Source organism: Wyeomyia smithii, chromosome 3 (assembly GCF_029784165.1).
Source record: "Wyeomyia smithii strain HCP4-BCI-WySm-NY-G18 chromosome 3, ASM2978416v1, whole genome shotgun sequence".
Classification (NCBI taxonomy): domain Eukaryota; kingdom Metazoa; phylum Arthropoda; class Insecta; order Diptera; family Culicidae; genus Wyeomyia; species Wyeomyia smithii.
In genome coordinates, this window is record NC_073696.1 from 160,721,989 (window position 1) to 160,794,077 (window position 72,089).

The 72,089-nt window shown below is 40.9% G+C and overlaps 4 protein-coding genes across 4 annotated transcripts; 1 reads left to right on the forward strand and 3 right to left on the reverse strand.

Annotated features, from left to right (window-relative positions):
• Positions 1-6,360: 6,360 nt before the first annotated feature.
• LOC129728772 (uncharacterized) lies at positions 6,361-6,960 on the reverse strand. Its single transcript, XM_055687227.1, has one exon. It carries the CDS (start codon positions 6,958-6,960, stop codon positions 6,361-6,363), a length of 600 nt encoding a protein of 199 aa, XP_055543202.1.
• A 16,420-nt stretch (positions 6,961-23,380) lies between these two features.
• On the reverse strand, positions 23,381-32,584 carry LOC129728773 (uncharacterized). Its single transcript, XM_055687228.1, has 5 exons — positions 32,524-32,584; positions 29,554-30,430; positions 28,623-29,481; positions 25,884-26,529; positions 23,381-23,406 (listed from the first exon to the last, which is right to left on the reverse strand). The coding sequence occupies exons 1-5, from the start codon at positions 32,582-32,584 to the stop codon at positions 23,381-23,383; spliced, it is 2,469 nt and encodes an 822-aa protein (XP_055543203.1).
• Positions 32,585-43,668: 11,084 nt separating this feature from the next.
• LOC129728774 (uncharacterized) lies at positions 43,669-44,132 on the reverse strand. Its single transcript, XM_055687230.1, has 2 exons — positions 44,001-44,132; positions 43,669-43,920 (listed from the first exon to the last, which is right to left on the reverse strand). Exons 1-2 carry the CDS (start codon positions 44,130-44,132, stop codon positions 43,669-43,671), a joined length of 384 nt encoding a protein of 127 aa, XP_055543205.1.
• Positions 44,133-48,981: 4,849 nt separating this feature from the next.
• LOC129728775 (uncharacterized) lies at positions 48,982-50,892 on the forward strand. Its single transcript, XM_055687231.1, has one exon. The coding sequence runs from the start codon at positions 48,982-48,984 to the stop codon at positions 50,890-50,892; it is 1,911 nt and encodes a 636-aa protein (XP_055543206.1).
• The last annotated feature ends 21,197 nt before the right edge of the window (positions 50,893-72,089 follow it).

Here is a 72,089-nt window from a genome sequence, read left to right on the forward strand (position 1 = left end):
AGGAGACCTCAAGAGGCCAGAAAAATGTTCCTCGAAGACACTGAACTGAAAACGTTCACAATGCGGACTTGTTTCAATATCCTCAAAACCAAATCCAAGTTTAAGAACTGCAAGATTTTGAAAGATTGATGAGACGAAAACGGAAGATAAACATCTTCGCGATCAAATAACTTTCGCTATCCTCCGAAGCCCTACTTGTAGCAGAAATTTTTCAATCATACTAATCCATCCAGAGAAATGTCACTGACGCTTGGGTCAAACCGTCAAATATATAAAGTTTTGAGGATATAAAGTGTCTTGCCAAAGTAATTGTTTAATGTGCGTAAAAATTATCCAATTTCCGTTTGTTAAATATTGAGTGCTTTTCATTATAACAAGTCTCATAAACTGGTAACATGGGGTATTGAATTGTTGACAGTGTGACAGATGTCAGCGGTTCTAAAACAACGACATATGCAACACCGGTGCGGAGAACGAAAAGTTGGTCTATATTAGCTGGTTTTATTCAGGTTTCGCTGGTGTAAATCTAGTATAAAATTGTTTCAAAAATAGACCACCGCTGAAGATGCCCTAAAGTTGTTTATTAGAACAACCGATGACCAAAATTCATCGCATCTTATAATATACTATTTCGATGCATTCAAATTATAAATCCGGTAAAGCTACATACCTTGCTACTGATATTCATTCATTTTAGAAGCAGTTCACAACTTGAAACACATGAATTTGCGATTTTCATTTGCTTAGTTAGTAAGAATCTATTAACAAGTAGAAAAATTTATTTGCTGTCGCTTGGTGATGCCTCGTCTTCAACCGTACAAAATAAAAAAACGCTTCCCCGCTCGTGCCTACTTGTTGATCAAACCGTTTCACCATGTCCTATACGCTATGGTTGGGAAGTTAATGTGATAAATAAATGATAGATATTAATATATATATCAACCATTACCGAAATATTTTTCATGAAATAAAGTTGTCAAGCCCCTAGAAATAATGTGTTTTCCTTCTTACAGATGCTTAGCAGGGTTAACCTGTAGTGTTTTCGCCGACAGATTTATACCAGTGTGTTTGATTGATTTCGATAAAAGTAGTATAAATTTTGTTTATTTTCCGTGTAAAAAGCGTTCTTTCCACCTCTAGGGAGCGCTGCAAAATTCACTGAGCACTTAGCAGTTTTCGTATCACAGATGACCTTCCGTTCTGTGCGGAAGGTCAACTTCAGGTATATGATCGAACAGAAAGTGCACACAAAAAGGACTGAAAAATGACAATTAAATTTTCTGTGCTCTCGGGCAATATATATTTGTCGTGTACGTTTATGCCGCTTTGCCAGTGGTATAATGTGGCATAATTTATTCGATGTTTTGAATTGACGGTTATTTAAACAGTTTAACACGTTTAATACAATCTATTACGTTCGATGCAAAAACGTTTTGGGAAAAAATCGCAATTATTCACATTTGTGTAACGAAGGTATTGTAATCGACAAATGTTGATTTGAAACACGAACAACAATCAATGTTATTGAAAAATCGTGCGTTTTAAACCGTTAATGTAGCAGTTCTTCCATTTACAATTGTACCATGTGTTATAGACGGTTATTTTTGAAAATTGTTAAAAAATAAATTGCAGCTCGTGAGTTTTTTTTTCAACTCAAAAAAGTACTTTGAGTTTTTAAAAATCATGGCACAGAAGGAATTTTTAACGCAAATTTTCCGAATATTTATAATAAATGAATCACATTTTTATTCGGAAATGAAAGTTAAAAACTAGCTTCATCCTTTTATTAGATTTTATTAATTGTTTCGCTGATTGACTCTAGTCCATTCTGGAGAATATAGACTTTCTACTCAGTGATGCGACATGCGACATGCCATTTAAATAAAAATAAGCAGAATAAGGTTAAGTAAAATCAGGTTAGCTTCTAGGGCAACGAATAATGCGATTGTAAGAGGTACCGGTTTCATTGTGCATTTTTTTTTTTTTTGAAATCTGATGAAAATCTAATCGTGATTCGAAAAAATGCGCTCGAGCAGGCAGAAGTCTGTAAAAATCTGCACACATTTTGAGAAAGTCATAGGGAAAAAAATGTAGTTAACCATCCCGCATAATCAATAACCATAAAACGTGCCTAACAACTAGTTTGGGATATAGTTTCGACTGTATGGGTACCGTTAAACCATATGGATTATCATCCGTTTATGGTTATTGATTATGCCCGCAGATTGAAGAAGAGTTTTTTCCAGGAAAATTTCCCATAAATATCATGTATTGATTTATTTTTAGGAGCCAACTGCACATCTCTATAGAAAAAGTTTTGAAAAAGTGGTTTTTCCCGTATAAAATCGTATGCAAGGTTTTAAAATCGGGCGTTTCACCGATCGATCTGAAAAGTTAAATAGTTGTTATAGGACCCATAAGGAACACGAAAAGTGCATGGGAGCGAAAAAAATAGCAGCATCGCTTTTTCCCATATAACCGTGTCCCAGTCTAACCCCCACACGCCGTGTCAGAATCGGAATATAATGCAACTTCAATGCACCTTGAATTTTTCTTCACTAAAAGTTAGTCTAGGATCTAAGCTTTCAATGAAAGTCGTTTTAAAATATTCTATCGGGGAAAACTTGAATAAAATGAGTTCGAATTTTTTTCAATTTCTCCAACATTTTTGTCCGTGGAGGCGCTAGATACATTGCAACATATGGTATGGTTACGATATAAACAATGTTTGTATGTGTGTGTGTGTGTGAGAGAGAGAGAGAAGGAGAGCGAGAGAAAGAGAGGGGGACGAAACAGTATATTGTAGTAGTGTGTACAATATGACTTTTATTGGTAGGTTCCACGTTACTAGTACTGTGGTAAGTGATAACGATGAATGCTGATTGCTGTTTCGGCAAAAGACGGTGTCATCAGCGATAGGCGAACATCTTAAGAGCCGTTCATATGAACCGGCCCATGAGAATGAACCACGGTTTTTTGAGTGTCCCAAAACTGGTCGTTTGCTTGAAACCGAAGTTTACCAAAACATAGCGATTTTTGTGTATGATATATCTTTGGTTCCGATCTATGTCAATGTATTCATTGTACAAACCTTGCGCTGCGCAAGTCACACATTGGTTATGCGAAATAGGAGCAAAATTGTGAAGGATTTTGAGCCAACTCGACCAGAAATTGGCAGTATCCTATCAAAATTCAAAGAAACTTTGTGAGTGTGTAGGCCTTACTATCCTAAGCAACTTTGCTCAGAGAGATTAGAGATAAGAGATAGAAAAAAGATTGCTTTTAGAGAGTGTCTAAACTTTTATAGAAAAATATTGACGAAACTGAATCTGAGATCTTACATTAAAACATTTTGAAGACAAAAAGTGATTTTAAAAAAATCGGTCATCTTAGTTTTCTTTTCATAACAAGTTTTTTGATAGACAATTAAGTTGCTTTCAATTTTCCTTTTCCGTGGACGGATAGGCTTTCCCCTTAAATTAATAGAATTTACCATTAGTAAAGCCTACCATCATTTGTTGGCTTATTTTGATAGCCTTCGATCTCAGCCTCATGATATTGAGAATTTCCAGCCAGTATCGAAAGGTTTTTTAACCTTCATTGCATCCTAAAAAAAACTTACGTTGTTTACCCTGGTGTGTGGATTTCCACACATACAACATTCTAATTTGTTTTGGACAAGAAACAACTTAATTTTGCCCCAAACTTATTTTTTTCATTGAGTGCATACATACCTGAAGCTATAGGTACCAAATAATTCTGTTTCGAAAATCGAATGAGGTATGTATATGTGCGGAAGTATGTGTATGTGTGTATATTTTCATTCTTACGACCATAATATCTCGATTTTCTCAGCACCGGCTGAACCGATTCGATTGTTCTTAGTCGCGTTTGAAAGAGCTATAAGTCTAGTTATTTGCGGAAAAAAAATCGTTTTGATCCGAAGGTTCATTCGGAAATGACGTAACGAAATGTGGTCAGCTTATATAGGAACTGATAAACTAATCGATTTTTTCTGTCAGCGGTTTGACTGATTTGAGTCCTGCTGGTGCTAGATGCGTTTGTTAGGATTTGGAGGGTAGATTTATATTCAAAAATATAGTTAAAATTAAATGATAATTTCCAAAGGTACGTTGAAAAAAAAAACAAAACAAAACTTGTAGAAACGCCTAGTACATTGCAGTATCTTGGAGGTAACTAATTGAATGATATTATGCGTAATGTACAAAAACAATCTTGAAAAATACATTTGGATTATCTCAGCAATGGATGTATTGATTTAATTTTTTTGGCTGCAATAGGAAGGGCTTGAAGTTTGAGGCCATTAGGTCATCATCGGACATTTGTTTGATCCGATGGTTCATGCAAAAGTTACAAAACAAAACGTGTTTACATGATATGAGACCAATTAAACATGCTATGATAGCAATTGAACAAAAAAAAATCCAAACATCGGTTTGACCAAATGAAGCAATTTGGTGCTAGGAATGTTCGTAAGAATATTCTGAAATCTATGCTAAGTAAAGTAAGCAAAGCCTTGGTGCTACATTCCGATTCGTTCATTATACACAGACTTCGCAGTCAAATGTTTAGTGTAAAGAACAGCGCTACGATCCTACTAACACTAACAGTTTCTCCCGAGCCGAGACTCGAACCCACGATGACTGGCTTGTTAGCCATCTCGGGAGATTCATTCTAAATTTATTTCAATATACCTAAAAGTGCGAGTATACTTGTCTCGCAGTAGACATAAAACTGTGTAAATGTTGAACACTGTTCAACCAGGCTGTGGAAACACTAAATAGGTTCTTTTAGCATTAGCGTATTCGTAACCCATACGTGTGAAAATTCTCACACTGAGATGAAATAAATAAACACATACTTTTACACATGTCCCACGTAGCCTTTTGATTGATTTGGTTTTGATGCGAATTAAAAAATGCACCTTTATACATTTCTAAAATCAGTCGAACCGTTGAAAATAAATCAATTAGTTTATCAAAAACTCCCATGTAAATTTATCATCTTTTGTTACGTCATTTCTGAATGAACCTTCGGATCAAAACGATATGTTCTATCAACTAACTAGACTTCAAGCTCTTTCAAACGCGACTAAGAACAATAGAATCGGTTCAGCCGTTGCTGAGAAAATCGAGATATATTGGACGTAAGAATGAATATAAACACACATACACATACTTCCGCACACATACACACCTCATTCGATTTTTGAAACAGGATTAATTGGTACCTATAGCTTCAGGGATGAAAGCACTCAATGGAAATAATATGTTTGGGGCAAAATTAAGTTGTTTCTTGTCCAAAATAAATTCGAATGTTGTATGTGTGGAAATCCACACACCAGGGTAAACAACGTAAGTTTTTAAATATCTCATCAACCAAAAATATTTTTCCCTTGGAGAAAATGTATTTTGTGTAAGATTGATGGTTTAGGAATTGTCAAGAAGTTTCATCAAAATCGATCGAGAAGTTTTCGAAAAAAAAATCAAAACAAAATTCATTTGTGTGGTTTTCCACACAAGGGTTCAATGAAGGTTAACTGTGTAGTCTCGTTGCATTTATGCACTTTTTCAGGTCCTACTCGAATCAAACAATCACTGCAAGTTTTGGCAAACGAGTGCCCTTTTTCATCTATTTCTCTCTCTAACGCACACACATACTTACACCACAGAGAACAGACATTCATGTTCATATAAAGAAATTTGAAAATCGTGTGTAAAAATTTGAATCAAAATACGTTAATACACTAACGACATCTGTCTTATGGTGCCCTAGTTGCACTGCATAAATATTACTGAATCGATATTTTATCGATTTTAGTGCTTGGTTTGTAAGTGACAAAAGCGCCACATAGCGGGAGCATTCCCACTGGTGGTAAATGACGGTTGCAAGTTCTTACACATCTTTTGAAAAGAAGATGAACGTCTGTTCTCTGTGCTTACACATTGTTTATATCGTTACCATACTATATATTTCAATGCACCTATCGTCTCCATTCATGGGATCAAATGGTCAAAGCTCTGGAAAAAATTAAAACTCATTTAATTCAAGTATTCCCCGATAGAATATTTTAAAACCACTTTCATTTGAAAGCTTAGACCCTGAACTAACTTTTGGTGAAGAAAAATCCGAGGTGCATTGAAGTTGCATAATATTCCGATTCTGACACGGCGTGCCCCACTCAACCATTGCAACTTTTTAATCCAATGCCCGAAGAATTTTGTCAAAACTCTGCAATAGGAAGACTCTTAGTCATCATATCAGCCTGTTGGACATGTGTTGGAACATATTCGATAACAATCTGCTTCTGTTTAATCAAATACTTCAGAAAGAAAAACTTCACATCGACATGTTTAACCTCCCGAAATCTTTAGAATCTTCTGCTATACGAATTGTCGATTGATTGTCTTCATAGTACGTTACAGGAGCATCTGTCTTACAGTCCAGATCCCGTAACAATCGCTGCATCCACAATCCATGGCAAACAACTACACATAACGCCGTCAGCTCTGCCTCCGTCGAAGAAAGCGCCACAGTATGTTGCTTCCGAGTAATCCAAGCCACAGTCGATCCAAATACTTTGAACACGCTGCCACTAACCGATCGCCTATCAACAACATTGTTGGCCCAGTCGGCATCCGTATATATCTCCAGCACTTTTCCTCCGTTCCGATAATACACAAGTTTCGCATCCATAGAATCTTTCACGTAGCGTAGGATTCTTTTTAAGTGTGTCCAATGCTCGTCCGTTGGACAACTCTGGAATTGACTAAAAAAATTCACGCTGGCAGTCAAATCAGGCCTGGTCGTTAATGACGCATACATCAGACAACCTATCAATTCGCGATATGATTGTTTAGTACGCAGCTTTTCCTCTCCTTTTATGAACAGATTCAACCTGTTTTCCATAGGCGTTGAGCTGAGCTTACATTCTGCCATATTGAACCGACGTAAAACATCCTGGAGAAAATGTCGCTGGTCAATTTGTAGAACTCCTTGCTTCTTTTCATAAAAAATGTTTATTCCGAGAAAACATCTAATTTCACCAATATCCACCATCTCAAACTCTCGAGAGAGGGAACATTGCAAACGTTCTATCGCTTGCGAAGTTGAACCAACAATGACGATATCGTCTACATATAAAACGATAATAACGGTTTCACCTTTCATTCTTCGTACATAGAGGCACTGATCGCTTAAGCATCGTCGAAAACTCAGATGCTTACCAATAAACCGGTCAAATCGATCATTCCACGTTTCCGAAGCTTGCTTCAAACCGTAAATAGGCCTTTTTAAACGACAAACGAGATTATCACCGCTTTCAAACCCTTCTGGCTGTGCCATTAAATTTCTTCAGTAAGTGAACCATTAAAAAAGGCTATGCAAACGTCCATCTGGTGAACGATAATTTGCTTCTCATTCGCTAAAGCTAGAACTGTGCGCAATGTGTCCAATCTGGCCACCGGAGAATATGTCTCATGATAATTGAACCCAAAACGCTGGGTAAACCCTCTAGCTACCAAGCGAGCTTTATAACGATCGGGCAACCCATCTATTCTCCTCTTTACTTTGAACACCCACTTGCATGTAACAGAAGATCGACCTTTTGGTAACTCTGTCAACTCACATGGTTTATTTTTCATCAAAGACTGCATCTCTTCATTTACAGCCACTTGCCATTTATCCCAGTCATGACGCTTTCGTGCTTCGTTCAGTGATTTAGGCAAATCCTCCACAAAACTTTCGGCATTCAACGCGTATGCCGCATTTTCAACTTCGTAATCTTTATGCCAGACAGGATCTTTACGTTGTCGCTTTCCATCTACAACTACATTAGTCGCTTCCGCTTCAGTACACTCGGCAGAGTTATCACTTCCACAGATTCTGGTGAAATCGTCATCAGTCGATTCCTCCAACTCACGGATTACAACGTCATGCTGCGGCTCGGTTTCATTATTGTCTTCGCTTACAGTATCACAAACGGTATCGTCTGTGATATTCTATCAAACACTACTCCCCTTATCTACTGAAAGTTATGCTCCTTTATTTACTAAAAGTTAGTTAATAGTTATGCTAAAAGTTATGCAAAGAAACGTGTTTCAAACACTGTTTAAACCCACTCACTTTTCTCAGAGATGGCAAGACCGATTTTCACAAAATTAGTGTCATATGGAAGGTCTTGTTGCCCCATAAGACCCTATTGAATTTTATTGTTATTGGACTTTAACTTTGTCCGTTATTAGGCTATGAAAAGAAACATGTTTCTAAGACTGCTTGAACTCACCCACTTTTCTCAGAGACGCATGGGCCGATTTTCACAAAATAAGTTGCAATAGAAAGATCTAGTTGCCTGATAAGACCCTATCGAATTCTATTATAATCGGACTGTAACTTTGTTTGTTATGTATCAGAATGTAACAGTTATGACCTCCATTATATCAGAAACTACACAACCGATTTGAGCAAAACAGGCATCAAATGAACGGACTGTCTTCAAAACCCCTAACTGAAGAGTTTTATGATGATTGAACATGAAGTTCGAAGGTTATGAAAAGAAACATGTTCAGGAAACTTTTAAAATTCACTCGTTTTGCCAAAGATGGCTGGACTGATTTCAACAATCTTAGTTTTAAATTGAAGGTTTAGGTGCTTTATTGGTACCCATTCAATTTGATTATAACACTGGTTGACATAATCGAAAAAAAATGCAGCTCTAAAGCACACAATAGTAACCCAAGGAAGAAAAAAAAATTCACAGGAATAGTTAAAAAGCAATAAAATTTTCATTTTTTCAAAGTTGACCTTCGGGGCCACACAAATTTTAAATACAGTCCTGTTTTTGTGCGAGGGATAGGGACCGCACAAAATAAATCGCATAAAAAAACCTAAATTAATCCACCTAGCGGTCAGACCAAGCCTTTCTCATTCAAACTTATTTTTTGTAAAAATAGATTTACATGAACGCTTCAATCCAATGAATGAACTCTTTGTGTTCTAAAATATTGTTGTTGTAATTGAAGTATAAAATGTGAAATTTGACGTAATGTTAGTGTTTAAGAATAGCGAAATAAAAGAAATGACTCTTAATTTCGAACAATTTAACCGTTATGTACTCGGCAATTTTTACAAACGTAAGTACTCGGCAGGGTACCCGGGTACACACCAAAATGAAATGCTTCTTACTCCTTTGATTCTTGACCGATTTTCAGTCTTGAACCGTCTTTTCAATCTTTTATTGGAAAATTTGTCTATTTTTACTATATGGGGCCGAAAGAGCCATTGGTCCTTATATGGTTCCCGTAATTCCGGATCTTCGGGACCATGTTCAAGGTCGGGAATCTGCTCCGAAATGGCCATTTTGGAAAACTTATCAAATGGACTCAACATGAATGAAAATCAACTCCTGGGGTCGTTTCATGAATTTTGTTACCAATGTTGGTCGGTTTTATCGATAATTGTACTAATTTGTCTTACCGAAACATGCTCCCGAAGATCCGGATTTACAGGAACCATATATGGTCACTTGCTCATGTCGGTCTCAGATTCTAAAAGTAGACAGATTTTCTAATCTTTTGATAGACCGAGATTGAAAATCGGCCAAGAACTGAAAAAGCAAGAAGCATTTCATTTTGTGGGTACCCGGGTACCCTCCCGAGTACTTATGGGGTGTAAAAATTTGAAGACTCCTCCATCGACGCCCCCTGCTGCTATAAACAGTCTGATGATGGGAAATGGTTCATTTCCACTAGTTGGGAGCATTCCATAAGTTTCAGCTGGCTGGGTTGAGGTTATCCTTGTTCTTTAGAGCAATAAAGTCTGAAAAGGTACCCGGGTACCCTGCCGAATACATAACGGTTAATCACGAGCGATACCGGGAACGTTGAAATAGTACGACACCATATATAATTATGTTGAGGCCACATAGGGTAACCGCTCCTATATTCATCTCAGTACCTATATTCATCTCATCACGCCTTTATGATCAATTTATCGTCAAATTTTACCATATTTTCAACGTAAAACTTTCAGCAATTTGAGAAAATTGAGAAGCAAAAAGATTTACTTTTAAAAAATTGTAGAAATTTGACGGTAAATTGGACAAATGAGAGAAATAAGATGAATATAGGTGCACCAAGCTGTTGAGATGAATAATGGAGCGATTACCCTATATTGATCAAAGCTGGTATAGTTTTAAATAGTTTTTGAATTTCTTTTCTTTCCATAACTTTTGAGCCACATATCAAATTGTTATGAAGTTTGTTATTTGTAAGTTTGAGAGATAACTCATTCGTACGACACTGGTTATGTTCAAATAAGTCGTATAACAGGGCGGGGGCCTAGCGTGGTTGGTAACGTCTCCGCCAACCACGCTCGACGCCTGAGTTCGAATCCCACCGCCGACATAGGTGTCGATGGTTGTGAGGTGGCGTGATCCACTCACAACCAACCTAACTGGTCTAGATTCAATCCTAGCCGACATCGGGAGATTTTCTGAGGCGAAAAATCTCTGGGATCACGCCTTCCATCGCATGAGGAAGTAAAGCCGTTGGCGCCGGTCCGTTAATCAATGGGTCGTGAGTTAGGGTCCTGGGTGGAGTCGCCTCCCCGGGCGTCGGTGATTGGCACAAATAACAGTGGCGGAACTAGACCGACGGTAAATAAGCGAGAATAAAAAAAAAAAGTCGTATAATCTTTGAGATAATAGACTTTCGTGGTTTTAACAATTTAATACATAACGGTTGCTTAAGTTCGAAGATCGAATGGAATGGGACCGTATGAAGCAGTCTAATTTTGAAACCACGTTTTCGATTGAAATTCATCAGTTAACCCTTAAATAGCCATCTGATATCAATATTGTTCAAATCGGTTGTGTAATTTCTGAGATTATGAAGTTTCGTGATTTTCACATTTCGGTACATTAAAGACGAAGTTACAGTCCGATTACGATTATGAGGTTACTAGAACTGTCATTTGACACTTATTTTGTGAAAATCGAGTCAGCCATCTCTGAGAAAAGTAAGTGAATTCAAGTAGTCTTCGGAATATGTTCCTTTTCATAGCTGGATTTCACATTTTTAAACATAACAGGCAAAGGAATAGTCCGATTGCGAAATAAATCAATTGAGTCTTATGGGGCAACTAGACCTTCCATTTGACACTGATTTTATGAAAATCGGTCCAGCCACCTCTGAGAAACATGAGTTAGATTGAACTGTTTTCAGAACACATTTCTTATCATAACTTGTGAACCACAAGTTCAATCATTATAAAATTCAAAAGTTAAGGGTATTTCAGGTAGCCCGTTCATTTGAAACCAATTTTGTTCAAACCGGTTGTGTACACGCAAAACTTTTCCTTATTACTTTAGAAGCAATAGCGCAAAACTGCCTTTTGGGTAACAAACCTATTACTTAAAAGGCAATAAGATTCTTCCCCAGTCAAGTAACAACACTGCCATATATTTAGCACGTGTTACGGGAGTATGACTATCTAATAATGGTCGTTTCAACCACATGCAAAATTTTTTCTGTCGAAAACTGCTCCCTTTCCATCTCAAGCAAAACAAAATCACACACCGTCGCATATGTTGCACATGTTACAAGTTGCTTCAATCTCCAATTCATCCGGTGTGCGTGTATTAGTTCGCATACGGAGTAGAGAAAAAATATGACAAGAGCTGCCAAGCAGCATTTACCCCGTCATAGAGTATGCAAACGTTGATGATTTCAAAGACTTGAAATTCGTCTTGAAATGACATCACGATCTGTAAACTGCGTTAGAGAAAAACATTCGCTTTCTTGCAAGCTATCTAAAAACACATACTCATTGGTTCATGGAAACTCATTTGCACCTGTTTGAAAATACAATACTTGTGCCTATCCAGACAATATTCGCAACTTCGGCAACTCTGGTCAGACAGTATTACATATTTCCATTTCAAGTGAACACTGGGGGACGAAACGAAAGTGTTTCTAATTAGACATTTGAGGTTGACGGTTGAGATTCTGATTATGTGTGGAATGAACCTGATCGTTGCATCAATACAAATGCAGCGAGTGAAGTCTTGCTAACACATGCATTGCGGTGCTTGGCTGTATGTTCTCCTCCAGAAACACATACAAGCGTGTAGCCGTCATAATTTTTATTACTTTTTGTTTGTTACTCTTTGTGTATAATGCGCAGTCATAAGACACAATAAGTAATAAAAAATTGCCCTAAAGTAATAAAATGTTCCCCGTTTGCGTTAGGTGTAGTTTTTTAAATAATGATGTTTCATAATTTTTACTTTTTGATACATAACCTCTTAACTATAAATCCGATTACAATGAAATTGAATAGGGTCTTATGGGATAACAAGACCTTTCATTTGCAATTAGTTTCATGAAAATCGGTCCAGCTATCTATGAGAAAAGTGAGTGAGAATAAAAAGTTCCACATATACACACACACACATACACACACACACACACACACACACACACATACACATACAGAACATGCTCAGCTCGTCGAGCTAAGTAGAGTGATATATGCCATTCGGCCCTTTGGAGCACTTTTATACTTTCGGCTTTGCCAGTGATTGCTATACCTTTCTAGGAGAAAGGCAAAACGGTTACCAATAAAGCAACTAAACCTTCAATTTAAAACTAAGATAGTTGAAATCAGTCCAAAAGGAGTAAATTGAAAAAAAAGTTTCTGAACACGTTTCTTTTCATAACCTTTGAACTACATATTCAGTCATCATAACATTCGTTAGTTAGAGGTTTTGAAGACATTCCGTTCATTTGACACCTATTTTGTTCAAATCGTTCGTGTAGTTTCTGAGATAATGGAGTTTACATAACTTTTACATTTTGATACAAAACAGACAAAGTTACAGTCCAATTATAATAAAATTTCATAGGGTCTTATCAGGCAACTAGACCTTTCTATTGCAACTTATTTCGTGAAAATCGGTCTATCCATCTCTGAGAAAAGTGGGTGAGTTCAAGCAGTCTAAGAAACATATTTCTTTTCATAGCCTGATTTCACATTATTATACATAACGGACGAAGTTGAAGTCCAATAACAATAAATTTCAATAGGGTCTTATGGGGCAACAAGGCCTTCCATATGACACTAATTTTGTGAAAATCGGTCCAGCCATCTCTTAGAAAAGTGAGTGAGTTTAAACAGTCTTCGAAACACGTTTCTTTGCGTAACTTTTGAACTACTTGTCCAATCATTATAAAATTATTTTATAAATGGTTCCAAAAACAAGCCCGTTCTTTTGACACCAATTTTGTTCAAATCGGTTGTTTAGTTTCTGAGATAATGAAGTTTTTTGATTTTCACATTTTGATACATAACCTCGAAACTAAAAATCCGATTACAATAAAATTCAATAGGGTCTTATGAGACAACTAGACCTTTCATTTGCAATTAGTTTCATGAAAATCGGTCCAGCCATCTCTGAGAAAATCGAGTGAGATTGCGAAACCGTTACATACACACGCACACACACACACACACACACACACACACATACAGAAAATGCTCAGCTCGTCGAACTAAGTCGACTGATATACGAGATTCGACCCTTTGGAGCACTTTTATACCTTTGGTTTTTTCAGTGATTGCTTTACCTTTCTTGGAGAAAGGCAAAAATCATTAGAAACTTCACGTGCAGCTACAAAACAATATTTTCACAACATTATTGAAAAAAAAAACTTTTTTTATGCGGTGGATAGGGACCGCTTAAAAAGAATTCTCAGTTAAAAATAACTCGAAAGTTGTTGATTTTGATTTAGATTACCTATGAGAACAATTTTAAAACATCGGATTGATAAACGTAACTTTTTCAAACATACTAATCCTTTCAACCGCTTTCCTTCGTAGGCTAGCAATTCGTGACTTTTCCTACGTAAAACTGGCTCAAATAGTAATTTTTTGACGCAACACTTATATAATGCGTTGGAATTCATTCCAAGAATCGGAAAAAATAAATGGCTGAAAATGTTGTCGGAAGTGGTCCTTTTTCATATACAGTCGCACAAAAAAAAATAATCGCATAAAAAAAGTTGCACAAAATAAATTTCGCACAAAACTAAGTCGCGCAAAAACAGGTTTTACTGTATTATGCTTCAATTATTCCTTCAAATACAACATCAATATTTTAAAAACCAAAGAGTTGATATACCTTTATTGGATTGTATTTGGGAATTGAAGGTTTTTTTCCAGAAACCGGAAATCACAAATTCCGATTTCAAAATAAAGTGTGAAGTTGACTTTTGGCCTCTGAGCATCATCCCGGGTACTGAAAAACTCACATTGGGTAATGTTTGTCCCTTTTGGATTGGTGAAACCGGAAGCTACTGTCTAGAAATTTGAAATTACGTCTGAAGATGATTTCTGGCCTCCGGGTATCATACCGCTTCAGGCTGTTGATCGGAAACTGTCGCCATCTTCGCCATCGAAATACCCAGATTAGGCAATATTCGTCAATTTTATGATGGATTTTATGATATTTATTTAATGTATAAGGAACAACATTTAATTATACAATATATGTAATGTACTGACTAAAGTTGACATAAACAATCCAAATATTTATACGCAGTATATGAGTACAACTCGATTATATCACGATCAGAAACAAAATCGCATCATATATTTGAACGAATTTAATGTTATTTGCATGTATATGTGTTAATGTATGTTCATATGTGTGTGAATGTTATAATTTAAATGTTCGTTATAGTTGTGCTGTTGGCTACCAAAAATTTGTTGTTCAGAATGAATAATAAATCCAGCAGAAATTATCAAGGTGTAGTTTCGAGGTGTTGGTGTTAATCAATTTAAAAAAATAATAAGTTTGAATGAGAAAGGCTGGGTCTCACCGCTAAGTGGATTAATTTAGGTTTTCCATTGGAACGGCAATCAGAAATCTAGAGTAATTGTCTGTGAGGACCAACGCTTTCCAATTTACTATATCGGAAGATGAGGAAAAATCCATGGAAACAAAGTCCCACGGGCGGCTCGGGAGCTCCGTCATCGTAATAGGAAGGGGATAACTACTTGCCGTCACTAACTGGCATTCTGGGCAGCTTTTCACGAATGTTCCTACTTCCCGGTTCATAAAGGGCCACCATAAACCCTGCCGCAAAAAGTTCTCCATAGTGGACATGCCCGGGTGACTACGATGCGCTAACTCCAATGCTCGGATATGTAGCGTCGATGGAAGCACTAATTTCTCTTGTTTCATCAATGTTTTGACTTGGATATACATATCCCGTTGAAACGCAATTACATATACATATCCCGTTGGTATTTCGCAATTTGCGCCGGCCATCTGTCAGTTCTGTCAAGCCATTGGATGACTCCTTGCAGGTCATCGTCTTTCAGCTGTGCTTCCTGGACCTAATATATATATTTGAAGAACAAAAAATTAAAGTAAAACTAATATACAATTTATTAAAACAAAAATCTTAACTATTAAAGTTTAACAATAAAAAAAATCTAGCATAATTAGATTTAACTATTTTTTTATATACCTGTTGTCCGCAGTGTAGATGAAGTTTCGGTTTAATAAAACGACTCCCACTCGTTCAGTAGCAAGAGTTTAATAATAAATTCCTAATTGGGAAATTAGGACAAAATATTAGAAACGGCGATTTGCTTGACAAAATTAATTACCTTCAGTATTCCACACTGTGGCAACGAAATAGATTGCGGCGCTTTTTAGGCCTCGTTGTAGCGAAATATTACTATATGTGATAATTGTATAACTAATTTTAAATATAAGATGTTCACAATATAGCTACCTTGATGAGTTTTTTTTTGTAAGATTTTGACCACTGCGACCATTATTTTGATCTTTTGTGGTATTGATGAGTATAAGTGAATATTATTTGTTCCTTGCTGAGTATAAGTGAATATAATTTGTTCCTTGCTTAATAAGTTTAATTAATTTAGTAACAATAGTTGTGGGAAAAATATTTAGAAAATCAATTAGAAAGTGATGCCAAGTGATGCCATGTCCGCTGGCGTACAATGACACACAACGTTCCCTCGAGTGGATACGGGTGTGGTGTTTGCGATCAGTCGTCAAGACCGTCAGTCAAAGGTCTGCTGCGTATTTTTTTTCAACGCCTACATCAGCTAGAGAGACTGCTGGACGCTCATAGATGCCACCGTTAGCCATCTAAACAGTGGCCCATCTTACTTGACCGTCGCCCATCTTACTTGACTTTCGGCCAACAGTTACGGGGACTTTGGATCTACAATGATGACTATGTCACCAACAGCAATCGGCTTCACTGACGTCTAGTGATGGGAAATATCGGCCTAAACGGACATCGATAACAATCGATAATTTCGGGGCATTTATCGATAACAATCTATAATTTCGAGGCATTTCTCGATAAAGTATCGATAATTTGACAGCTAACGTTTGCGGTAAAAAATGGACTTTTTCAGATGGTGATGAATGATGGTGATGTCTAAGAGATAATTGAGTTGGATAAATTTCCCATGGAAGGTAATTATGTTAGCTTCCTCGCAGAAAAATATTACGTCCTTGCGTGCGGCCTTCCGGCAGTTAACCTGATCATTTGCCACGGCGGACGAAAACATGCGTGTAGTCATGTTTTTAAGCTCTTTCTTCGTTTTTTTTTTTATTATTTCCTTCTCCGTTTTCGCGACAAAATTGTTGGAATAGATCTTGCGCTTCAAGTTTGCCCCGAAATTCTCGATGGGAAGCAGCTGGGGGACATTGGGTGGATTTGCCGACCTCGGTACCACATCAATATTCAGCCGCTCCATCTCCTCCAACGATCGCTTCGAGTAGTTGGCCGACGTGAAATCTGGCCAGAACACCGTGTCTTCGCGCTTATGGCATTTCTTGATGAACGACGCAACTTCTGGCAGGCATTTCGTACTATAAATTTCCCCGTTCACGGCCAGCCCGGAGCGAAAGAAGAGCAACTTTGACATCCCTTTCTCGTTGATTGTCAGCCACAGCCGCACCTTCTTGGGGAACTTGGTCTGTGAAATAAACTTTACCTCGGTGCTCACTTCCTTCGTGGGGGAGGTAAAATACGAAGAGCCTTGCTAGTCGTTGCCATCCAGGGTGAGATAGGTCTTGTCGTCCATCACCACTGCCACGTCGCGATTCGCCGAGAAAATCGACTTGACCATCTTATTCAACCGCTGTCGCTGCGTCATTGCCTGCAGCTCCGAGACCAGTGGATGAGACTGCCGCTTCCTGACATGTATGTCCATGTTCTCCAGATACTTTTTCACTGTTTTAGCGCAGGCACCAACCTCCCGGCCAAGTGCACGCAGTGATTTAGCCACTTTTCCCTCGGTCTTCCTCTTAAGCATTCTTTGAAGCTTCTTGTCGCTCAGGGTCGTTGGCCGTCCGGAACCGGGCTTTCTATCGGTGCTCTGATCGTTGTCCAATAGTGTCAAGATGTTGTAGATGTCAGAACAGGCATACCCGGCGTCCACAAAGTGCCGCACGATGTCCGTTTTTGGCGCGGCGGGGTACCGTCCTTTGAACGCGCACACTTCTGAACGGAGTAGCTTCACTTTTTCCGCTATCACAGTTAGAGTTTGACTGATGGATCTGTCAATTTTTTTTTGCTAAGACATGGGTTACTATGATTGATGATGCATAATAGTTTCGTCAGTGTCAGTCAAATCTGTTAAAAACAGACAGTGATGGCCCAAACAGAATGGATACGTTTGCGTTGCGTTGACGTTAATTTGACAGTAAATGTATGGGCGAACTGTCAAATTGCCGCAAACGCAGCCGCAACGTATCCATTGTGTTAGGGCCTTGAATGACAAATCTTACGATACTGAGAATGAAAATTCAAACAACCGGATGAGTTAAACAGTTTGTTTTGGAAAGTCTTCGGGTTTCACGCCGAGAGTGCTTTCTACGGAGTAGTTTCAAGCCGAAGTTCGTTTTGAAGGTTGTATAATAAGGTAAATAATTGAAGCAGGCAAAATTCTGTCAATTTTTAAATGGTCAAAACTTTACGAAAAATGAGTCAATTTTGACAAAACCAGGGCTATGCTATAAACGTCAAATCCGATATAAAAGTCGCGTTACCAAATTTAATAGCGGTACCACTGACATTGTGGTACCACTGACGTTGTGGTACCACAGACAGCAAGACACGACAAGATTTGCCAGAAATGACAATCATTATTGTGATAATTTTGGTAACACCATTTACACGTTAATATATCTTCATTTAAGAACTGCACTGTGGCCGAGAATAATCATAGTTTTCAAGTTTCTCACTGAACAAATGACGCCATATTGCATTTAGATTTTGAATACGGGATACTCATCAAACGTCAGACCCCTGGACAAAACAGGTTTCATTTTACTGGAAAACTGTCCTAGTTTCCTAGTATTACTTGAAAACTGGACGTGACCAAGGGTTACTGGAAATGTTTCAGATTTCCGAAGTGTGCCAAAGTGTACATTTTTGCAACGCGTAGAACTTTTTGTGACATTCTGTTTCACTCAGGTTTATATGTTGTCAATAAATCAGATTTTTTTTCGAGTTCATTGGTAGCCAAAGATTGAAAATTAGCCAAGGAATCATCGAGGTATGAATTTACTAAGTATGGGCATAGACAGACGTCCAAGCAAGAACAACATTGATCGAAAATTCTGTGTAAATTTTCAAAGAGAATTGCGTTATAAAACACTTGTACACTAGTGCTGCCTGGTGACCTTATCGCTGCTATACATTTTTTTTCGCTGGTGTACGAGGCTGGCGTCACTGGTAGCGCTATCTGGTAACGAATTGCTACTACAAAAAACTTTACACTAGTTTGGAACTCAGCTTGGACGTCTGTCTGCGGTATGGGTGTTGATTTTGGCGGTTTTTTCCCTGTTGAATACTAATTTTCTTTGAGCTTGCAGCACTCAGCTTCAATCGAACATTGTGGGTGTGTAGGTCTTATTAAACCAAGTAACTTTACAAACTTGCGTTTGAAAATTTATCTAGATTAACATTTCAAAAGGTCAGATCATTTTCACGCGGTTTTCTCTAAAAGGTTATTTTTGCAGATTTTCAAATTAACGTGGTTTTTTACGCGTATTTTTGAATTAAAGCGGTTTATTAAGCAGATTTCTGAACTAACATGGTTTTTTCACGATGCAGGTATCCCCCGTTAGAAAACCTAACCGTATTTGAACCTTTTTCTTATGAATCAATATATCTTAGTAAAAATTATCCGAACTTTCCTTCAAAAATATAAAAAAATGAGTTCAAGATCCTACTTTGAAAAAAAAATTTAAAAACAAAAAATTATTTTAGATAATATCGGTGATCTCAGATTTTTTTATATGAAGTATTTTAGATAGACAATTTAGTTGCCTAAAGCGTTCTATGCGTTGCAAAAATGTACACTTTGACACACACTTTTAAAATTTGAAACATTTTTGGTGTAGGTTGGTCACGCCAAGTTCCCTAGACTAACTAGAAGTAAACTAGAAAACTAGAATAGTTTTCCAGTGAAATAACACCGGTCATCAAAATTGATTCATTTTTCGTTCTGGCCATTTAAAGTTTGAGCGAGTTTTATTCATCTCAATTATTTTGTCTACCCGCGATTCATCGGCCAGGTTTCTTCCTTGGCCTGGAGGAAATTTGGTCCACGAAACCAGCGGATATCGTTTGTTAAATTAGGAATTCGCTTACATTTCGTTCCTTCGTCAGCCACGTCTTCCGCTCTCAGTTTAGCAGCGTGTTTACTAGTGAGATCCTTAGCACCGAAGAAATCATGACCGCCGTTAGCAATGTACCTAGAACTTCTGCCCCCAACATACAAATGTCAATCACTAGTGATATGGTGACTAAAGCAGGAAAACAGCTCAAATCCTCTGCTGGGTGCGGCCCAGACGGAATTCTTTCGTTAGTCTTGAAACGTTGCCTTGAACCGCTCGCAATACCGCTAACAACTGTGTTCAATCTGTCTCTATAATCTGGTGTTTTTCCTACTTCTTGGAAAGATTCTTTTGTTTACCCCGTTTACAAAAAAGGATGCAAGCGAACGGTTTCGAACTATCGCGGTATAGCTGCTTTAAGTGCTACCTCTAAGCTTTTTGAAATTATTGTTCTTGAAACGTTATTCCGAAGGTACTCGAATTGCGTTTTGCCGGAACAGCATGGCTTTATGCCTAAGAGGTCAACTACGACAAATTTAGCCACCTTCACGTCGTTTATCATAGGAGAGATAGAAAATGGACATCAGGTAGACGCTATCCATACTGATCTCTCCGCAGCATTTGATAAGATGAACCACGAAATTGCACTGGCGAAGTTTGACCGTATGGGCATCGACAATAACTTGCTGGCTTGGCTACGATCTTACCTCATCGGCCGAAATATGTCGGTGAAGATCGGTGATTTTGTCTCATCGCCAATTGCTGCCTCGTCTGGAGTCCCTCAAGGCAGCCATCTCGGTCCTTTCCTTTTCCTGCTATATATGCTATATATACACCATCAAATGCTTCAAACTATCGTACGCTGACGACCTTAAGCTATACTTCGTCATACAGGACCACGCTGACGCTTCCTTCCTCCATCAGAAACTGAAGCTGTTTGGAACTTGGTGCTGCATCAACCAGATGTCCCTGAACGTGTCTAAATGTTCGTTCGGCCGTAAGCGTGCTCTATACCATCACAACTACTCGCTTTTTGGTACTGAGTTGAAGCGTGAAACGACAGTAAAAGATCTAGGATTACTACTCGATTCGAAGCTAAACTTTAAAGAACACGTTCATTCATTGTTTCGAAGGTTTCTTCCCAGTTAGGGTTTATCTTAGGATTTTCTAAGAAATTCCGCGACATTTATTGCCTAAAGGCTCTGTTCTGTGCTCTGGTACGCCCAATACTGGGGAATGCTGCAATAATTTGGTGTCCTTTTATCAAAATAACACACAGAGGATTAAAGCCGTTCAGCGGAAGTTTGTTCGCTTTGCCCTGCGTAGGCTTCCATGGCGAGACCCCTCAACTTACCTGGGTATGCCGATCGGTGCAAACTTATCAATTTAGAGTTGCTAGAAGCGAGGCGATATGAGGCTAAAGCTTGCTTTGTATGCAATCTGCTGCAAGGAAACATTTGTTGAATTTTCAATTTCTTTTAGGATAATTATTACTTTTTGAATCACCCTAATATTTGAGAACCACCCTAATGAAGCTGGCAGAGCTCGACAATAGAATGACAAATTGTATAGCCGAGTTGCGCGCTGTATATGCATGTACAGAGATGCGTGGTAGGAATCGGAACAATGATATTGTGTTAATAAGAAACCAGATTATATGGAATAAATTAACTTTTGGAATCTGACTAAGCTAAAAGGTATTATTACTATTTGGTGTGTCGATTCAACAGGTTATGGGCCCAGGAACATAGTTCTGCTAGAGTTCTAGGCACATAGTCCTTTTTTGATACTCAGGTGGTAATATGTACCACTGAGTGCAAGTCTAGGTGGTACTTGTACTACTAGATCTTGCTGTTTGTTTTTGGTCTTGGCGAAGACCTAAAACGAGGTCTTCGCCGGAAGGCACCAGTAGCCCGCAGGGTTATCTGGTTAAGTCATTAATCTATTTTCAGATACTAAGATTGTAATGAAGATAGTGGAACACCCGAAGAAGGAAATGGCCAGCGCGACCTCTACTACCTCTATCAAGGAAGACGGACGATTGGGGATGATTCCCACCTTCAAGGGAGCGGTAGGCAAGGACTATCCCTTCTGGAAGGTGCGGGTAACGCATTACCTGGAGCAGTGGGGCCTTCTACACTGCTTGGACAGGATCCCGCCGATGGAGGACTGCGGCGACACCCGTATAGACGCCTCACCGGAGGAAGCTGCCCCTAACGCAGCCAAGTACCAGCAACGGCTAAAAGAGGACGACGAGGTCGTCAACGTGTTTTGGTTATCGTTGGACAACGACGCCATGGCGCACGTGATGGAGTGTGTCTACGCTAAATACATTTTGGACCGCCTTGACTCCGTCTATTTAAGGCATGGACGACTTGCGCTGTTCAATATTCGGCGCAAATTGTACAACCTGCAGACAGCAGGCCACCGAACCCTCATGGAGCTGTTCATGGCTCACGAGAGATACGTCCAGGAAATAGAGAGGGCAGGTGACGTCATCTCGGCTAGCGAGAAGTTAAATACTCTGCTAGTCGCCATCCCGGTGAAGCATACCACTATCCTGGATGCCAATGCCGTGATGCGTCAGGCTGATCTGGCCCAAATATCGCTGGCTGACATTCGAAGCCTCTTCCTGGACGCCGAGGAAGGCAGGGATGGGTATCAAGAGCTGCCGGAGTCGTCCAACGTGGCAATGGCTGCCCATCGAACTGCCAACCACCAACCCAGGAAGAAGAAGAGGAAGGAGACCCGGATGTGCTTCGAATGTGGCAAGGTAGGCCACACCAAGGCGAAATGCTATCGCCTGCTGAAAAGGGGTTCAGCAAATATTGCTTTGGTGAGCGTAACTGAGAGGGAAGACGTCCCATCAGAGCGCAACCGGGCAACAACCAGCTCGTTGAGTCCAGTGAAGGGAATTGTCCCAGCTGGATATCGACGAGAAAAGTTTACGGCTGAGCGCGGATTGGTCGTTGGACCCAAACGGGTCGCGGAGCCGGTAGCGTCGACCAGCAAAGTGATCCCCCTGATAGTAGATTCGGGGGCGAGCGATCACATGGTTGGTGACGATGCGGTGATGAAGGACTGCTAGCTGTGGACCCTGTAGTGGTATCAACAGCCAAAGATGGTGAAGTGCTAGTTGGTAGGAAGAGAGGAGTTGTTAGATTAAAAAGTATTGCTGTAAAGCCGGAGAAAATAAACAGATATAAATTGTATAATGTACTTTTTATTCCGAATTTGCAATACAATCTCCTATCCGTTTCTAGACTTGTCTCCGCTGGTAAGCGTGTGTCTTTCGATGATCGCGGCGTGACGATAGCCGAGAGATCTGGGGAAGTCATTGTTTCTGGGAAGGAAGTCGGTGGTCTTTTCGTTCTCAATTTGATGGTCGATGTGGACGATGATTATGTTGCTTGTGTTAGTAAGGTCGATAGTCCGCTTCAGCTTTGGCACAAGAGACTAGGGCATTTAAGCTATAAAAATATAGCAAAACTGTGTTCTCAGCGAATGGTCGATGGTTTGCACATAGGAAACAATCACATATTCAGGGGCAAACAGAAAAACAGATACAACAAGAGTTAAGGTCTGACAATGCAAATAGTGCATTCTCAGCTGTAAGTTTCATTGAAGATATACCCCAAACTATCCCTGAATTAATGAAAAGGGATGACTGGCCTAAATGGAAAGCTACAATTCAGGAAGAATTGGCAGCACTAGAAGAGAATAATACATGGAGTTTGGTAAATAGTATTCCAACCGGTTTTAGACCAATTAATTCCATGTGGGTATTTGGAATCAAAGATGGAGAATCCACAAGACGATACAAGGCAAGGTTAGTTGCTAAAGGTTGCTCTCAAAGGTATGGTTTTGATTACCAAGAAACCTTTGCACCTGTAGCGAAGATAACCATTAGAACTATTCTCTCTATAGCCGTTGTTAGAAAAATGCTGGTACATCAGATGGATGTTAAGACAGCTTTTCTCAATGGGAATTTAGATGAAGAAGTTCACATGAAATTGCCATGTGACGAAGATGGGAATAGTGCGATTTGTCGTTTGAATAGGAGTCTGTATGGATTAAAACAGGCTGGAAGAAGCTGGAACCTATGCTTTGACGAAGTCATGATAAAGCTGGGATTTTTTAAGCTGTCTAGCGATTTCTGTGTATACATACTTAAAAACTTCAAATTGTATGTTGTACTTTATGTGGATGACATCCTTATTGTTTCTAATGATATTGCTAGAGTCAATTGGATGAAGCAAGAGTTATCGAAGAAATTTCAAATGAATGATTTAGGAGAAGTCAAGATTTATTTGGGATTAGAAATCGACAGAAGCTAAGAGAAACAAGAAATGAAGATTTCTCAAAACAATTATGTTGATAAAGTTCTATATCGATTTGGTATGCATGATTGCAAGCCAGTTGCAACACCTATGGATGCAAATGTAAAATGGGAAGCATCAGAAAGCAATAGAACGGAGGAGCCGTATAAAGCTTTGTTGGGGTGTTTGCAGTATTTAGCATCAATGTCTCGTCCTGATATCAGCGCAGCTGTGAGTATCCTGAGCAAGTTCCAAAGTTGTGCATCAGAGGAGCACTGGAATGTATTGAAGAGAATTCTTTGATATTTGCAAGGTACAAAGGATCTATATCTTTTCTATAGTTATCATGATAAGGCAAGAGCATTGGAAGGATATGCAGATGCCGACTATTGAAATAGTTATAAAGATAGGAGGTCGACGAAGAGACAACCTACAGTAAGTCTCTCTTCAACAAAGGCTGAACTGATTTCCCTATGTAATGGGGCAAAAGAAGGAATTTGGTTATCAAGTTTAATACGTGAGATAGGAATTGAGTCATGTCCTTTCACGATTTTTGAGGATAACATTCCTTGTATTCGGATTGCTGAAAAGCCAAGGAAGCATCAGCGAACGAAGCATATCGACATAAAATATATGTATGTTCGAGAGATAATCCAGTCTAAGAAGATGAAGATCCAGTACATTAGAAGTGAAGATCAACTTGCGGACATTCTCACCAAGCCATTACCAAGGACTACGTTCGAGTGGATGACTGCGAGCCTGCTATTACGAAATTGATCAAAAGAAGGAATTTGGTTATCAAGTTTAATACGTGAGATAGGAATTGAGTCATGTCCTTTCACGATTTTTGAGGATAACATTCCTTGTATTCGGATTGCTGAAGATCCAAGGGAGCATCAGCGAACGAAGCATATCGACATAAAATATATGTATGTTCGAGAGATAATCCAGTCTAAGAAGATGAAGATCCAGTACATTAGAAGTCAAGATCAACTTGCGGACATTCTCACCAAGCCATTACCAAGGACTACGTTCGAGAGGATGACTGCGAGCCTGCTATTACGAAATTGAGGGGAAGTGTTGAATTATCAATTTCTTTTAGGATAAGTATTACTTTTTGAACCACCCTAATATTTGAGAGCCACCCTAATGAAACTGGCAGGACTCGACAATAGAATGACAAATTGTATAGCCGAGTTGCGCGCTGTATATGCATGTACAGAGATGCGTGGTAGGAATCGGAACAATGATATTGTGTTTCACATTAGCAATCGCTAACGGACCATGTATGATATTTAGATATAAGATACCAGATTATATGTAATAAATTAACTTTTGGAATCTGACTATACTAAAAGGTATTATTACTATTTGGTGTGTCGATTCAACAACATTGACTGCTATGCACTACTGGGTCTTCTTGACATAAACACACGACGTCGCAATACTCGCTCTCATACATTCCTTCACATTCAGCCTTCGAGAACCAATTACGGGTTAAATGACCCGATGCGTAGTATGTCTCGTGTGTTCAATCGTCGCTATTTTGTGTTTGATTTTAATGTCTCTCGTGTTAGGATAAGGATTTCACTGACCCGAAATGCCACGTACTGGTTATATCTCCTGTGGTCTGAACGGAACCAGCAAATGACGTCTTTCGAGTCCGTCTAAAATATTCGTCGGCTCACAATGATTGAGAGCGATTTCGAAATTCCATCTGCAAACCGTGGTTGCTGCGTGTAATTCTGAGCGAGGTATGGAAAGAAACTTTAGCGGAGCAACTCGTGTTTTAGCACCGACTAAAGAGCATTCAACGACGTCGTTGTATTGATAACGTAAGTAAACCACCGCGGCGAATCCGCTCTTACTTGCATCGACGAATGTATGCATCTGCACGTTCGTATTAGTTCCTACTGGTGTTGTGCTACGGTAGCAACGAGGAATTCCAATTGTTGCTATCTGCGGGAAAGTAGCTAACCACATCTGCCATTTGTGAAACTGCGCGTCCTCGATCGGATCGTCCCATTCAACCTTCGTTCGCCAGATCTCTTGTAGTATCACCTTTAGATACATTAAGATATGGGCGATAAACCCCAACGGATCGAAGATCATCATTAGCGTGCGTAGTACCTCCCTCTTAGTTGGTCGACGATATCCGGAGAAAAGTTTTTTATCATAGCGTGTGAAAATCTTGGAGGTGAAACAGTCTTCGGAAGTGTCCCACCACACGCCAAGAACCTTCTCGGTGACATTGTTGACACCATCATCTAGATTCTTTTCTTGCATTTTCTCTTCGCTCACCGACGCTAAAACTGTTTGCGAATTAGATATCCAGTTCCGCATTTCAAAACCAGCTTTCGTGTGGATTTTTTTCACGTCCTGAACCAGCTTTATTGCTTCCATCGCAGTTTTGACGCTAACGAGCATATCGTCAACGTAGTGTCGTTTATCAATAGCTTGGACTGCCTCTGGATAGTCAAGCTCGGACTTCATACCGTTCTTGTTCTTTACGAACTGTACGATACTCGGTGAACAACAGGCGCCGAACGTCATAACCTGTACTACACAAACTCTCGACTCTATCGCATGCTCATCTTTCCAAAAGAAGCGCTGGCAGTGTTGGTCACCTTTCCGTATTTGCTTGGTGAAACATCGCACGGATGTCACCACACACCGCCACACGAATTTCTAGGAACTGCACCAGTACCGAGAGAAGAGATGTTAGCTGGTCAGGACCCTCAAGCAAGACGGAATTCAAAGACACTCCATGGGCAGTGTCCGCTGCGTCCCACACCAGTCGCATTTTTCCTGGTTTGTTTGGATTGACAACTGGGAAAATCGGCAAGTACCAAACACGGGATTGTGGTGCTTGTAGTTCTGCTTCTGTCAGCTTTCTTATGTAATCTTTAGTGATATGGTCGTAAATTTTCCCCTTTAACGCTTGAGCCAGCACATTATCTTTGTTCATTCGGGTTTCCAAACATCTCCATCTTTTCAACGCCATTACTTTACTATCCGGAAGCCGGACATTATCGTATTTCCAAGGAAGCCCGGCTTTATTTTTATTTAAGGAAACGTTATTTTTTGTAGAGTAAGCAGTTTAAAGCCGTTATGTGTACCTTTAGTGGTGTCCCGGAAGAATTTTCGTTTTTCCGAAAATCCGGTTTTCCGGGTTCATATTCCAAAAAAAAAAACAAACTGCGAATATGCGTATAGTTAAAAGAAAGCAGGGATATAAACTTTAGAATTTTTTTCTTGCAGTGGCCAGCTAGCTTGTTGCTAAAAACCATGGAGGAAAAAAATCTGCATATTTTAATGAGTTTGCTGAATTAAAAGAACAGATTTACATAGTGTAATTGAGTTTCAGGGGACCAACTTTTACGCAGGCTCAGCCATTTTTACTATAACTGAGTAAAAGCTTCGTACATTTACTTCGTACGCCAATGAGATGTATGAAAAAAAAATAACATTCGAATATCGTTTAACGGTAAAGTTTCAAAGTTTTGTTATCTCGAAGAAAGCCCCATGTTAAATTTCAGCTAAATCGGACTTTGGGAACACGTGTTATCGATGTTTCAACTTTTTGACTAATGAAAAAAATGCACATCGATTTTTTTTATACCAAATGCCTTGAAAATTCATGAAACGTCGAATCTACGGTAACTAATCGGATTTCTTTTTGGAAAAAATCAACTTTCTGGCGCTTAAAAATTTTTGAGCTGGGGCCAATGGAACAAATCGTTTAGCGGTAGAGCTGATAATTTTTTTTTTTAAAGACGAAACTTTTGAGCCCTATCACTAAACAAACTTCGAAAAATCTGTTTTGTATTGTATTTGTTGTTTATTGTTGTTTATTTGTATAAAATCATCTGACTACACATGGTCTTAATGATCTAATGTAAAACATATAAAATATCACATTCTGCCTCGAATACGCCGATGGAAGGTTTTTGTTGACACGTTGAAATCAAACAAATGGTAAACATCTTGGAATCGTCGGCTTATAGTAATCATAGGGTCGTTGTCGCCATATACAGTGTTCCTAGATGGTTGTCGTAGTCATTGCCTGGACCTTAGAATGCGTTGAGGTGCGTAGATTTGAAGTTGACTAAGCAACACGGGACTGTCGATCTCAGATTGTAAAATTTTAGCTCCAAAACCTGCTTGGTTGGCATTTCGACGATTGACTAATGTTTCGATGCCGATTAATGCACATCGATCTTCATAGGAAGGGAAGTCGTGAGGGCGCCTCCAGGGAAGATTTCGTAACGCGTATCGGACAAACTTATGCTGCACTGACTCAATTCTGGCAATCCACACCTCCTCATAGGGCGACCATACAATAGAAGCGAATTCAAGAATGGACCGAACCAAAGAGCAGTACAATGCGCGTAGGCATAGTGGAACGGTGAAGTCAGCAGCAACTTTGGAAATGAAGCCAAGTTGGCGGTTGGCTTTCTCTACTATTGAGGAATAGTGCATTTTGAAGGTAAGTTGATAATCCAACAGAACACCTAAGTCCTTGATTTGCTCGACTCGATTCAAAATAATTCCGTCGATGGAGTAATTGAACAGAACAGGTTTTTTACTCGCCGATATAATATTACACAGCATTTCGTTATGCTAATCACAAGATGGTTTAGTTGACACCATTTGGTAAAGCTCTTGAGCATGTCTTGTAGATAGTAACAGTCGTCCAACTTGCGAACGGCGAGGTAAATTTTCAAATCATCCGCATAGATCAGCACACATCCGCTCGGTAGAACCAGAGAGACATCGTTGAAAAAAAGAGCGAATAAAACTGGTCCCAGACACTGCGGACTGAACGTTGCCGATTCAGCCGATCCTATCTTTACGTATAGCTTTCGGTTTGTCAAGTAGGATTTCAACCAGTCACATAGTCTACCCGAGAAGCCGAGACGTCGAAATTTGGCATCCAATATTTCACGGTCTACCGTGTCAAAAGCAGCTTTAATGTCCGTATATATCGTGTCAATTTGCGCACCACTGTCCATATTGTTTATGCAGAAGGAGGTAAACTCACATAGGTTTGATTCAACAGAACACTTGGGGAAGAATCCATGTTGAGATGGCGTGATATAGCATTTACATGCTTCAAGAATCGCTTTGTTAAGAATGACCTCAAAGCATTTCGATCCAGCAGACAGTGAAGTTATCCCACGATAATTGGTAATATCCGTTTTGTCTCCTTTTTTGTATACTGGCGTCATGCATGAGCTTTTCCAGATTGTAGGGAACGTTCGACTTTGCAAGGAAAGATTGAAAATTGCTAGCAGAGGTTCAACCAGAACACCAGCGCACTTTTTCAGCACGCATGATGGAATGCCGTCTGGCCCAGCAATGGATGCAGACTTTAACTTCGCTAAAGCCGTTACAACCATATCAGCATTGATAGTGAAAACATCGAAGTCAACAGCATCTACAGGAACATTAGAAGTGGCGTTACTAGTATCAGGATCAAGGCGTGTTGTAGCAGAGTTGAAAACATCTCTGAAATGTGATGCGAAAAGTTCTCACTTTTCATCAGCTGTAGAAGCGGTCAAATCTCCCAGCTTCATACATGTAGGTAGACCATAATCCTTCCGCTTCGTGTTTACAAATGACCAGAACTGTTTCGGATTCCTGCGTAAATTGTTTTCTGTTCGATTTACATGTCGCCTGTAGAGCAGTCGGTTGTAGCATCGGTATACACGGCTCGCTTCCTCAAATTGATGTTTTGAAAATTGGTTTTTCTGTCGACAGTATAGTTTGAGCATTTTCGAACGGTGTCGCTTCAGATTTCTCAATCGCGCATTGGACCAAGGTGGTTTTTTTGGAGGTCTGAACGGAGGCACCACCTCAGAAAAGCAGCCATGCAATTTGGCTGTGAAGGCACTAACAGCTTCATCAACATTCACACTTGAGTATATGTCCGACCAATCAATCTGGGAGAGCAATCTATTTAGGGCATCGAAATCAGTTTTCCGAAAATCCAATTCCAAACCGACATCGTCGTCGTAATGAGCAACTGCAGGAGGAAACTTAACGATTAGCGAAAGATCCGGATGATCAGGATCTGGGCGAACAACGGATTCGAGAGCCTCTTCAGCAGTGCTGATAGTAGTAACAGAATCAGAAGTGTAAATAAGGTCAAGAATTCGGTTCCTGAAGTTGCGAACTCCGTTACGTTGTCGCAAACTGCAAAACGACAAACCATCGAGTAATGTGCGACAAGCTCGTGTCAAGTACGACAAAAGTGGATCAGCGAATAGGAAACCGCCTGAAGCTGCACTCCATTCAACGTGAGGTTGGTTGAAGTCACCAAAGAGGATTATATCGGCACGGTAAGAGCAGCTCATTATTTCATCAACAGTAGCCAAATGCAGTCGCACATAGTCGCAATCTTTACTTTTGTCTGGCGGGATATAGATAACACCGAGGAAAATTTGTATTCGAGCTCGACGTAGAGACCGCTATTGATTAGCGAAACTGTGTATCTTCCACTTAATTTCTTCAAATGTTCAAATGTCTTGAGGGTGCGACCATGTGCGATCGAAAAACTAAGGACAGAAGAGAGTTTTTAAAAGTTCTACTCTGAAGCAACATTGAAGAAATTACAGCGTTAGAAATCCAGCTTCGAGAGCCACCTCATTTAAAACCAATGTCAACCAACGATACTGAGATATTCTATTCACGAAAAAATACTGATAAAATTCAACCGTCAGCCTAAATTCTAAATTTTACGTAGGCATTGTGCGACCGTGAGTGGCGCTGTGAGTGACGTTGTGCCTCCGGCTTCTGTTTTGATTATAGTTAAATTGAAAAAGGTATACATGGTGTAGCATGATCGTTAAGATATTTACATTTCGTAAGCCACAGGTCGTTCGACTACTTATAATTAGGACGCTTGGTTATTGTTCTGAACGATAATAAGGATGTTTAGTTTTGTTTGGTTTGGCTCATAATAAGAATGCTCTAGAATGCTAGGTTATTACAACTCAGCGGTAAGCTAATGCTCCAGTTTATGCTAAAATTGTTTTGATTCTCTACAGTATTGAGTAAGCTCGGCGGCAAACTATGGTTTTTAGCCTGAATTCTGATGCATCGTGACGGAACATTGGGTAATCTTCGCGGGGTGTGACGTCACATCTCCCCACTCTCCCGAGGTGGTTGTTATCGCGATGAGATAACGGCCTAATGCCTAGTTATGTTGGTTTTTTTTTTTTTGGTGCGTCTTATTTACATAATATTTCTTCTTCTTTTTTTTCTTACTGTTCTGCACAACATATTACATACAATTTGTATGGTGTTTTCCTATTCATTACTAATTTTGGCCTCGAACTTACGTAGCTTATGGTCGGCTCTTGTTAACGCGATTCTGTACTGTTGTTTGTTTGGCTCATCAACAGCCGGAAGTTTTCTTTGTATTCACCTTTCCGTTTTTCGTTAAGGGGTTTTGTGTTTGAATATATCTTGTGATATATTAGACTCAGCATGCGTTACTTCGTGTTTTCCTCTGAATTACTTTAAAAAAAATACAGCCCGTCACCCTGAGGTGCTCAGGTGCCTGCGCTGTCGTAACTAATAACATCCAATATCGTGTTCCAATAAACATACTCTGCCGTCAACTGAAATTCATATAATCAGTCATAATAACGTTTAAGTTGGTTATTATGAGCTTTCTCTAAACGGTTTCCGTTCTTGATTACTGTGGTCATTTCACTTGGGAATTCCACTACTTCATAAGGTCCTCTCCACATATTCTGGAGCTTTTGACCTGGTCCTGTCGGGACTGATTTCACTAAAACTAAATCGCCATACATGGGCTGCCATTCATTTGCCTTTCTATCATAAACTTGCTTGCGCTTTTCCTTCGAATCCTTTAGGTTGGCCTTCGCGTTTGCGTGGAGGTCAAAAAATATTTTTTTTCATCTCTTGTGTATATGTTTCATATGTCAAATTGTCCACTCCATTCCGCTTGTAAATGGAGGTGGGAATGCGTGCTGTACGTCCATACAACAATTCGAAAGGGGTGTACCCCGTTGATGAGTTTACTGAAGTATTATACTTAAACGTAAAAAATGGGAGTAATTTATCCCACGTGTGCGGTTTTCCACCAATGAATTGCTTAAGGTAAGTTTTTAACTCACGATTTGATCTCTCCACCAAGTTAGCCTGTGGGTGATATGGGCTAGTGGCAATTTTCTTGATCTTCAAAATCTTGCACACATCTTTCATGAGTGCGCTCACGAAATTTGCACCATTATCCGTAACTAATTCTAACGGTGCCCCAAATTTGCATATATAGTTTTCCACAAAAGTTTCAGCTACTGTGTAGCTCTCTTGATTCGGCATTGGTGCCGCGATCAAGTATCTAGTCAAATCGTCTTGCATGACTAATCCATATTTGTTCCCGCTATAAGACTCGGGTAACACAACTATATATAAGTTTATCAAATGGTTCCGAAGCAGTTGTCGTAATCTGCATTGGAATCCTGTTGGACTTACAAATTTTGTTCTTCTGGCAGGACTCACACTGCCGCACATAATTCTCAATATCTCGCTTCATAGTGGCCCACGTAAATAGTGTGTCAATCCTTTGGCGCATTCGTCGCGCTCCAACATGCCCTCCTAAGGGTGCATCGTGAAATTCTTTCAAAATTGTTTCTATCTGATCCGGCGCAACCAGCGTACGCTCGCTATCAGCATTATATAGTATAATTTGCTTCTTTAGCTTACCCGCTATAAATTGAATCATTTGTAAAATCTCCCGTTGTTTGATTTTTCTAAATGATATTAAACGAATTACCCCAGCAGCTTTCACAGCCGTGGGACTCCTATTGAAACTTTCTAAAAACAGTGAAAAGAATTTCCGGCAGTCGATTAATGAGTTTCCGCTGCCGTCTAATATAAAACCGCCTACCTTTTTGTCTTTTAATTTGAGTACACCATCCTCTACGTATTCTTTCAGTCCTTGTGACAGCTGATACAGTGTCTGAAGTTCTCTGTATGCCGTCCGACTGTTTAAAATGACAAGACGAGCTTCGATATTTCTCTCATCCAATATTCTCTTCGAGACTTCCACCGTCTCGTTTGGTATCAGGCCATCTGATAATGCCAGGGAAAAATCATCATACGAAATGTTGACGAGTTGTTGCTCATCCTCGTCCTCAGCGATGTCCGCAATGTCTATGGTACTCAAATCTTGTGTTGTGCCCTGTAATTCATCTGAAGTGTTTTTCTGCTGCTCTAGCAGGCGTTTCTGCTGGCGCGTTATCATTGCTATCTGCCTGTGGGGAGCACTTTCTTGCCCCTGACATGTCCCATCTGACAAACGTGACAAAAAATCTGCGACTACATTCTCGCTTCCTTGTTTGTACCTGATGCTGCATTCTAAACCCTGCAACTTCAGTCTCAATCTTGTCAGCGTTGGAGATGTCTCTTTGAGCCTCCAAATCGCTATAAGTGGTTTGTGGTCCGTGTAAACGATAAACTTTCGACCAAAAATGTAATGTTTGAAATATTCTATGGCCCATACAATTGCCAATAGTTCTTTTTCTATAATATGATACCTTGTTTCTGAACCTACAAGTGCCCGACTCGCGAATGCGATCGGCCGGTGCATAGATTTTTCATTTGACAAGACGGCACCAATAGCATTATTGCTAGCGTCCGTCGTAATAACAAAAGTGTCTTGATAATCTGGCCGAACTAAACCTGGCTCTGTTATCAGTGCGTTTCTAAGGAATTCGAACGCTTCCTGGCTTTCTTTTCCCCACACAAATTTAGCGTCTTTCTTCAACAAATCATTCAGCGGCTTGCGCTTCTCCGCGATGTTTGGGATAAATTTCCCGTAAAAATTCACTGTACCCAAAGACGATCTTATACCTTTCACGTTAGTGGGTGGCTTAAGGCTTTGTATGGCCTGTATATTTGCATTTGTGGGCTTAATGCCCTTTTCACTAACGACATGTCCCAAATATTCTATCTCTCTCTTTAGAAGCTGACATTTCGCTGGTTCAATTTTTAGATTATGTCTACGCAAAGCTTGTAATACCTTGCGCAAGTTGTCATTGTGGTCGGCGATAGTGTCACCGAAAACTATAATATCATCGAGGTAAACAAAAGCCTTCACATCCCCGATCTCAAACAAAACGGTATTCATTAGTTTTTGAAAGGTTGAAGGACTGTTCTTCAACCCCATTGGCATTCGCGTAAATTCAAAATGGCCTTTTGGTGTGGAAAACGCCGTTTTAGCCGCATCTCGGCGGTCGATCGGGACTTGGTAGAAACCCGATTTTAAATCAATTGAGGAGAAATATTTTGCTCCTCCAACATTATCCAATATGAAGTCTACCACAATTCTGTATCTTTTATTACCGTCAGCATCCGGTTTTTTTGGTACACATAGTACCGGTGCATTCCAGGGACTAGTGCTGGGTCTTATGATACCCTGCGCCCTCATATCATCGATTTCCTTGTTTATATGCCTTTTTGTGGCCTCGGGAAATCTATGTTGTCTCTTGTTAATCGGGACTTCCGATGGCGTCTCGATAGTGTGTACGGCGGCGTCAGTCGTAGTCCATCTGTCGCCTTCGAAAAAGAAAATGTCTGCAAAGCTTTCAACTATATTCTTCACTGTCTTAAATTCCATTTCAGGCAAGTGGGTCAAATTCAACACTTGCCGTAGTTTTTCAATTCTTGCCATACCTTTTGACTCTGGTGTCAGCTTGTGCTCCAACAGGTCATAGTCAAGCCTCGAGCCTAGGTCTAACTCGGGCATTATAATATTTTTCGAGTCAAGAAAATTGTTCTCCGGCTCTTTATTCGGATATATTTGGTGCTCCCTATTTATTTCGTTTTTGTCCACGTCAGCCTCATTGCGGGCTGTGTTACTAGTATCTCGCAGCTCGTTCTGCACAATGACTCTATTTCTGGCTGCCATATAAACATGTCGACTAAGGACTTCTTCCTTGGGCATGCTCCACGGACTCAAGTCGTCCGGACCTCTATTGCCGTGTTTCTTGAACACGATGTAATCAAAATTATTCCCAATTTGAAGCGTATACTTTTTTAAAAACTCTGCTCCAGTTATTCCGTCGCTTGGCAAATTTTCTAATATATGAAATTGTGTCGGGATTAGGAAGTCTCCGACTATTAAATCCAACGTAATTGTACCTGAGGTTCGTACAATGTTGCGGCTGATACCTCCAAGAGTAGTTACATTCTGTGTATTTACCGGTACATTCAAACGGTTTACAATGCCTGCATTAATTATATTCGTACATGCGCCTGTATCTCAGATCAGGTTTAACGTAAATTGGACATTCTGCTTAGCCAGCAGCGTTAACATTAAGCACCCTTTGACATCGTAATAGACGCGCTTAGCCACACAAGCGCTGTTATCTCTCATGTGATTGCACGCGGTCTCTCAATCTGATATTTCTTTGTTGCTGGGTTCATCTGTGCACATACGCCAGTCGACGTCCTGACACAATTCTGCGAAGTCATCGCTGAAATACTCTTGTGCAAACGGATCTTTTATACCTTGGTAATTTGTATCCCCCCTTCCAGTATGTCTTATACTCAAAATATTTCGATGTCTGCGGTCGTAGTGATCGGACCGTCCGTTCATTGATCCGGTCTGACCATAATAATTGTGCTGCCTGTTTCTGGCATAGTTCTCCTGATTACGCCAATTCCTAGGAGCGTCGTGGTTGTTATAACTGGGCCGATTCCCGCTATATCTTTCATAATTTCTAGTCCTGCGACTGATATGCTTATCTCCTTTGAACCACCTTTTTCTATAACTCGTACCCGTGTGGTTAATTGAGAGAATATTTCTGCTTCTGATACAATGCTTGAGCGCGGCGTGCTTTTTTTCGACCAATTCTAAGCCACGCAACCGGTTCTCAATATCGGTGAGATGTTTGATCTCCTGTTCATAATTTTCTAAGTAATCAAGCAGCTTTTCTAAATTCAGCGCTTCTCCACCTCCGGCGGCTTCTTTCAATAAGCTGTCGTGCAGCCCTGCTATACAATATAACCGGAGACTCACTATCATACAAGACTTCTCACATTTGTTTTCATAGAAGTCGATTTGTCTCTTAATTTTAAGTACTCTTCTTTTGTATTCAGGGAAGGCCTCATACACTCCCTGCCTCAACGTTTTTACCTGAATAATTACCGCTCCTATAGATATATTTCTCCAAATTCCTTTAATGAATTCTGCTTAACCTGTGGCCAAGCGTATGCGTTGATTCGATGTATTGTGGCAGCAGCTCTGCCTATTAATTTCAATAGAACAATATAAACCAGTGAAGCATGTGATACTCCTTCTGGTATTTCTAGGGCAAAATGTTCAATATGGTAAATGAACGCATCTAGTTCGTCCACCGATCCGTCATATTCTGGGATGCACTTCATGGCATCTTTTTCTGGGAACGTGTACTCCATTTTACAATAAATATTACTCTTCCTGATAAAAGAAATTCTAATGTTTCTTTTGAATAATAATTACAATTTTTGTAAATTATTTCCAAGCATTAATAATAATTGCTTTAAAATATTATCAAAAAAAAAGTACTGTAAAAATATCCGTCTGTAAAGGCTCATGTGGCCTTCTTTCTCTTTTTCTTAGGTATCACTAACGCTTCTGTTAGCCAGATGTGATAACGTAGCGTGACTGACTCTAATTTCTTCGTCGCGCCATCAAAAAATCTGAACACCAAGGTTCGAACCATTTGGTGTTAAAGCTTCAATGTTTATTTCTGTTAATCAATCAAACAATTATCTTAATAATATTTTTACCCCAACATATCTGAGATAAAATAGTAATTTTTTTATATTGTAATTGAACCAATTTTACAACTAATCAAAAATTGTAAATGTTCAAATTAGATGGCGTTAAGAGCTGTTTCATAAGAATATTGCAACATCTGTCTCCTTACGACAACATTCATCATAACATATCTTTGCAGTCTGTTAACATTTTCCCCCGGCGGATATTTAATTGTATCGCCGCGCGCGTTGCGCTTATTGATCTACTTTTTTCTTTGACTTACTAAACATTTCATCGCTACTGAATCGTGTTGCTTATGCTAGCAGAACGTTCTACCATCGGCCATTAAAATTGCTGCATAAAACCGCGACCTTGACCGTGCCTGGCACAGCTGATCGCAATAACACTGTAAAATACGTCACCTATTCAACCTGGTGGCATAAGAACGGGACGACAAGCATTCTAGCGTATGCTACTATACTGTATTAGTGAAGACGCGATCGCAAAGGCTCTCACGCTCTTTTTATATCGCTAACGATAGCGTAGCTCCCAATTTACATACTTGCTGTATGGCTACCAGTGAGCTAAAACTCTTTTTTCAGAACAATTAAGCTGAGTTCCATGTGCGTAACTCTGTCTGTTTGCGTTTTACAATTCTTCTTGCCATCGGTGTTGCCGCTGGCACTGCTATTTAATTAGTCAGGTCGTGCAAATGTCAACTAGTTTATTTCGCTGGTATGAAAAATGAATGAACCTTTTTTGTTATAGGGAAGAAAACCAAGAACTTACCGGTTAAAATTCATTTTCCTGTTGCGACAGATTCGTCTGAAAAAAAAAATCACAGGAGGGTTGTGTGCAAAGCCACGACCGCAAGGTTGAAGTAGAATACTTTTACATAGCTCTACTTACCGGCTGTACATTAACCTACGGCCGGCAAATCGGTTCGCGCCGCTTTTCGCGTTGAGGCCGTTTACATACTGGCGCGTTCTGCGTTGCGGAGACGGTTCGCCTTGCCGTGGATTAATGTACGGCTGTACATTAACCCGCGGCAAGGCGAACCGTCTCCGCAACGCAGAACACGCCAGATGTAAACGGCCTTAGCCTGGCAGAGGCCTAATGCGCACGGCCAACACAATTGAAAGGTGTTTTCACATAGAAAATTAGACACGGCTTTACTGGAGTAAGTGTTGGCAAATGCATCAACCGCTAAGGTGGCAATCCACATACCACGTGGACAGATTTTTAACGATTTTGACCCCCCCCGCTCCCCCTCCATGGACAACAGCCCATATAATGTATAGACCGTGGGCCAACCACCCTCACCCAAAGCTGTCCACGTGGTATGTGGATGGCCCCTAACACCGCCGCTGTCGTACGAAAGCGCGTCGTTTCATGTGGGGAATAATATCCACAACGAAAAATGACGCGCGTCTAAGCACACTCGAACTGTTTCGCCGTGCCGCTTCCATTTACTTCCTTATAACATCGGCCTCATGGAAGTACCAGCTGCACCTACCGCTGAGGCTGTTACCATACTGCTACTGGTACCCAAAGCTATTAACTCTTCAAATTAAGTGTTTTATTTGTCCTCAGAAGAACAATTGTTCAATTCCATATCGGATATAATGCAATCGCATCTCTGTAATATTACCGACAGCAATATTCTTCTAAAAAAAATGATCCAACTTTTCCATTAGAGGAAGTGCCAGCTGATGTACGGCAAAAATCTCGCCCGATCGCTCGCGTTGGCGTTCAGCCTGGCAGAGGCCTGAGAGGTGGTGACCAACCACAGGGCAAGTGATTTGTTTAATTTGAAGGCAGCCACAGGCGCAACCCGCTGACATTGTCTGTTACTGCAGAGTGCTGATATCTGCTGCTCCTGCTGGCAACGTTGTGGAGGTCCATCCAGCTCACCTTCCGACTAATGAATGTAGCCAGTTTTCCCAGAAACATTATTTTATAGCCGAAGGGTACTACGTAATAGACCACGCCTTTCAGTTTAGTTTTACCATTTCCTAATGTTCTTTAGACGAATTATTCCACAATTCGCATTTTATTTTTGTATCCAGCGAATAAACACCGATGGTGCTCTCACACACGCAACGGTTTTAACCCGTATCTTATTGCGGTTTGTAACATCAAGCGATTTCGTTTGCTCGCTGTTGCGTGTTGCATCATGTTGCAACTTGGCAGCTGGGAGACGACGAAATTCTGTTAATGCTGATTGATTGAATCGACTTCATATTAGCTCTGCATAGTAGAACTAACTGTCTTTGTGAATGCAGTCTAACAGGGCAGTTTGTTATTCAAAGTCGGTCATGCTGATCGCAGCCTATGCGCTGCCCCTACAGTGGGAGGTTTACTAAATAAAGTAAAAGTAAAAATTAGACAACTACAACAGATATTGATTGCATCCCGCACAGAATGTCTGCTTGTGTTAATGCCAGAAAATTATTACCCTTCAATTATTTATTTTTTTGCCTTGAAAATGGCATTTTGCGGTTCAAAATCAGTTGCTGATCACAACCTTTCAGCTGCCCTAACAGTGGGAAAATAGAGATACACGGACAACATGCCCTTTGGAAGCTATTTCACATTCAGTAAATTAGACGGGTGCGACAAATTTAAATTGCTAGGATCCAACACAGAATCTTGCTTGCGTTGTCAAAAATTATTAACTTTTAATGACTTGTGTGTTTGCCTTGAAAAAGGCATTTTGATTTCCAAAATTGGATTTCCTGATGGCAATCTTCATGCTACCCCAACACTGGGGGAATAATGTCAGTCTGGCGACACACGCTGAGAAAAACCGCGCTGCTCCTGAGACGTGGTGACCAACCACAGGGATAATGCTGCTGCTAAGGAAGGACGACTGCTGTTGTCGCTGTCCAGAACCATTATGAGCGGCTTCGGTTGAAACAGGCTCTTTCATAGTCCAAATAGCATGTTTTCAATTGCAAGGTATATGATTCTGTCGACCGTGCTTGGGAAGCAATCATATAACGACCAATCAGAGGTCGAATTTTTCGTTTTGACAAGGCTTGACTATTTTCAATAGTACAATAGTGTGAATAATAAAATTACAATTATCTTCTTTTGGGAAGAATCTTAGAAGATTTCCCAATCTATTGCTGCAAGAACGAAGGAAATCCATCAGATACTAACCGATTTATTAGCATTTGAAATTGGACATATTTTTCACTTTTTTCGGTTTCAGATTTTCATTCCACATCCCTATATGTTAGGTAATGTTAGGTTTCTTCCAACACTTTTTTACACTATTTACACACTGGTAAAGAAAATCCTTATCATACACAACAACAGCTTCGCACTTGTGTTCTTGTCCATTTTTAATAATTTTTCACTTCGTCTTTACTCGTATTATTATTGTACAATTGTTTACTTGATCATATTATTTTTTTTTCCTCTTGTTCCTAGTGTGTACTGTGCAGGTACCCACTGTGTTGCTTCATTATCACTATAATCCAGTTTTACATTTTTCTTCCTTCGAGTGAGAACCAAGTTTATTTTTTACACTATAGAAGTTTGTAGCCAATTTTCTTCCTTACTATTTTCTGCTGTTTTTTTTCCTGTTTCGCGTGCACAATTTTTTCTCTAACACTTTTAGTTCTCGTTGCACAATATCCACTTTCGTTCAACGTCACACAATTTATACTTCGAACTATTTTATCGCGCTTTTTACTGTTATCGAACACTACTTATACTTGAGCTTCTTTTGACTTTATATTACCTCGCGTGGTCCGTTTCCTTTTCTAGAAACCAAAAAAAAACCGCTGTCACCACCGTGTAGAGCTAGAGCTCTACCAGGACCTGTGATCACTTAGAAATGAAACACACGAAGTCCTGTACGCGAACATTCCATTCGCGGAATCACCTCTTTTGGATGATAGATTAAGATGATTGATTTTATTAACCTACAATTTTGCTTAAATATTAACCTGTGTAACTCAGAGCGGAGAGACTCTTCTCCTCCGACCTGAGTTATCGCCTATCTAGCGGTTCTATTCTAACCTATAGTATTTATTACCCTGTTTCGTTTTCGAGTTGAATTTTAGTACATATATTCGACTATTTGCTGAGAACATTAGGGCGCGTGCGAGAGCGCGCATTTACTCTGAACCGCGCGCAACCGTGAGCGACCGTTAGTGGCGCTGTGAGTGACGTTGTGCCTCCGGCTTCTGTTTTGATTATAGTTAAATTGAAAAAGGTATACATGGTGTGGCATGATCGTTAAGATATTTACATTTCGTAAGCCACCGGTCGTTCGACTACTTATAATTAGGACGCTTGGTTATTGTTCTGAACGATAATAAGGATGTTTAGTTTTGTTTGGTTTGGCTCATAATAAGAATGCTCTAGAATGCTAGGTTATTACAACTCAGCGGTAAGCTAATGCTCCGGTTTATGCTAAAATTGTTTTGATTCTCTACAGTATTGAGTAAGCTCGGCGGCAAACTATGGTTTTTAGCCTGAATTCTGATGCATCGTGACGGAACATTGGGTAATCTTCGCGGGGTGTGACGTCACATGCGGATCGTCAGTTTCAACTTTGACGCGAATCAGGCTGGCTCACCAAAAGATTGAATAATTTATCCTCTTTGGCATATGAGTTCGACCAAAAAATTGACTGATATCGTTAACATTGAAAAAATACTGGCGACTATTCAACAATGCTTATTGCTTATATTTCAGATTTTTCTTTTGGATTTTTTCACCTAATATCAATCACATACATGAGAAAATTGCGTGGTGGGGCAATGCAAACGCGTGGGGGGGGCTAAGCCCCCCCGGTAGCTACGGGCCTGCGTGACCTAGTCTAGCATATTCTAGTCCGATTAGAAGACGAGGACTAACATTGCGGTACGCTTCGAGGGGCAATCCAGCCAGGTGTGGGTACTTGTTCTGCATCTCAGCCAGCATCAGCGTTTGAGGACGAATTTGAAGAGAGGACGTCGTATAAATACCGGACAGTTCATATTTTCTTGAACTTAGCATGCTAGAGATCAGTAGGCTGACCTGTTGCGACTGGTTTTCCGTCTTCTGTGTTCCACCGGTCCACTTCAAACATAATGACTTTTTCGGTCGCTTTACCTGTAGCTCGTCGGCCAGGCTCTGTTCGATTAGAGTTAGCTCCGACGCATCATCAACAATCGCGTAAGTGCGTATTGTCCTTGTTGGTTCGAACAACATAACAGGGACAACTCTGAATAGTATTTCTGACTGTCCTTGGTGAAGATTACAACTATGATCAGTTCTATCTGCTTGTGTTTGCACATTACTCGAAGTGGCTTTTTCCTGCGTAGTAGCTTTTGGTGCATCATGTTTCAGTCTATTATGCAGCAGAAGGTGATGAAGATACTCACAGCCATTCGTACCACATGGTTTCGAATGCTTGCACGACCCGTTATGTTTCCGCAGACATTTTCTGCAAATTTTATATTCATTCACGGCAGCCCATTTGGAATCGTAGCTAAACCCTTCGAATCTTTTACACTTTGCTGCGGATGAGGATGAGTTCCTTCGAATATTGGACACAACTCTTTCAGTACAGTACCGTTTGATTTTAGTTTAGTGGATGCTTCAGCGGTCTTCTTGGTAGTGGATTCAGATGCGGAATGAAAATTTAGGTTGCCGTCTTTCTTGGCTCCCCAAGTTCGCAGTTCACTATTGTTGCTGCCAATCATAACAGTGCTCGCGTCTTCCGCCGTAGTGTACAACCACGCACTAAAGTCAATTAGAGTCGGATTTGGCTTTTGGCGAGAAAATCCAGCCCAGTCCATTTAAAGAGATGACGGAAGTCTCTCCACTAATTTGTACCTCAACGATGAGTTATAAACGAAGTCGTTAACCTCGTATGCTTGAATCGTAGCAACGAGATTTTCCACTGTGAGTGCAAAACTCACAACGGTATCCAGTTTGTCCATGTTCGGTGACGGTAGCCGGCGAACCCTTTGAATAATGGCTTGGACAATCGCTTCAGGCCTTCCGTACAGCATTTTAAATGTTGACATTACTCCGATAACGTTAGACGGGTGAAGCAGTCTGCACCTTACAGCTTCCAGTGCTTTTCCCTTTAAGCATTTTTGTAGTCGCAGCATATTCTCTTCATTCGAGAACCCGCACATCTGTGTTGAGGAATTAAACATTGAAAAGAATGATAACCAGTCTTCTGAACTTCCACTAAATTCTGGTAAATGCTTGAAGACTGCTTGGCGTGCAGCTAGTTGATTTCGATTTAAAATACACACAGTCTCATCATTGGTTGTTACTGGAATCGGCTTAAGAGGTGTCGAACATTGTCCCGGAACAAAGTCGTTGCCAACTACCAGTGTACCAGGATTCATCGAAGCGATATTTGAAAGCCGGTCTCGCCGAGAATTGAACAGCGCAGGTTCCACAATTGCATATTCGATTGATCTGTTACTAACCCGAAATCGTTTTCTTCGCCATGGCATTCGGTTTCCTCCACCCATTCCTGAATTTTTGACATTCTTTCTATGTCACTGGCAGCCGATGACGTTTCGCTACCGTATTCTTTTAGGATTTCGTACCTTCTTTCGAGAAACATTTTTTTTTTCAAAGCCAGCTCCTCATTCAACTTTTGCAGTTCTAGCTCTCTCATCCTACTTGTTACACTGCGAATTGAATTGCCTCCATTCTGCGATCCAACTTCGCTACATATTGAACCCACCTTGCTCTGTGGGTTCATTTACTGCTATGCCTAGCTACACTGGTAACCCCATTTGTCGATAAGTTTTTTTCCAAACTGGTGATCTGCGGACACGTTCAGATTCATCTGGCCGTTTTTCGTGATGGGGGGTGGGGGGTGGGGGGATAATCGCAGTCGGTGCTTAATCCTTTGCGGTAGTGCAAATAGGACAGATCCAGCTGACGATCGCAACGTCATCCGTTACATCTACACACTCGTAGTGGAACCACTGCTTGCAGCCATCACCATCACACTGCACCATTTGATCACTATCACGCTTACTACACATCTGACAATGGAATTCTCGTTTCTTACGGACCTCGCGTATTGGATTCCTCCTATTCTCGACCCCTGACGCGATTGGCTTCGCTTTCTCTCCAACGGAATGAAAATCCTGAGCATTTGGATTGAGCAATCTCAAAATTTCCAATTGTTTGGGGTATTTGTATATTTATTCATCAGGCTCGAATTTACCTGCGGATTATTACTAGGGGAGCGGATTACGATCACAGGGGTATTCCCAGCCGCACCGTCGGCGTTGGACTTGTCTGCTACTATATCATCCACTCTCGCTTCGTTGGTCGCAGTCATTGATTTTTTCAACATCCTGGGGTTGTTCCTTTAAAGGAATTTATGAGATGTTGTCCGCAGTATAGATGAAGTTTCGGTTTAATAAGAAGACTCCCACTCGTTTAGTAGCAAGAGTTTAATTATAAATTCCTAGTTGGAAAATTAGGACAAAATGTTAGAAATGGCGATTTGCTTGGCAAAATTAATTACCTTTAGTATTTCACACTGTGGCAACGAAATAGATTGCGGCGCTTTTTAGGCCTCGTTGTAGCGAAATATTCCTACATGGAATAATTGTATAACTAATTTTAAATATAAGATGTTCGCAATACAGCTACCTTGATGAGTATAAGTTAATATAATTTGTTCCTTGCTTAAGGCATCCTTAACAGTGCGCTACTATTTAAGTTGTTATGGCAACTGTGTACAGCGCGGCTATTTTACGCACTCACCCGTTTTCACACCGGTCGTTGCTATCGTCTCTGTTTGACGTTTCATCCAGCATAAACCTTTAACAGCGCTGTTACCGGGCTGCCAAATTTGAGAGCACGATGCTTCCCGGAGGCCCGGCTACTTTTCTCTAGCGCGTTTAGCAGCGACCGGTACGGTATGAAGTGATGATAGACCGCTACCAAACGGGGTGTAGAAACGCACTGTTATACCCCGTTCACACTACACCACATATCACTACACCACCTGATATCAGGCGATTTGTGCTATCGAGGCCATATCACCATCGATATTACCTGACTAGCTGAATGTACCCGGCTTTGCTCGTGTAAAAAGTTCTGCTTTATCTATAATTTTCTATATTTCCATATATTTTTTCCAACTCATCATTTCAAATAATATTTCTATTTTAGTTATAAACTTGCTTATATACCACCTTTTTCGTTGATTAACAATTGATGCGGAGGTATTCCAGCTGGGTCGAATGAGTTCAAAAATTCCGTTGGAAAATGCATTGCCTTATCAGCATTTTCGACGGTATCGATTAACTTACAATAAACTCAAATTACACTAATATTACATAATCAATAGCCTAACCTGACCTCTGATAGTTAAAATTATTGCTTGCTATGTCTTCTCGTTTTACTTTTTTTGCGTGAACAATATCAATATCATCCTTATAGTTGAACATCAATATTTATGAATTAATTAACAATTTGAAGATACGGGGACTATCTCCAAATTTTCCTCAAGTTTTGAATAATTTCCAATGCAGAAAAACAACCCTCACTATACTAAACGTTCGGACACCAATTTTCGGTTCTGGGGAGTCAGCTCTGACCTATGAACCTAATATCAGGGAGTATTTGAATATTTTTCTTCTTGAATTTGAAAATAGCGTTGTACACCCGTGGTCATTTTCTGAAAATAATCCTCTTTCTACAAATATTGACATTACTTAACCATTTTACTCAGTTTTACACAGCTTGACAGAAAGCAAAAATCGCGTTATTGATTTCAAAACGTTTCTATATTACGTCCAAGCCTTCTTCTGTATTCTAGTAACCTTTCCAGAAAATGTAATCCGCCATGTACGATTGGAAAATTTGCACCGGACATAAATATTTGGATTCTGGACGTCATCTTGCTATCGAAAATATACATATTGCAGAGCATATATTCATGTTTCATAAAATTCTAAAACCGGAAGTCGCCATATTGAATTTTAAAAATGTCGTTGGACTTTTATTTTTTTGTTTCTATAGGTCATCCTGGTTCCGGAAATACCAATGTTTGGAGGTTTGTAAACGTTTTTTACAGTTGTATACAGCTTCCCAGAAACCAAAAGTCGCCATCTTTGTTTTAGAAAAACATCGGACATCATATTCCGGTCCCTAGACATCAACTTCTGTCCATGACCGACCGAGGGCATGAAAGTTATCGTACCTTTTCAAAAAGTTCCCATAGGGCACTAAAAGACCTGACTTTCTTATCAATTAATACCCCCTCCCTCTTTGATAACTGCCCCTTTCTCTTTTCGACATCATGTTCCGGACTCTGGAAATCAATTTCCGGTCTCCAGACATGACCAAAGGCCTGAAAACTATCGCATTCATTCAGAAAGTTCCCATAATGCATGGAAAAAATTCATTTTCTGACCAATTAAGACCCCCTCCTCCTTTGAGGGTTGCTCCTTCCTCTTCCCAATATTTCTATGGCCACTTCCTCTGTATAAAGAACACGTATGCCAAGTTTGGTTAAAATCGGTACAGTCGTTCAAGAGTTATGCTGTAACATACATACATACATACATACATACAAACAAACCTTTTTTTTAAATAAATAGCTGGATTTCAGGAGCTCTTTTCTTATTTGATCGATGCTATTACCCAATTTTTATTCGGTAATAGTTGAGCTTCAGCAACTTTTCCAAACATATTTTTTGTCCAAAACGCTAGATTGGACTCTCCGTTATCAAATTATGCAAGAAATATGTCAAGAAATCGTTCCAAAAACGGATCAAAGCAGGTTGGATGTTTTGAAGCACCTGTCTAGAAACATTTGCACGAAAACCGATTTTCGGCTGCAAACAGACGTCACCACGTTTAAAAAAAGGCCAATATTTGGAAATATATGATCGATTTTCGTATGACGACGTCATTCCGATTCCGAAAATACCCATATTGTCAAGTATATAATTCAATTATTGATTCTCGCAGGTTTCCAGAAACCAGAAGTCGGAAACCCAAGTTTCAAAGTATCGTCAGACACCGAGAACCGGTTCTTAGGAGTCATTTTTGCTCCGAAATTACCAACATTGGGGGGTTTGTGAGCGTTTTCCACAGTTTTGAACGGCTTCCCAGAAACCGGAAGTTGCCTTCTTGGATTGAATATGGCATCAAACATCATGTTCCGGTCTCTGGACATCAACTTCCGGTTTCCGAATATGACCAAGAGCCCGAAAATCATCAAATTTCAATGAAAGGTTTCCTTTATGTATGAAAATTCATTAATTTGACCCCCTCTTCTTTAGGGGTGACCCCTCCCCCTATCCAATATTTCTATGACCACTTCCTTTGTACAAAGAACACGTATGCCAAGTTTGGTTGAAATCGGTTCAGGCCTTCGAGAGTTATGCTGGAACATACATACATACATACATACAAAACTTTTTTTTTATATAAATAGAAGAAGATATGGGATCGAGCTGTCAACGGATATTACCTCGGCTACATGCTATCACGGATATCATGTTCGAAAACCAATAATAACCACATTTCCAGCAGTTGGCAACACGGCTAACAGACATTTGACGCAACCCTACAAATTTCGCAATTCGCATTGCTTGCGAGGAAAAAGGAAGGAAATATTTTTGCTATTTTCATCCCGCACATGTTGACAATTGCATATGAGAGTTCGCGTTGGTGCGAGCCAACTAACTGACATCTATATCCTAATCCCATTGCTCTTGTTGTCTTGTTTTAGCTTTAACCTGTGTTTGTTTTCTTCTCTTTTCAATTACCAAAGCAAATGTAAAATCATATCAGCTCACTGAAGTGTAAACGCTCGAGGGGATATCCGATATCATCTGGCGATATCAGGTGATATCCGGCGTAGTCTATCTAGTTTACAAGGCATTAATGATGCCCTTAGAGCAAGCCCACCAGTGGCTAAATTGAAGTTTCTAAAGCTAGTTTGGCAACTCCCACCATAATGCGGCAACCGCACCGAGCGTTGCTATGTTGGTTTGGGAAATAGCAATCCCACCTCGGGTAGTAGCGAGTTATTAAATTTGGCAACGCTATAGCAGCGTGCCGCATCGTTGCTATTTGATGAATAATGTCAAACTGTTGTTTGTTTTGTTGTGCTCGATAGTAAATGTTCGTAACAATATTATGAAAATAATGAGTGATTCGAACATAATTGGTCGGCCCCGGAAGACGAAACGCTTCGCCTTGGTTAAACACGTCGTAGGATGCAAGTATCAGCGTGAACCGGCTGAGATTTTACACAGGGTGTTTTTTCGGGCGGGTAAACATTCATAGCTCAAGTCCTCACAAGATTGGTCAACCTTGTCATCATTTCAATAAACCTGGAAGGTTTAAGCGAATCGCTAGGGAGTATTAATACCATAATTACCGACTATTGCTGCTGACTCTTTTGAAGGCAAGTTATTCGCAGTTTCCCGTTGCGTCCGGTTGTAGAATAAAAAACCATATTTCGCATCTACAGCTGTTTTAATCTTCGAAAACAACGTAAGACGAATTCGAAAGCGGCGGATAATGTGGCCATTCACCTCTGTTGGCGCCGCAACGTCGAACCACCCTACAACCTTCGATCGAGACTGGTATAATTGGTTTCCCGCGTGATGAAAGTGCATCGCTACATAATTGGCGTAGAGCTACCAGCTCTCTCCCTCTCTTTACTATATTGCTATTGTAATAAATCCTATAAAAACCCAATTCCCGCCAATATTAGAATATAGACAAAGTTCAATTGTTAAAGATAACACCCGCTTATTATATCTTCCGAAATCCTTTTTAAACCGTTGGCTGTTCGTTCGTTCGATTGCGAAAGTTACCCGCGTTGCAACCAAAGTTCTCACAAATTCATATGGTCCTTCGAGCCGGATTGCGAAAAGTTTCGCCCGGAACCGCGTATAAAGTGATCGCTAGTGCCCGTGAATTGGCCCCGTCGCCGCTAAATAGTGCTTCTGCCGATCGGCATAATAGTGATCCGAGGAGAGTTGGAGCTAAAGAAGAGACATTTGGACAAAAAGTGCGCGAAATCCACCAAGATAGATCGACTTATCCGCGAAAGTAAATCGCTAGAACCCCGCCTGAAGCGCATTTCGGAAACAGTTTAAAAAATCCGACCAGAAGCGGTCGACGAAATTGACTTACAAACTGAGTTAGATGCTCTGAGTGAAGTGTGGATGGCCTTTTGCGGCGTACATAAGAAAATTTTGGACCTGTGCGAAGTGCGAAGTGCATACGACGAAGCCATGAGCCGTCAAGGCAAGTTCGAGAGTTGCTATATCGGTCTGAAAACTCGATTCCTAAAACTGTTGAAAATTGTTAAAAAACGCGACGCTGCTCCCCCTGTGCCCTCCCAGCAAGATGTCATCCAGCAATTAGCAGATCAGCAAGCCGAATTTCTTCGCATCATGTCTGCTAACATGGTTTTACCAGCAACGCATGCTGCCGTCGTACCTCAAGATGCATCTCGACTCCCGGACTTGAAGTTGCCCCAGGTGAATATTCCTACATTTAGTGGAGACTACCTCGAGTGGCAGTCGTTCAAGGATCTGTTTGATAGCTTGATCGAGCAAAATCCAACGCTGAAAGATAGCCAAAAATTATACTTTTTAAAAATCAACCTTGCTGGTGAGGCGGCTTCTTTAATTTCACACCTTAAAATCGAAGACGCGAATTATAAACCTGCTTTAGAAAAATTGGCATCCCGGTATGATAAACCCCGTGAAATAGCTAGCAAGCATATTCAAAGATTTCTAGCGCAACCATCGCTTTCGTTTGCCTCTGCCAGCGGCTTGCGAACACTGCATGACGTGTCAGATGAAGTTCTCCGAGCGCTCAGAGCCATGGCTAGAGAGGACCGTGATACATGGTTGCTTTTTATACTGAGCGAAAAGGTGGATCCAGATACCAAGCAGTTGTGGTGTCAGAAAATTGCCGAAATGAAGAAAGAAGAGATTACCCTATCGCGTTTTCTGAAATTTGTTGAAGCTAGGAGCTTCGCTTTGCAATCGTCGCATTCTAATAAAACTAAAGCATTAGTATCCGTGAAGCAACCCGCAAAATTTCCCACTAGAGGAGCAAATACATTCACAAACAACCCCATATTTTGTGATGTCTGCTCAGCACAGTATCATCAACTATTCCAGTGCGCCAAATTTATTCACATGAGTTATCACGAACAATTATCTCACGTAAATCGACTGAAATTATGCCGAAACTGTCTTAAAGCACATCCCGGTATCAGCTGCAGAGTTGGTACATGTAGAAAATGTAACTTCCCACATCACACTTTGCTGCATCCACCAGTCACTGGTCAACAAACACCAAACACGACTGGATCTCAATCCAATCAGCTACAATCCGCGCAATCTTTTATATCGGCACTAGATTCTTCCGGCGGCCACAGTTCCGCAAAGGTCCTCCTTGCTACAGTGGCTATTAACGTCCTAGATAAAAAAGGGCATCCTTATGCCTGTCGCGCTATTTTGGATAGCGCATCGCAAGTCAACTTTATCAGTGATAGCCTCCGTAAGCAGCTTGGTATCGACACCTCGCATGCTAATGTGGATCTGGAAGGCATCTCGGCAGCTACCGCTCACGCAGATCGATTTGCAGACATCGTTATCACATCTCGCTGCACGAACTATCGAACCTACGTGCCCTGCCTTGTATTGGAGAGAATAACAAAATTTCTCCCATGCAAACCAGTAAACACTCAAGATTGGCCTATCCCCCTCTCAATACCCCTGGCGGATCCACTATTCCATTGCCCGGGTAAAATAGATGTTCTTCTTGGCACTGACTTATTCTTTCAGTTGCTTGAGCCCGGCAAAATTGTCCTCAGTCCAGACAACAGGCTACCCATACTACAGATTACAAAGCTCGGATGGGTGATTGCCGGCCGCTATCATGAGTCTAAGCCGTCATATGACTCTCACTCTCCGACTTGTTTGCTAATCTCCGCCAAGGATAATCTTTCTCCGCATAAGCAAACATTCTGCGAGATAGAGGACAAACGATCAAACGATCATCATCTCACTGATGAAGAACAACGTTGCGAGAAACAATTTGTGGAAAATACTATTTGAGATGAGTGCGGTAAATTTGTAGTACGGCTCCCGTTTCTATCAGACCCGAGTGTACTAAGAGAATCGAGGCAAATTGCGGAGAAAAGACTTAACCACATCGAAAGAAAGTTGGACCGAAATCCATCTCCTAAAGCTGAGCATGATGAATTCATGCGTGATTACATTGATCTCGGTCACAAGTCGTTAGAAGAAAAGAACAAGTCACTCAAAAAATGCGTGTATCTCTCACGCCACTGTGTGATTAAAACCACCAGCTCAGCCACAAAATGCCGAGTGGTTTTTGATGCTTATGCTAAAGTTTTGAATGGACTCTCTTTAAAAGACACTCTCATGTGTGGCCCAGAAGTACAGGACTCATTGATAAATACTTTGCTTCGTTTTCGTTTGCCACCTGTCGTACCTGCTGATGAGACGAAGCAGATTCATACTAAGGTTTGGCTGCATCGTGATTTTTTCAAAATTCTGTGGAGTTGGTCGAAAGAAGAACTCGGTAAAGAGTATTAAACACTTAAACACAGCAACTTTTGGCACGAAAGGCGCTTATTATCCGGGCATCAAATGCGTTCAACAGCTTGGCCAACTACAATCGAGCCACGGAGTGAAACGCGGCTGGTCTTTGCACCAGCTCAACCCTTTCCTGGATGAAAACGGCCTCGTCAGGGTGGGCGGACTGCTGCAGCAATCGGAATTAGGCGTCGATAAAAGGCATCCTGTTTTACTACATCAAAATTCAATACTAACCGCTTCAATACTGTTACATTCTCACCAAGAAAATTTGCACTGTGGTCTGCAGTTACTATTAGCGTCCGTTCGAAGACGTTTTTGGATACTTCGTGGTATCAGCGCTACTCGCAAGGTGTGTCAAAAGTTTGTGGTCTGCGATCCCACTTGGTCAGCAGAACTGTACCATCCAACAAGTACATCGCTCTGTTTATCTGCTTCGAAACGTGAGCGGCGCATTTAGAAAAGTGTCAGAAATCATCCCTTAATCTGGCCGAAATGGCCGAAATTATGTTGGCGCCGCAACGTCGAACCACCCTACAACCTTCGATCGAGACTGGTATAATTGGTTTCCCGCGTGATGAAAGTGCATCGCTACATAATTGGCGTAGAGCTACCAGCTCTCTCCCTCTCTTTACTATATTGCTATTGTAATAAATCCTATAAAAACCCAACTCCCGCCAATATTAGAATATAGACAAAGTTCAATTGTTAAAGATAACACCCGCTTATTATATCTTCCGAAATCCTTTTTAAACCGTTGGCTGTTCGTTCGTTCGATTGCGAAAGTTACCAGCGTTGCAACCAAAGCTCTCACAAATTCAACCTCTGTCCAGCAACTCCTATCCCAACCTCCACGTGGTGCCGACCGGAATACGAGTAACCTTAATGGAGATCGGGTAACCAACCCCGGTGGAAACTATGGTCGTATGCTGACTGGGAAGGGGGTCGTAGGCGGCTGTATCCCCACAGGGGCGGCGTACAACAGCGTCTGACCCGAAGCAGGCGGCTGAATTATGGAATGCTATATCTCGCCAGCTACACCTAAGATGGCAGCCCCATCAGCAGGATGTAGGTATCGCGACCATAAACAGCATACCACGAACAACGAATTTAGAAATACGGAACGGATCTATCGGCAAAGACCTAGGCTACGAACACGGAAAAAGATTAAGGTAAACGATTGGAAATTGGGTACTTGGAACGTCCGATCTCTCAATGAACCGGCGCGGGCTGGCTTGCTTGCTCGAGAACTACAGCGGCAAGGAGTCGAAATCGCAGCGATTCAGGAGGTTCGGTGGCCAAATTCCGGAGAAAGGGAATTCCGTGCAGTAGGCCCTATTGCACGCACCTCTTTCAAGTACCACATCTACTACAGTGGCGGCAAAGCAGCGGAATGGGGCGTCGGTTTCGTAGTGCTGGGAAATCAAAAAACAAGAGTCATCCGGTGGAGGCCCGTAGATGACCGTATATGCGTGTTGAGGATCAAGGGCAAATTCTTCAACTACAGTTTAATCAACACCTACGCACCGACAAATGACAAATCCGTTGAAGTCAAAGATGAGTTCTATGACAAGCTTGAGCGAATCTATGACGAGTGCTCAAAACACGACGTAAAAGTCGTCATCGGAGACGCAAACGCACAGGTTGGGAGGGAGGATTTTTTCCGTCCGGTCATTGGAAGGCATAGCCTCCACTCGTCAACCAATGAAAACGGCCTGAGGCTGATAAACTTTGCCGCGGACAGAGGAATGGCCATGTGTAGCTCCTATTTTCCACGTTTGAATATTCGGAAACACACCTGGAGGCATCCAAATGGAGAAGCCTGCTCCCAGATCGATCACGTACTGATTGACGGTCGGCACTTTTCGGATGTTACTGATGTTAGGTCTTTTCGGGGACCAAACATTGACTCTGACCATTATTTCGTCGTTTGTAAGATCCGCGCACGATTGTCGAACGTGCTGAAATCTCGCACAGAGAGGACGACGCGTTTCAACATTCAGCGGTTGAAAGCTGATGGCGTGGCAGCAGAATATGCCAGAGAGCTGGATCACCGGATCGCAGAACAGCAGGAGGAACGAGTGGAAGACATAAATGGGCTATGGAGCAGTATCCATCGTCGCTATGCTCAAAACGACGTGCGGAGATTCTATAGAACTGTCAACAGAGTCAGAAGCAGAAATTTCCCTGGCCGGTCATGTGTAATGACAAGGACGGCAACCTGCTTACTGATAAACCGACGGTTGCAGCCAGGTGGAAGGAGCATTTTCAGGCGCTATTGAACGGAGCCGGATGAGCAGAGCAGGAACAGGATGACGATTATGAGTGACGAACAAGCTGTGGAGCCACCGACACAGGAGGAGGTGAAAAAGGCGATTGGTGAGCTGAAAAACGGCAAGGCCGCTGGGAAGGACGGTATCTCGGCCGAACTTCTAAAAGCTGGAAGCGAAGCGGCGGCTATGAGATCCACCAGATAATACTAAGGATCTGGGCGGACGAACAAATGCCGAACGACAGGTTGGAAGGCCTCATATGCCCTATCTATAAGAAGGGCCATCGATTGGATTGTGGCAACTATCGAGGCATAACGTTGCGCAACTCCGCATATAAAGTGCTCTCCCGTATCCTGTTCTTCAGATTGAGACCGTTGACGGAATCCTTTGTTGGCGAATACCAGGCTGGTTTTCGACAATGGAGTTCCACGACGGATCAAATCTTCACCCTGCGACGCATCCTCGATAAGTTCCGGGAGTACAACTTACCGACTCACCATCTGTTTGTGGACTTCAGGGCGGCATACGACTCAGTGAAAAGAAACGAGCTGTGGAAGATCATGCTGGAACACGGTTTTCCTATGAAACTAATTAAGCTGAGTCGTATGACACTGGAGGGATCAAAATCGTGCGTGCGGATTGCTGGCGAGACATCAGCCGCGTTCGTAACGTTGGATGGACTGAAGCAGGGGGATGCGCTCTCCAACCTACTGTTTAACATCGCTCTTGAGGGTGCAGTACGAAGAGCAAACGTCGAAAGAAACGGTACGATCATCACGAAATCTCACATGCTTCTTGGCTTTGCGGACGACATCGATATCATCGGTATCAACCGTAAGGCCGTGAAGGAGGCCTCCGTACCTTTTAAGAGGGAAGCAGCGAGATTGGGACTTGTCATTAACTCTGCCAAAACGAAGTACATGGTAGCTGGCAGAGAGCGTGGGAGTCCCCGTGGTGTTGATGCTGAGGTGGAGATAGATGGGGAACGATTTGAAGTGGTTGACGAATTCTTGGTACGCTTGTGACATGTGACAACGATATGAGCCGTGAAGTGAAACGACGAGTTGCAGCTGCGAACAGGGCCTTCTACGGACTACGTAACCAGCTAAGGTCCCGTAGTTTGCAAACTCGCACAAAACTAGCGCTGTATAGGACGCTGATACTGCCGGTGGCCCTTTACGGACATGGAGCATGGACGCTGAAGGAAGCTGATCGACGAGTGCTCGAAGTTTTCGAGCGTAAAGTTCTGCGATCGATACTTGGCGCTAAACTGGAAGATGGAGTGTGGCGCAGACGCATGAATCACGAGTTGTACCAGGTATACAAACATGCTGATATAGTGAAGGTAATACAGCGGGGCAGGCTTCAGTGGGCTGGACATGTAGCCAGGATGCCTGAAGAGAGAGCCGCCAAAACTATCTTCAGTAGAGAACCAGGAAGAGGCCGTCGACTCCGTGGTAGGCCTCGCACGCGGTGGGTGTGCGCGGTGGAAGAAGATGCACGATCTGCTGGTGTACGGGGAGACTGGAGAACGGCTACCCAAGACAGAAGAAGCCGGACATCTCTAATTCGTTCGGCCCTAGATCGGTGAACGGTCCGTTAGCCAACAAAGTAAAGTAAGTAAGTAAAACGCTGGATTGCAAACTTTTTCAGCACAGCGGTCAATATTTTACCGTTTTCCAGGCTGAGAGCCACCCTGAATCTTTCCAAAAATCCTTTTCATACTCGCGTATAAAAAGATTTGTTTCGCGAAATCATTTTCTTCGTCACAATCAACCAAATACTTGAGAACAATTCCCGCGTTCTACATTTAAATTTTGTTTGCAAATATTAATAGCAAATTGTAGGAATCGAGACAGCACAAAGTACAAAATACAATTAATGACAGTTAGCCAATTTTGAATATAATAGTTATTAAAGGTAACATTGCGAGGCAGGAAATGCAAGTTTAGCTAAAGAACATGAACATCCCATTACAAGCGCAAAAGAATTGTATGATTGATCTAATCAGCAAAATAATAAAACTTCATCAAAAATGTTATTTGGTTGGGTATCATATGAAGAATATGAACAAGAAGTAACAGAATGGAGCAATATTTTCAAAAAAAAACTATAATAACAGCTGCCACACAAAAGTATTACTCTTTTGTTCCGATTTTAGAAAATAAGACACAAACGAAGCTGTTTTCAAAAGATGACGAATCATTTACTTATGATGTATATAAAATATAAGGTGAAACTAGTTCTGTAAAGTATCTATGTCATAAAAAATATTTTTCTAAGATAATAATACTCGAGAGTAAATATTTGATTCTTATATATATTTATATCACTTAGAACATTTAACTCTTTTCTTGAAAACCGTTCGCCCGATCGTTTTGTTGTCAAAAAATGATTTGTCAGTGGTGGGCACCATTCCGCTAATTCGCTAATTAGCGACGCTAAAATTCAGTTAGTGGTTTAGCGATTTCGCTAATTTTTGAGCTGGTTAGCGAAACTGTTAGCGTCGCTAAAATTTTGGCCTTCGAAACGCTAATCGCTAATTCGCTAAATTTTGTAGAAAAGCGACAATAGAAATATTTAGAAAAACTGTGAATTGCTGATGGCGTACGTAAATTGCTTAGAAAGATGAACATACTTTACAGCGAAAGCTACTTTTGTCAGTCTTTTTACCCTAGAATAGAGTTCAAGTTATCGTACAAGCCACAGGAGCATTTTGAAGAACAAGTTCAAGGTCTAGATTGAATTTTCAGCACACCAAGAACTTTTGTAATTTGCAATGCGCTTGAAATTATGACAACTTTAGTTCTACTTTTTCGATTCAGAAAATAATTGAATTTTTATGAAGACATTCCTAAGAGTATCTATTTTTCATGCAAGCTAAATCCCTTTTATTATTCTTGTTTTTACAAAATCAAGTATGAATACCGTTTCGTGAACCTCTTATTGTAAATAGCTTTAAAAAGTTATTGTTTTTGTTTGTTTTACCAAAAAAGATCAAAGTGGTCCAAATCTTACAAAACACGAGCAGAAAGTATAGCGATATGACCATTTACATATTAAAAAGTTAGCGATTAGCGAAAGTTCCGTTAATGTGGGTTTAGCGTTTAGCGATTATCGAGCTAAATTTTCCGGTTAGCGGCTTAGCGATTAGCGTCGCTAAATTTTCGGTTAGCGGTGCTCACCACTGTGAATTGTATATTTTTGATCAAGCATTCCAATGAACGTATGGTTTTTGCTGGAGAACCATGGACAAATTAAGAAAAACGTGTATTTTCCTAAATAATTATAATTTTTCTAGCTTAAATTAGAAATAACTCGAAAACCAATGCCTTTAGAATGTTTTCTACCAAGAGCTTTTTGATTCAAAATGACTCTATGCATCTTTTAAAATCATCAGAATACAAATATTTTGAAAAATGTTTGAATTAGAATTTTCATAGAAAAGTTAATCTACCATAAAAAAAAATATTTTTCATTTCTCCATCCTGGACTTTTTTTTTAAAGTTGCGTATTAACGTCAAGTTTCTTTTTAAAAAAATAAAAAGATATTCAACTCTTTTTTTTTTAATTTAAATTAAATGTTTATTTTTGATTTTTTTGGTCACAATTTTTTTTTTTGTACAGTGTATATTTTTTATGGTGCATTTTTAATTCACTACAACTCATTCTCAGACAGTTTTTCTATACAACCAACGGTTTCTGGGCTACAATGCTTCGAATAAAACCTATGCCAAGAGGCATACGCCCTTTTAGAATGTAACTCATGGGTGTAAAAAATCTCTCCATCTGTGAAAAACGATGAGTTTGCTAAGTCAAATACGTGTGCAAAGTTTCATTCAAATAAAAAATGGTCGATATTCGACCGTAGGTCATCTGGCGCGATCTTGCTCACTAGCGACATTCGATTTTACTCTCATACCGTACATTATATTGTGATTTCAGAGATAAATTAGAATTTTGCCAAAAACATCATATCAAGAAGACTGGGAACTCTGCCTGAGATTGAGCGACAGTTTTGGCAGCGCAGTCTTTTGAGTAAAAGTGGAACTGACGCATGCTAGTATGTGTGCTGGCGATGCGAATGCAAGCCGAACGTACAGGCTGGACTACCACATACTCACACTCTGTCTTCGCAGCGATGTATTACCAGCACTTTTATAGCAAACTTCCACCTTTATTAGATGGAGTGTGCTGTTTGATTTGACGCTTGTCATTTGGATGGGATCGATCCAGAGATGCCAGTCTTCTTGATATGATGTTTTTGATTTTGCGCTCCAACTGACAACCACAACTGACAACCGAAAATCAGAGTCTATGTTTATAATAAGAGTCCCGCAAAGATGAAACCAAAAAAAAAACCAAACAAACAAGGTGATAATGTTAGGAGTGGATGAAAAGTATTGGAATTGAGCGTGATTTTAATCCAACATTGAACCTGTACACTGGTTTACTTAAATTTAACAAAACATCACTGGTGTAATCTTTCAAAACTGTGTACCTTGTGAAGAATTTGAAAAAAAATGATATTCGCTTATGCATGGTAAAAAACAGAACTGTATAGTTCTTGGCAACAAACGGTCACATCCCTGTCACGAACGTCATCCCCATACATTTCGCTTGAAGCCGTTTTTCTCTGGCTCTCTGGCTCGATTATACGTCAAAAGGCTGTCAGTGCTTGCGAAACAGCCGATTAAGCACCGTCCATGCCAGACCAACTGTTGCCGCAAGTGGTGTGAAGAAATGCAGAAAGCGAATAACGATTGTTTTGTTTTGAACGTTTTATGGATTTTGTGCAGAACATAAATGGTCACGTTCAAACATGTTTCAACACGTTCCGGATAGCCCTACATTCGATATAGTTAGAAGCACACGAAAAATCCGTACTGTAACACATGCGGCACAATGAACAGAGCTTATGACCATATTTCCAACAGTAGCGCCATCATCATCGGCGGCAGCTTCAGGAAACTGTTGCCATGACATCGGTTTGCAAACGGTACAAAAACTGTGTTGCCGAAACGATAGATTTTCTCTTCGCGCGACTCTATATACACATAGACTCTGCCGAAAATGACAATCTCAGACAGCACCGATAAAAATACGACTCAAGAACTTGTTTGTCAAAGCGTATGCACTCTTAACTTACTTCAATTGAAATTGAATAGCTTTAACTCAAAGCCGCCTTGATTCCTTGCCCTCGACTATGCAGCAGAGCCGCATTGATATGGTTTGCAATCAGAATGTTCTACGAATAAACTAATTATAACCCATTATTTCAGCGGTTCTCAACCTGAAGTACGTGAAAGCTTTCAGGGGGTACGCGATAGAAAAATCAATAATGGCGGATAAAGCAATTTTTCTTATAATACTTCATTTGTTGTTCAAACTTGCTTTTGAAACATGAGCATAGTAATCGAACAAACCATAATTCAATTTGAAACCTGAATTAGACTACCACAACATGATCTACCACTACTCTCTCCCACTCTGCCAGAATAATTCAAGTCAGGGGGTACAATTGATTAGAAAAATATCGCCAAGAGGTACTCGAATAAAAAAAGGTTGAGAACCGCTGCATTATTTGATGTTGCTTAAGCAGTATGCAATATAACATAGTTTTCATTGACTGGTGAATGACCGCCGTTTAAAACCTCAACGAAAAAATGTGCCAATGAGATATATGGGAAGAAGACCTTTGAATTTCGTTCAGAGATTTAGAGGTACGGCTTAAAAGTTTCGTCTTCTCGAAAGAAGTCACTATTCTAAATTTCAGCACAATCGGACTTCGGGAAGTCGTGCGGGTAAAATTATACTTTTTTACCAATGAAAAAATGTTCGATAGCAAAAAAATTGGTGATGCCAAATTTCCTAGAGATGCAATAAACGTTAAAATCTAGTGTTTTTTTTTTGTAAGATTTGGACCAGTAATGGTCGCAGTGGTGATCTTTTGTGGTAAAATAAAATTTTTATATATTTTTCAGCTGGGAAAATCTCTTAGCTTTGATTTATTTTTACCCTTGAGGATATTTTTAGAAAACCCGAAGCTTCTGAGCCCTACCGCTAAACGCCTAGTTTCCCCATAACTTCTGTTGGTTCCAGCTCGAGAAAATTTGTTTCCTGAGATAACATAAATGTTTTCCAGTACCGCGAAAGTGTACAGCGCATCGTTTCTGTCTGTTTCCTGCATCTTCAAAATTGAGCTTTATAGACATAGTTGTCCCAAGACTTTTATTTTATATATCATGGCATTGTTGTGATAAATACATCAAATCGCCAAAAGCATGCGAACTTTAACAAACCCGTACTATGTTGTCGTATCATGTTCACTTACTTACTTACTTACTTTTAAGGCGACAGACCGATTATCGATCCAGTGCCGAATCCAGAATACGTCGCCATGTCCCTCGGTCTTGGGCTGCTATCCTCCAATCGCCCCTAACACTTATTTCGCGTGCATCCTCGTCGACAGCACACATCCAACGAGTGCGGGGTCTACCTCGAAGTCGACGACCTCTATCGGGATTCCTGCTAAATATAGCCTTCGCTTGACGCTCATCCAGCATTCTCGCTACATGCCCAGCCCGCTGAAGCCTGCCGTGTTTTATCCGCTTGACTATATCCGCCGATTTGTATGCCTGGTACACTTCATGGTTCATGCGTCTGCGCCAAACACCATTTTCTAGTTTGCCGCCAAGGATTGAACGCAAAACCCTACGCTCAAAAACACCAAGAGCTCGCCGATCAGCCTCTTTCAGCGTCCATGATTCATGGCCGTAGAGAGCCACCGGAAGAATCAGTGTTTTATAGAGTGCAAGTTTAGTACGGATTTGCAGACTGCGGGACCTTAGCTGGTTACGTAGTCCGTAAAAGGCCCTGTTTGCGGCTGCTATCCGCCTATTTATCTCACGGCTAACCTCGTTGTCACATGTCACTAATGTTCCCAGGTAAATAAATTCGTCGACTACTTCAAATGTTTCCCCATCTAGCACCACCGCAGCACCATCATCCGACGGACTACCACGCACTCTGCCAGCCACCATGTATTTCGTTCTGGCAGAGTTTATGACGAGCCCTAATCTCGCAGCTTCCCTCCTGAGAGGTCCGAAGGCCTCTTCCACAGCTCTACGGTTGATACCAATGATGTCGATATCGTCCGCAAAACCGAGAAGCATGTGCGACTTCGTAATGATGGTGCCGCTTCTCTGCACACCAGCCCTCCGTATAGCACCTTCCAATGCGATGTTGAACAATAAGTTCGACAGCCCGTCGCCCTGCTTCAAACCATCTAACGTCACGAACGAGTCCGATATCTCACCGGCTATCCTGACGCTTGATGTAGAACCTTCAAGGGTGGCACGAATCAGCCTAATCAGCTTTGTTGGGAAGCCATGTTCAATCATAATCTGCCATAACTCATTTCTCTTGACTGAATCGTACGCTGCCCTGAAGTCTATGACTATACACGGTATTGAGAAGAGTTATGCCCCGATAATTGCTACAGTCCAGGCGATGGCCTTTTTTGTAGATCGGGCATATGAGACCCTCCAACCAGTCCGAGGGTAATTCTTCATCAGACCACACTCTTAGCATGATCCGATGGATGGCACGATACAGCTGTTCGCTCCCGACTTTGAAGAGATCGGCGGGAATGCCGTCCTTCCCGGCTGCCTTGCAGTTTCTCAGCTCTTTCACTGCTTTCTTCACCTCGTCCATGGATGGTGGATCCACAGGTTGACCATCATTCTCAATAGTCATTCTGCTCCTTTCGACTCCACTGTTTCCCTCACCGTTCAACAGCACACTGAAGTGTTCCTTACAACGCCTGGCCACCTCTGTTTTATCGGTTATCAGGTTCCCCTCCATATAGTTGCACATGACAGGGGCTGACACGTTTCGATTCCTGATTCCGTTGACCTTCTTGTAGAAGCTCCTCGCATCGTGCCTGGAGAAGCAACCTTCCGCCTCCGCAAGAATACGCTCCCAATGCTGTCGTTTCTTCCGGCGATGGAGTCTCTTTTCAGCGGCTCTTGCATCTCGTTATCTACCCATGCTCTGACGAGTCACAGCCGTGGCCAACATGTGACCCCTGGCGCGGTTCTTCTCTTCCGTCACTCGCTGGCACTCAGCGTCAAACCACTCATTGGGCACAGCTGCCGCAGTTGTACCCAACACTTCTCGCGCTGTAGTGCTAATCGAACTGTGGATGTGCCTCCACTGTTCATTCAGGTTCCCTTCAAATCTTTCCTCAATCCGTTCATCAACTTTCTGCGAGTACTCTGCAGCCCCTCCTTCAGTTGATAGCCGCTGGATGTTCAACTGCATCCTCCTCGTTGCCTTGGATTGCAGCACGTTGGACAGCCGGGCGCGGATTTTGGCTACTACGAGATAGTGATCCGAGTCAACGTTCGGTCCTCTGAACGACCTCACGTCTGTAACGTCTGAAAAGTGCCGTCCATCAATCAGAACGTGGTCAATTTGAGAGCAAAGCTCTCCATTCGGGTGCATCCAGGTGTGCTTACGTATATTCCGGCGTGCAAAATAAGTGCTACATATAGCCATCCCCCTAGCTGCAGCGAAATTAACAAGCCTCAGGCCATTGTCATTCGTAGTAGAGTGGAAGCTTTCCCTACCAGTTACGGGACGGAAGAAGTCTTCCTGCCCGACCTGTGCATTTGCATCTCCGATGACAATCTTTATATCGTGTCCTGGGCACTCATTGTATGTCTTTTCCAGGAGCTCATAGAACTCCTCCTTTTTGTCATCGGGTTTCTCGTTGGTCGGTGCGTACACATTTATTAGGCTGTAGTTGAAGAATTTGCCCTTAATTCTCAACACGCATATACGGTCACTGATCGGCCTCCATCTAATGACACGCTTCATCTGTTTTCCAATTAGCACGAAGCCGACTCCTCTTTCTGCTTTCACGCCGCCGCTATAGTAGACGTGGTACTTAAATGAAGTGTCCGCAATAGGATCTACTGATCGGAATTCGCGTTCTCCTGATTTCGGCCACCGCACCTCTTGGATAGCTGCAACCTCCACATTCACCTTCCGCAGCTCTCTAGCCAAGATACTTGCGCGTGCCGGTTCGAGTAGAGTCCTTACATTCCAAGTACCGAGTTTCCAAAAATCGTTGTCCTTTTTCGTTCGCCTAGGTCCATGCCGATTATTCCGTTCCGTATTTATATCTGGATTGTTTGTAGTATTTAAAATTAAGTATGCTGCCTTACTAGGGCTGCGATACCTAGTCTCGCGACGGGGCTGCCGTCTTTGATATAGCTGGCGAGACACCGCGTTTCATGATTCAGCCGCCCGCTCCGGATCAGACGCTGTTGTACGCCGCCCCTAATAGGGGAAACAGCCGCGTACGTTCTCCCTTCCCAGTCAGCATACGACCAAAGTTTCCACCGGGGTTGGTTACCCGATCTCCGCTAAGGTTACTCGTATCCCGGTTGGCACCACGTGGAGGTTGGGATAGGAGTTGCTGGACAGAGGTGAATGACCACAATAGGATCTCAAGTGACACGTGTCCAACCATTCGCCAGCCATGTTCACTAACCGATCTAAAAATAGGCGAAATGGTGCCCATCGCTGATGGCAATAAATCGTACATGCCTTTGATAATGAATATGATATTCTTTGCTCGATCAAGACAAACGAAAACTTAGGAAACAAATAAAAAGACCATAATTAACTAATGAGGTGTAGAGAATAAAGCTTCTTCGGATATTTTCGTATTTCAATTACGAACATTTCACTATACCCAGTTGAACGTGTATCGAGTGCTATTCCTTTCAGCAGTTTTTTACCAGTGTTTGAGATGTCTGTCAGTTGCGTGTGTTGCTTCTTCTTTTTCTTGAAAATACCCGGCATTCTAATTTTTTTGTGAAAGGACAATTCTCGCTAGTGATGGGAAATATCGCCCAAAACGTACATCGATAACAATCGATAATTCCGGGGGTTTTATCGATATTATCGATAAGTATCGATAATTTGACAGCTAACGTTTGCGGTAAAAAAATTTTTTTTCAGATGAAAAAAAAAAATATTTCAGAAGGTGATGAAAAAGAAACTATGACAGATAATTGAGTTGGGTGAATTTCCCATGCAAGGTTATCATGTTAGCTTCCTCGCAAAAAAATATTACGTCCTTGCGTGCGGCCTTCCGGCAGTTAACCGTAACATTTGCCATGGCGGACGAAAACATGCGCGTAGCCATGTTTTTAAGCTCTTTCTTCGTTTTTTTTATTAATTCCTCCTCTGTTTTCCCGACAAAATTGTTGGAATATATCTTGCGCTTCAAGTTTGCCCAGAAATTCTCGATGGGAAGCAGGTGGGGGACATTGGGCGGATTCGCCGACTTCGGTACCACATCGATATTCAGCCGCTCCATCTCCTCCTACGATCGCTTCGAGTAGTTGGCCGACGTCAAATCTGGCCAGAACACCGTGTCTTCGCGCTTATGGTATTTCTTGATGAACGACGCAACGTCTGTCAGGCACTTCGTACTATAAATTTTCCCGTTCACGGCCAGCCCGGAGCGAAAGAAGAGCAACTTTGACATCCCTTTCTCGTTGATTGTCAGCCACAGCCGCACCTTCTTGGGGAACTTTGTCTGTGAAATAAACTTTACCTCGGTGCTCACTTCCTTCGTGGGGGAGGTAAAATACGAAGAACCCTGCTAGTCGTTGCCATCCAGGGTGAGACAGGTCTAGTCGTCCATCAACACTGCCACGTCGCGATTCGCCGGGAAAATCGACTTGACCATCTTATTCAACCGCTGTCGCTGCGTCATGCCTGCAGCTCCGAGACCAGTGGTCGGGACTGCAGCTTCTTGTATGCATGGCCATGTTCTCCAGATACTTTTTCACTGTTTTAGAGCATGCACCAATCTCTCGGCCAAGTGCACGCAGCGATTTAGCCACTTTTCCCTCGGTCTTCCTCTTCAGCATCCTTTGAAGCTTCTTGTCACTCAGGGTCGTTGGCCGTCCAAACCGGGTTTTCTTTCGATGCTCTGATCGTTGTCCAATAGTGTCAAAATGTTGTAGATGCCAGAACCGGCATACCCGGCGTCCACAAAGTGCCGCACGATGTCTGTTTTTGACGCCATTTTGAAACCCATGAAATCGGCAATTTTTGTCCATTTTTTTACCGCAAACGTTATTGCGGTTATAGTAACGGCCCAAACAGAATGGATACGTTTGCGTTGCTTTGGCGTCAATTTGACAGTAAATGTATGGGCTAACTGTCAAATTGCCGCAAACGCAGCCGCAACGTATCCATTGTGTTGAGGCCTTGAATGAAAAATCTTACGATACTGCGAATGATAATTCAAACTACCGGACGAGTTAAACAGTTTGTTTTGGAAAGTCTTTGAGTTTTACGCCGGGAGTGCTTTCTACGGAGTAGTTTCAAGCCGAAGTTCATTTTGAAGGTTGCGTAATAAGGGAAATAATTGAAGCAGGCAAAATTCTGTCAATTTTTAAATGGCCAAAACTTCACGAAAAATGAATCAATTCAGACAAAACAGGTTTCATTTTACTGGAAAACTGTCCTAGATTCCAAGTATAACTTGAGAACTGGACGTGACCAAGGGTCACTGGAAATGTTTCAGATTTCCGGAGTGTGTGCCAAAGTGTACATTTTTGCAACGCGTAGAACTTTTTCTGACATTCTGTTTCACATAGGTTTATATGTTGTCAATAAATAAGAATTTATTTCAAGTTCATTGGTAGCCAAAGATTGAAAATTCGCCAAGGTATCATCGAGGTATGAATTTATTAAGTATGGGTGTTGATTTTGGCGGTTTTTTCCCTGTTGGGTACTAATTTTTTTTGAGCTTGCAGCACTCTAGCAGAATTCAATCGAACATTGTGGGTGTGTAGGTCTTATTAAACCAAGCAACTTTGCAAACTTGCGTTTGAAAATTTATCTGGATTAACATTTAAAAAGGTCAGATTGAAAGTTGAGACCATGATAATTGTTAGTCAAAATTTCGATCAGGATGGGGTAAGTTCATCGAAGCAGTTCCAATTGTTTGCATGCTTTGGTTGGAAAAAAAATTCAAAAATAAATGTTAACATGTGTACCGTTTTTTGAACCCGTTTGTCCCGTTTTTATCCCGAGAAAATCTGGTCAGCCTACTTCAAAAATATAAAAAAATGAGTTTAAGATCCTACTCTGAAAAAAATATAATTTTAAAAACAAAAAAATGATTTTAGAAATTATCGGTGATCTCAGATTTTTTTTAATGAAGTATTTTAGATAGACAATTTAGTTGCCTAAAACGTTCTATGCGTTGCAAAAATGTACACTTTGACACACACTCTTAAAATCCGAAACATTTTCGGTGTAGGATGGTCACACCAAGTTCCCAAGTAATACTAATATAATACTGTTTGCCAGTGGAATGAAACTGGTTATCAAAATTGATTCATTTTCCGTAAAGTTCTGGCCATTTAAAATTCGAGAGAATTTTTTTTATCTCAATTATTTTTTCCACCCCCTGTATAAATCAGGATACTTTTTTTGGCGCAACAATTTCGTTGATTTGGATTTTTAGTGGAACTAAATATTGTTTGTTGGGTAACAGATACTTTAAACTTAAACAGTTCCAAGTTAAACTAAACAATTACCAGAGAATTACCAATAGACTGCCGCTATGCATGTCCATCATATTATAAGAGTTGGCAAGCCAAAGAAAATGCATTTTATTACAATTTCGTGTCATTGCTTTTTATGAGATGGTGCGAAAAGTTTGGATATTTTTTTAAAGTTCTCCAGTACTGAGTGGTCGAATTCATCTGTTCATAGGAAACTAAAAGCTATAAATACCTTTTTAGTTACCATTATTTCTCAGAAACTCAGTGACATCCGGGGCGAACCTTTACACCACCCCCAACAATGCTAAATCTTGTCGAATAGCAACAAATACCCAGCGGCAAAAGCAACTCCTGGGGAAGGGTAGGTGAGGTCTCCTTCTTTTGGGTCTCCTCCAGTAACCAGCCGCACTGACTTGTGCTCACCCTTATAATATCGATAATTATCGTTAACGTCAAAAAATTAACGATAATATCGATGTCAAGCACCTCTCGATATTATCGATAAGTATCGATAAGTTTCCCATCACTAATTCTCGCCAAACATGTGAAAAGGGCCCATGTGCCATTTGTAAACAAGCCGAATTTTCTCATTTTGTGATTATTACAAGCGTTATCTATCCCTACAAATAAGATTTGTTGATAAAAGAAGTTTTTTTTAATCAACAAATCTTATTTGTATGGGCAGATTAGGCTTGTATTCGTCCAAAAACGTGAAATTGTGGCTTGTTTACATATGGCACATGGGCCCTTTTTACATGTTTGGCGAGAATTCGGTTTATTCGCGTTGAAAGAGATTTAGAAGGCTGTTCGCACCTACGTGAACTCTCATATGTAATTGTCAAAATGTGCGTGATGACAAAAGCAAAAATATTTCCTTCTTTTTTTTCGCACGCAGAAACCAAACAAATATCAGCAACACCGTCAACGCCAATACTTAACGTCGGAAGAAATGCGCTGTATAGCAAACAGGGATGCCACATGTACAGATTAATCTGTATTTTACAGATTTTTGGCCGAAGTAACGGTACAGAATCTGTATATACAGATATACAGATTTTCGTAGAAAGGTACAGATTTACAGATTTTTTGAAATTGACATTAATTTTTATAAACAATCCGAATTTTATTTCTTCAAATATTAAGCAAATTGAATATATTTTCAGCTCCTCACACGTTTTAAGCTAATAATTTTGTTTATGTACCATAAAAACTTAAAAAATACAAAGTTCTTTATGTTTAAACAATACAGATTTTTTTGTTTCAGATACAGATGCTCAGATTTTTTCAAGAGAAAACGCAGATTTATATGTGGCAACCCTGATAGAAAATCATATGCGCTATACACAGCGTTGCCAGGTATCCAGATTTAGCTGGAATATCCAGATTTTTGAACATGTATCCAGGTAGACAGCTTTGATGTCCAATTATCCAGATTTTTCATGGACGATCCAGATTTTCACCTTCATTCTTGTTTAGGTTCGTATCCAACATTCGTACGAAAGTATGGATTCGAATGAGTTCGAAAATGCCATTCTTGTTTACGTACAAAGACCATACGAATCCATTCGTACCGCATACGAATGCGATACGTATGCGAAAAGGGTTGATGTCTATGCAAAAAAAGGGTTGATGTCTAGACTTAAGGGTTAGAAAAGGTTTAAATGTCAGGAAGGAAATGTCAAGTGTGTCAAGTTGGTTGAGCGAGGCTCCTGACGGCGAACATTTTTTACTAATTAAAAATTAAATATGTTTCCATAATGATTTACATAATAAAAAGGTCTTTTTTTTGAGGACCAATATTAGTTAACGTATGCTTAACACACAAGATAATCGCGGCTATTTAAAATTTCGCTTTCAAAAATGAAATTTGTTTGGCGAAATATCAAACTGGAACCAAACTTACAAACTCCGATGCAAAAACATAAGCGCGTCATGGGCCTGAATGATGCATTTAAGTTTGATTATTTACATTTTGTAATCGTCTTGGAAAATATCGTGCAAGAAGTTTATTCGCGTTATTTTTAAATATTTCTAGTAAAATAGTTTTGTGGTGATCGAGTGCAAATCGACGACATGAGTTGTGATGTAGTAGGAGTAATTTAATGTTATTTTAAAGTGACCGTCGCCGTTGTTCTCGATTATTCGTGGCTGCATAAAAAAAAATATCAGTGTCAACTTTAAAACTGAACCTAATAAAACTGATAATGATACGGTAATTGTGCCATCGAAATCAGACAAAAATCAAAACTAGCTAACTTTTTTGTGTTCTGCAAGTTTTTTTTTTATTCATAGTGAACACGTTTGTAGAAAATGACCGACAGTTTTGTTCAGCGACACATTTATCCAACCGCAGCGCACGGGGTGGCGTAGCGGCGGGTTACGGAACTAACTTAAACTGAATATTAATTTGGAAAATAATTAAATAAATGATATTTTTAATAAATTGCGCATTCCTGGGCACTCATTGTATGTCTTTTCCAGGAGCTCATAGAACTCCTCCTTTTTGTCATCGGGTTTCTCGTTGGTCGGTGCGTACACATTTATTAGGCTGTAGTTGAAGAATTTGCCCTTAATTCTCAACACGCATATACGGTCACTGATCGGCCTCCATCTAATGACACGCTTCATCTGTTTTCCAATTAGCACGAAACCGACTCCTCTTTCTGCTTCCACGCCGCCGCTATAGTAGACGTGGTACTTAAATGAAGTGTCCGCAATAGGATCTACTGATCGGAATTCGCGTTCTCCCGATTTCGGCCACCGCACCTCTTGGATAGCTGCAACCTCCACATTCACCTTCCGCAGCTCTCTAGCCAGGATACTTGCGCGTGCCGGTTCGAGTAGAGTCCTTACATTCCAAGTACCGAGTTTCCAAAAATCGTTGTCCTTTTTCGTTCGCCTAGGTCCATGCCGATTATTCCGTTCCGTATTTATATCTGGATTGTTTGTAGTATTTAAAATTAAGTATGCTGCCTTACTAGGGCTGCGATACCTAGTCTCGCGACGGGGCTGCCGTCTTTGATATAGCTGGCGAGACACCGCGTTTCATGATTCAGCCGCCCGCTCCGGATCAGACGCTGTTGTACGCCGCCCCTAACATGGGGAAACAGCCGCGTACGTTCCCCCTTCCCAGTCAGCATACGACCAAAGTTTCCACCGGGGTTGGTTACCCGATCTCCGCTAAGGTTACTCGTATCCCGGTTGGCACCACGTGGAGGTTGGGATAGGAGTTGCTGGACAGAGGTGAATGACCACAATAGGATCTCAAGTGACACGTGTCCAACCATTCGCCAGCCATGTTCACTAACCGATCTAAAAATAGGCGAAATGGTGCCCATCGCTGATGGCAATAAATCGTACATGCCTTTGATGATGAATATGATATTCTTTGCTCGATCAAGACAAACGAAAACTTAGGAAACAAATAAAAAGACCATAATTAACTAATGAGGTGTAGAGAATAAAGCTTCTTCGGATATTTTCGTATTTCAATTACGAACATTTCACTATACCCAGTTGAACGTGTATCGAGTGCTATTCCTTTCAGCAGTTTTTTACCAGTGTTTGAGATGTCTGTCAGTTGCGTGTGTTGCTTCTTCTTTTTCTTGAAAATACCCGGCATTCTAATTTTTTTGTGAAAGGACAATTCTCGCTAGTGAAGGGAAATATCGCCCAAAACGTACATCGATAACAATCGATAATTCCGGGGGTTTTATCGATATTATCGATAAGTATCGATAATTTGACAGCTAACGTTTGCGGTAAAAAAATTTTTTTTCAGATGAAAAAAAAAACTATTTCAGAAGGTGATGAAAAAGAAACTATGACAGATAATTGAGTTGGGTGAATTTCCCATGCAAGGTTATCATGTTAGCTTCCTCGCAAAAAAATATTACGTCCTTGCGTGCGGCCTTCCGGCAGTTAACCGTAACATTTGCCATGGCGGACGAAAACATGCGCGTAGCCATGTTTTTAAGCTCTTTCTTCGTTTTTTTTATTAATTCCTCCTCTGTTTTCCCGACAAAATTGTTGGAATATATCTTGCGCTTCAAGTTTGCCCAGAAATTCTCGATGGGAAGCAGGTGGGGGACATTGGGCGGATTCGCCGACTTCGGTACCACATCGATATTCAGCCGCTCCATCTCCTCCTACGATCGCTTCGAGTAGTTGGCCGACGTCAAATCTGGCCAGAACACCGTGTCTTCGCGCTTATGGTATTTCTTGATGAACGACGCAACGTCTGTCAGGCACTTCGTACTATAAATTTTCCCGTTCACGGCCAGCCCGGAGCGAAAGAAGAGCAACTTTGACATCCCTTTCTCGTTGATTGTCAGCCACAGCCGCACCTTCTTGGGGAACTTGGTCTGTGAAATAAACTTTACCTCGGTGCTCACTTCCTTCGTGGGGGAGGTAAAATACGAAGAACCCTGCTAGTCGTTGCCATCCAGGGTGAGACAGGTCTAGTCGTCCATCACCACTGCCACGTCGCGATTCGCCGGGAAAATCGACTTGACCATCTTATTCAACCGCTGTCGCTGCGTCATGCCTGCAGCTCCGAGACCAGTGGTCGGGACTGCAGCTTCTTGTATGCATGGCCATGTTCTCCAGATACTTTTTCACTGTTTTAGAGCATGCACCAATCTCTCGGCCAAGTGCACGCAGCGATTTAGCCACTTTTCTCTCGGTCTTCCTCTTCAGCATCCTTTGAAGCTTCTTGTCACTCAGGGTCGTTGGCCGTCCAGAACCGGGTTTTCTTTCGATGCTCTGATCATTGTCCAATAGTGTCAAAATGTTGTAGATGCCAGAACCGGCATACCCGGCGTCCACAAAGTGCCGCACGATGTCTGTTTTTGACGCCATTTTGAAACCCATGAAATCGGCAATTTTTGTCCATTTTTTTACCGCAAACGTTATTGCGGTTATAGTAACGGCCCAAACAGAATGGATACGTTTGCGTTGCTTTGGCGTCAATTTGACAGTAAATGTATGGGCTAACTGTCAAATTGCCGCAAACGCAGCCGCAACGTATCCATTGTGTTGAGGCCTTGAATGAAAAATCTTACGATACTGCGAATGATAATTCAAACTACCGGACGAGTTAAACAGTTTGTTTTGGAAAGTCTTTGAGTTTTACGCCGGGAGTGCTTTCTACGGAGTAGTTTCAAGCCGAAGTTCATTTTGAAGGTTGCGTAATAAGGGAAATAATTGAAGCAGGCAAAATTCTGTCAATTTTTAAATGGCCAAAACTTCACGAAAAATGAATCAATTCAGACAAAACAGGTTTCATTTTACTGGAAAACTGTCCTAGATTCCAAGTATAACTTGAGAACTGGACGTGACCAAGGGTCACTGGAAATGTTTCAGATTTCCGGAGTGTGTGCCAAAGTGTACATTTTTGCAACGCGTAGAACTTTTTCTGACATTCTGTTTCACATAGGTTTATATGTTGTCAATAAATAAGAATTTATTTCAAGTTCATTGGTAGCCAAAGATTGAAAATTCGCCAAGGTATCATCGAGGTATGAATTTATTAAGTATGGGTGTTGATTTTGGCGGTATTTTCCCTGTTGGGTACTAATTTTCTTTGAGCTTGCAGCACTCTAGCAGAATTCAATCGAACATTGTGGGTGTGTAGGTCTTATTAAACCAAGCAACTTTGCAAACTTGCGTTTGAAAATTTATCTGGATTAACATTTAAAAAGGTCAGATTGAAAGTTGAGACCATGATAATTGTTAGTCAAAATTTCGATCATCATGTGACAAATTTCAGGAACTCATTGCTGAAAATTGCACTCTTCAGGATGGGGTAAGTTCA

What these genes read in the sequence shown, in the direction of transcription:
- LOC129728772 (XM_055687227.1), bottom strand. Translation starts at nt 6,960, where the DNA reads ATGGCAGAATGTAAGCTCAGCTCAACGCCTATGGAAAACAGGTTGAAT.
- LOC129728774 (XM_055687230.1), bottom strand. Translation starts at nt 44,132, where the DNA reads ATGTTGAAAAAATCAATGACTGCGACCAACGAAGCGAGAGTGGATGAT. An exon ending in CCCCTAGTAATAATCCGCAG is followed by an intron (nt 43,921 to 44,000) that starts GTAAATTCGAGC and finishes CCAAATGCTCAG; the next exon opens with GATTTTCATTCCGTTGGAGA.
- LOC129728775 (XM_055687231.1), top strand. Translation starts at nt 48,982, where the DNA reads ATGGCCTTTTGCGGCGTACATAAGAAAATTTTGGACCTGTGCGAAGTG.
- LOC129728773 (XM_055687228.1), bottom strand. Translation starts at nt 32,584, where the DNA reads ATGAAGCGAGATATTGAGAATTATGTGCGGCAGTGTGAGTCCTGCCAG. An exon ending in CTGCCAGAAGAACAAAATTT is followed by an intron (nt 30,431 to 32,523) that starts GTAAGTCCAACA and finishes ATATCCCGCCAG; the next exon opens with ACAAAAGTAAAGATTGCGAC. An exon ending in GCATACATTCGTCGATGCAA is followed by an intron (nt 23,407 to 25,883) that starts GTAAGAGCGGAT and finishes ATTCTCTTCTAG; the next exon opens with TGCTGCCAATTCTTCCTGAA.